Source organism: Lygodium microphyllum, chromosome 12 (genome assembly GCF_053477565.2).
Source record: "Lygodium microphyllum isolate KBCC chromosome 12, Lygodium_microphyllum_v1.1.10, whole genome shotgun sequence".
Classification (NCBI taxonomy): Eukaryota; Viridiplantae; Streptophyta; class Polypodiopsida; order Schizaeales; family Lygodiaceae; genus Lygodium; species Lygodium microphyllum.
Window position 1 is genome coordinate 115,995,535 of NC_141146.1, and position 72,089 is coordinate 116,067,623.

At 39.5% G+C, this 72,089-nt stretch overlaps 1 protein-coding gene across 3 annotated transcripts; it reads right to left on the bottom strand.

The window, feature by feature from the left end:
* Positions 1-10,055: 10,055 nt before the first annotated feature.
* Positions 10,056-19,570, bottom strand: LOC148028184 (ENTH/VHS family protein). 3 transcript variants are annotated; one of them, XM_087689934.1, is made up of 12 exons: positions 19,377-19,570; positions 19,191-19,272; positions 19,041-19,092; positions 18,801-18,880; positions 18,634-18,712; positions 18,477-18,560; positions 12,834-12,979; positions 12,398-12,709; positions 12,096-12,196; positions 11,358-11,497; positions 10,793-11,270; positions 10,056-10,702 (listed from the first exon to the last, which is right to left on the bottom strand). In XM_087689934.1, exons 2-12 carry the CDS (start codon positions 19,229-19,231, stop codon positions 10,326-10,328), a joined length of 1,890 nt encoding a protein of 629 aa, XP_087546060.1. In that variant the 5' UTR covers positions 19,232-19,272; positions 19,377-19,570; the 3' UTR covers positions 10,056-10,325. The 3 variants fall into 3 exon arrangements, with proteins under 3 accessions (XP_087546060.1, XP_087546059.1, XP_087546058.1); XM_087689933.1 differs by having other exon boundaries at positions 12,096-12,199; positions 19,395-19,569; XM_087689932.1 differs by having other exon boundaries at positions 12,096-12,199; positions 19,377-19,569.
* Between the last annotated feature and the right edge of the window lie 52,519 nt (positions 19,571-72,089).

Here is a 72,089-nt window from a genome sequence, read left to right on the forward strand (position 1 = left end):
TACGATTACGGGTGTGGTTTGTAGTTTTTTTTTTCTTTTTTGCCTAATACGGGGTCTTGGGTGCCTGTTTGTTGCATCGCATGAAGTTTTCGATCGTATATATGTAGAGGTCATGCTGAATTTTTTCTAAGATGTGGGTTGTTTGGGGTGGTCAATTGGTTAGTTACGTCTGTGTGTGTCCTTCTTTTGATCGATTTCTTTTTTATAGCTATTTGGTTGTTTTGCAGACATTCTTTGTGATTGTTTGTGTTTGTGGTGTGTGTGTGTTTTCCATCTGAATAGCGCCTTACGCTCCTCCTCCTATCCAGTATGTTTCGTTGATCAGTAGGGATTATTCTTTCCTACTGACTTTTGAGCCTATAGCGAAAGCAGACCTTGCAACTTTCGTGGCTGTTTCACTCCCATTGATTCCAAATGATCCATCTCTGTGTGATGAGTTTCTTGCATCATACAGTAAGAAATCGGGCCTAGTTCATGGTGCTTCCATGCTATTGACACCCCGAGGGTTTAGGAAGGCTTTGTCTCTTTCCTACAAAGGAGAACCCTTTGTTACAGCCAGACAATTATTCTCAAATGATGAGATTCTTAAGTTGTTATACAGAAGCAAACCAAAGAGGTTCTTGATGTCAAGAAAGTGATTAACACTTCAGGAGTGTCTTTTTCCATGATCATTGATCCTCTTTGGAAGTTAGTCTGCCAATTTCTCCAAGACAAGTTTATGTCTGCCAAAACACCATCTCATTATTTGTCCAAGAAACTCTTCACAGCTTTCAGGATGGTGTTAGAAGGGGTTGCTATTGATTAGAATACTTACCTGCTTACAAAGATGGACCAACATTTTGTCAAAGTGACCAGAGGGAATGTCACAAATGTCACTTATGGTTCCTATCTATATGCTTTCTTGACATACTCAGGCCTTAAGAAGGGTGTGCTACCACCTCCTCCATCTGATCTAGTTCCTCCCCCTCCTACTTTAGAGGATTCATAACCCATTGACATAGAGGATCTTGATTCCCCTCCTCCGTTGGTCATTCAACGGAAGCGCTTGAAGCGTGTGGCAGATAAAACTCCCCCAGTCATTCCTTTAGTAATATTTCCTACTACTTCTGGAAGCGACCTCCTTGCCTACCTCACATGCAACAATTTATTCAGGGCATATCGCGAGGGTTCTTTGGAAATATCAATCCTTTCACTGAACAATTTAGTGTTAGGAGATGCCATTCCATTCCTTTGTAATGACATTTAGTGTTCTATTGAACTCTCTGTGAAAGCCTGTGTTCAACAGTTATATGCTTCTTTCTATGAAGAATTGATGCAGTCTAAAGACTAGTTGCATAAGGCAACCACAGAGTTAGCCTTTGCTAAAGACACTCTTGCTGATTTTTTTAAGCATATGGAGCAGCAGACCCAAATGATTGAGACCTAGAGAGAAGAAATATCTTCTTTGAAGATTCAATTAGCAGAAGCTTAGTCAGAGGTCACTAGAGTCTCAAAAGAGAAAGAGAAAGTGTCCAAAGAAGCTCAAAGAGTTTTAGACTCTTTTAGATGCGAAACTGTCAGCTTTACAAACTGCTCATAATACATTGGAATTACAAGCTTCCCAAATTAAGCAATTGAAGGACCAACTGGCATAGTCACGGTCCATTCCTCTGAGCCCCAATGTTCCTATGATTCCTTCTATATCTCAGCAGGACTTGGCAATTCTCTAGAGACATGCCACATTGTGTCCATTGTTTCAAGATAAAGTGGAAAGATTGCAGTCCAGGATGGATTTGTTATGGTCTACATTTGAGCACTTTCAGGAGTATGTTTCTCCGGACCATTCTTTCTTTATCCACTATCAGTGCAGAAGTTGGCCTTCTATATGAAGCTTTCAACGATGGATCTTCCTCTTCCAGAGGATAGTTGGAGTGGGGCTTGGTCTTCTAATTTGCTGATAGAAGTTGTCCGTATGGTTTTTGAAGATTCTGTAACGACAGATACCATGTTGTTGTCTTACATGTATCTACGAGGAGATCTGTTAATTTCAGATGATGTAGATCTGGCTTGGTATGTGGGAAATATGGTCTTGCAAGCTACCTTATATGTCAACTATTTGGAGTTGAGGATAGATGACATGTTCCAATGTTATTCTTCTAAAGTGGCTACTTGCCCTGACACGTCATGGCATTCAATTATTAATTTTGTGGTCCTGAACCAACATCAGAATACAGCTTCCACTTATGTGCAGAGTACTAACCAACTGAGGGTGGATCTCCTAGCTTATTTTTCCAAAAACCATCCATTTGATTCATCCTTCTTTGATGTCTACCATAGACGATCTATTTTAGGTCCCTCTGTTCCTAGCCTATTGTACTATCAACAAATGGCCCATCGCTATGATACTTATCTTTCCCTTTATAAATCCAACTCAGCAGCTATCTTACCTCTCCTTTTCCAACATTAGGTTTTTCCTCAAATTCCCATCTTTACCTATTGTTCTTTCATTGAAGATCGAGTATTTTTCCCTTCTCTGCCATGCCCTTCTCCATCTACCTATATACCTTCTACTTTTCCTGCTTATCAATTGACACCTTTCCTAACTGATTCACTTAAATTTTCAGCCACTCCTTTAGCTTATTCCTCCTTTTATGATTTTGCCTACCCATCTCTCCATCCTCTTTTACTTATTCCACTTCCATCTCCTGTCACTTCTATTTCTCAACCCCCTCAGTTGGTTAGTAGGTACGAAGGATTTGATCAGCAAATTCCAAGAAGAAGGGGATGGAGCTCGACTTATTCTCTCACAGGACCACAGATTAACTGGCCATTAATTTCAGGGGACTTGACAACTGCTAGTCAAGCATACCAAAATTACCTCCATTTTTCTCACCAATATTCACAATCTATAGATCCTTCAATGAGATCGATAGCTCATTTTGCTTGGTATCTAGCATATATGCGTAGGCATTCCCATAACGATCAAAAGGCCATTCCAAAGCTTTGTATGAATGTCAATGTGAACATTGATTCCCAACAGTTGGATGTCCTATATTTTCATGTCCTATGTCTACCTAGCAGATGCCTTATTTTGCTAGAAATGATGTGCTGCCTTCAATTCTTTCAAAATTCTCCCAAGACATTTGTGGATGAGTCCTTCTCCATGGATCATTTTCGAAATCACCAAGCCTTCAAAAAGAATCACCTTCATTGATGCCTTTGCAATGTATTGTGGATGATTCTTAATGATATATATCTCTCTTTTTGGAGGTGTCATTCAGATGGTTGTGTTTGTGTGTGTGTTGTAATAATTTGTATGTGATGAGTTCGTGATGGTTGAATAATTTGTTCGAGGGCTCTTTTCAACTATTGGTGGTGATGGTGGATGGCAAGCCTATGATGGAAAGCTGAAGATGAACATTTCATATTCTTTACAAAATTTTTATGACTTTTAATTGTTTATTAGATGTGTTAATGAATAATAAAGTTTTCCTTTAGAAGTATTTTTCTAGAGATACAGGTGATAAGTTGGGGTCATGCTCTAGAGTGATTATTGAAGATATTGAAGAAGATAAAATTGAGCTCTTTAGTGAACTTATATTCTTCTTTTCCTTAGGTCGCAAGGACGCTTCCTTTCTAGGTGTGGGAATATGTTGAGAGTGGAAAAAGACTGAATTTTTTACTAATTTTTTGTTATTTTTTATGTCTGAATGATAGATTTTTGATGGATTTAGAGTGATGTATGGTTATTAATGAAAGTGTCTGAGAGTGTTTTGGATGATATTGATTATGTTTTGGAAGCTCATGATGAGTTTTAGTGAAGATATGAAGCTCTGTGATATTCTGATAGGTTCTGTTGAGGTTCTGATTGGTTCTATATACCTTTTGTATAACTTCTGTTTTGTTCTGATTTTCTTCTGTATGAAGCATGGATTGATGATTGATGAAGGTTGAACTCTTTTGAAAGCTCATTGAATAGTTTTTTATAGTTTGGAATAGTTTTAGTATGAGTTATGAGGATCTACTATCCTCTGATGGCCTTCTGTAAACCCTTTGTAGAGTCTTTGTCTCCACTCTGTCTCTGCTCTGGTCCTATTCTGTACTGTTATGTAGATCTTCTGTAAGTATTCTGTAGAATGTATGTGTGACTTTGAAAAAGTTTTCTAAATTTTGGAAAGTATGAATCTAAGTTCAAAAGAACTAAAACAAATTAAATAAGCAGTTGCTGAAGACTGAAGAGAAGACTGGAGTGACAGTGACAGTAGTGAACTATCAAGAGACATTGTAGTGGCTCTGGTGCCTCTTCACATCAGACATACCACTTGGGAGGTGTATCCACGACCTAAGAAGGATTATTGAGAGTCATTATAAGAGTATTTTAGTGAGGAGATGATGTATTATTGATAGAGAGAGAGAGAGAGAGAGCCAGAGATAGCCAATTCTATAAAAACAATGTAACTATATATGAGAGATCGAGAGAGAACTATAAAGACATTGAAGATGAATACTATGTGATTGATTTTCATTCAAAAATGGTGTATTCTTTTATGTTCATTGTTCTATTGATGGATTTTATGGAGAAGTTGAAGATTGTGGTTGATTCTATCAAATCCGTGGGAGATATTTACTATGATGCTGTGTGAAGATTTGCTGTTTTCTTTGTTTTGGTCATCGAAAGAATGAAATAAAAGCTTGTTGATGTTACAAGATAGATTTTCTTGCAGTAGAATCCCCTTTTCCTTGGTATCTCTCTTGGGGCTCCAATGTGCTCACAACTAAGGCTACAAAAATCTAGCTCCAATTGGTCATGCATTGCTAACACAATGGTTGTCATTGAAATTGCAAGGCTAATGACTCACCCCACATTGGAGATACTAGCTTGGTAGGAGTTTAATCATCCCCTAGACTAGCATTCTCAAGCTACAGTTGGTATAATCAGTTCTCTTGGGTATAGTTATGAATTCCCTGTCAGTTTTTGGGCATTTTCACCAATCGCCAACTACAAGCACCTTTTATTGAACAAGGGTAGTGTCATGTGGCAATACAACAGCTGATCATCAATGTTTAGCATTCATTATAGCTAGTGGACTGAGTGGTCAACTAGTTTCTGGCCACTTTTTTTTGCATTATTTTCAATTATTTATAGTCAGGTTGTTGCCATCCCACTTCACTCGTCATTCAAGTGGTGGAGAAAGAGATTAGCTTGAGGAAATACTTCAATATCCTGTTTGTATATTTACCTTATTCATTTCATCATTAATTGACTACAAATTTCTATGTTCTGTCTCTTTTCTCTCTTCCTCTTCTCTTATGTTCATTATCTTTGAATCTTGTTCATACGCTTTTGCATTCGCTGCACTTTGACATGGTATCAGAGTAGTGTAGAAGGAAAAATCATGGATAGGCCTAATCAAGAGGATTCTTCACAAGACAACAGTTTGTGTTTTTCAACATTCACAGGATGAGGCAAACATGTGAAGCATGGGAAAGCAGCAAAGTCGCTATTTTTTGTAGGATTTTGATGTTGTGAAGGAGAAAATGTTGTGTTTTTAGCTTTTTCAAGTAGATTTTGAGTTTTCATCGCCTTTGACAATTGGAACTCATTGAGAACAAGAAAAGGAAGCCCAAGTAGGCATTGGCATCGTGTGCAAAGTCAAAGAGGGCTGCCCTTGTTTCTTTGCAACTTATTCCATTAACAATGCCTACCAAACTTGACACAGAGTTTCAAACTATTATGGACCATAAGGTCCTCGTGTTGCCAACTCTTCCTTCAGATCAAAAGTTCAATGGGGAGAATGACCACATCTAGTAGGCAATGATGCTTGTCATCTTAGAGTCCTATGATTCGGCAAGGCTCATGACCAAGGTTTTAGAGCGTCCTACAACCCATGATGCCTCCAAGCTTTCTGTTGATAAGAAAGCCAGTTGATGAAGGTATAGACATATTGGGACAAATTGAATGTATGCATCTGTTCTTTCTTCTCTCTCCTTGCCCTCTAGCCATTATTGCTCACATCAAGCACTTGACCGTGGCTTGAAGATATGGCTGGAATCAGATCAAATGTACAATCGGATGACCATGATAAGCAGGTGAATCTGGAGGTTCATATGAGGACTTTGAGTCCTAACAAGTCTTATTCTATGCGGGAGCATGTCAATAAGCTTCAGCAATTGCAGATGCATGTCCAAAATGCAAGGAAGGTGATTGCCCTGCAAGACCTAGTGATAACTCTTCTCTCTTAGTTACTGCCCTAATTCAATGCATTCTATTATGCCTTGATTGCTTCAAGGCATACCAAGACCCTTAAGTGAGAGGAGTTGGTTTTGATGGCCCTATTCCAGAAGGAACAAGTCAAAGGTCAAAACGCTCCCAAGTTGGAGGCTTTGACTAATCAATCTTTCCAACAAAAGGGGAAGAACAAGAAGAAGTAGACGAAGGACAAGAAGTCCAAGCAAGACAAAGCCAAGGAGTTTACTTGCCACATCTATGGCAAGATAGGTCATTGGAAGAAAGATTGCCCCAACAAGGACAAGGACACTAAGAAGAATACAAAGGACTCAAGAGTGGTCGTTACTCCTTCATTAGTTGCATTTCTCCATTTGGAGGTGATAGAAGATGTTCGTCTGACGACCACCACTAACGCAATGATGTTGCCAGCCCCATAGTCTTATGAGTGGATTGTGGATAATGGTGCTTCCCGACACATGAATCTTTATTTAGATAATGGTATTGCATGTATGCATTTGATACATTGGAAAATTCTCATAGGTGATAGCTCTTTGGTCTCGATCAAAGCCGAGGGTGATATGCAGTTGATTCTAGATGTGGCAAGGTGGTGCCCCCACATTAGAGATCCTTGTAGCCACACCACAGGATCAAGTCCCTAAGGAGTGGTAACCACACCACAGGATGGTCCCCAATGCTCTTGGAGGAACCAGGCACATTCCATCAAGCTTGTTTGTACTAACTACTATTTTATGAATTGTGCCATGTAGGATAAGGAGCCCACCTCCATGAAGAAGGCTTTACAATCACAGCATTAGAAGAAGGCTACGCAAGAGTTGGATGTGATTGAGCTAAATGGCACTTAGGATCTTGTACCTTGGCTTGCTTATAGCAAGGTGATTGGAGTCAATTGGGTCTTTAAGACCAAGTACCATAGTGATGGCACTCTGGATAAGCACAAGGTACAGCTCATTGCAAAGGGCTTCACACAATGGCCAAGGGTGGATTTCTATGACACCTTTGCATCTACAACTCAGATGGCTACAATTATGGTTGTTCTTGTTTTAGCCAACCATAGGAGATGGCCGATTTATCAACTTGATGTGAAGTCTACCTTCCTTAATTATTTGAAGGAAGAGATCTATGTTGAGCAGCCTCCTAGTTTTTCTTCACCCAATGGATAGGTGTACATGTTGAAGAAGGCCCTTTGCAACCTAAAACAAGTTCCACATGCTTGGAACAAAAAAATAGAGTCATTCCTCCGAGAGAAGTTAGGGTATAAGCATTCCTTTTCCAATCCCCAATTGTATGTTTACACCTCCATTAGAGGGCACACATTGTTTGTGCTTTATGCGGATGACTCATCTTGACAAGTGACCATGACCAAAAGGTTGAACAAACAAAGGAGACACTACATAAGGTTTTCAAGATGACGAGATATGAACCTTCTCCATTTCTTTTTAGGCCATGAAATTTGGTAGCCTCCAAGGGGGATTTTATCTCCCAACAACAATATCTACAAGAGCTTTGACTATGTTTGAGATGCAAGGATGCAAGGGTATTTCTACTCCTATGGATCCAAACTAGACGACTATAACCCATAAAAATTCACCAGTTGTGGATGCTATTCGCTATAGGTAGTTGATTGGATCATTGATATATCTCCTTGATACTTGAATTGATTTCTGCTTTCCTATAAATTTGCTTGCATTTTTCATAAGTGAACCCAAGGTGGTTCATTGACAAGCTCTTATGAGGATTTAGCAATTCCTAGGGAAAACCCCCAATCTTGGTATTCATTTTTTAGCAAGTACTCAAGATTCAACTTTGGTTCTTACAAGCTGGACGGATTCAAATTGGGTCAATAATGTTAACCAAAGATGTCAATAACAAGAAATTGCTTTACTTTGGGCACGGATGTTATCTTGTGGAGTACCAAGAAGCAACCCACAATTGCTCTTTCTTCTACAAAGGTAGAGTATAGAGTGACATCTTTTATCACATACATGTGAGATAGTGTGGCTTCGAAGGTTACTAGGAGAGCTTGGCTGTCTGCAAAACAAGTCCTACAATACTTCATTGTAACAATGAGAGTTGCATTACTTTGACACAAAACCCTATGTCTCATGCTAGATCAAAGCACATTGAGATACAATACCATTTCATTCAAGAGAAGCTCTTGGATGAGACTATTGATGTGGTATAATGCAAGACAGAGAATAATTTTGCAATTTTTTTTATGAAGATGCTTTCTGTTTTACAACACTCTAGATCCCTGAGCCTTAAGCCACATCCAAAATCTAAGAGGACATGTTAAAGACTATCATCCCCAAGAATAGAATTCTCAAGCTACAATGGGTATAATCAATTCTCTCTAACACGATTATGATTTTCCTATTAGTTTCATTTTTTGACATTTTTCAACAATCACTAGATGCAAGCACCTTTCACTAGGCAAGTACAATGCCATGTGGTAATACAATAGCTAATCATCAATTGTTAGCATTTATTACAACCAATTAGCTATTGGTCAACCAACTTGCTAACTACCCTGATTATTTTATTGTATTGTTTTCAACTATTTATAATTATATTGCTACCAACTAACTTCCTTTGTCACTCAAGAGATGGAGAGAGAGATCAACTCAAGGAGATACTTCGACAACTAGATTGTAGATCTAACTTCTTCATTTCAGCATTCATCAATTGCAAATTTCTATGTTCTTACGTCTCTTTTCTATCTCTTCTCTCTATTCATTGTCTTTCAATCTTGTCCACACGCTTTTGCATTTACTACACTCTAATAAGGCTCCCAAAGCATAAATTGGACTTGTCTACATCTACAATTACACAATTTGCCATTCAAGAGCCTCAAAGGAGCATTAGCAAATAAGGCTTCACGGTTGGTCTTCACTAGTGAACCAACCTAATGTCTAAGTGGACATTGGCAAATCCCAACCTAATTTTAGGCTTGGAGCCTTTAAGTTGGCAACTCTTAAACTTGGATGCCCTTTCAATGCAAATGCCTAACCAGTTAAAGGCTTTTGGTGAAAAATCTTGGCCCATCCAATGCATGCACCATTGGTGCTTACATTAGATCTTGTACTCTCAGTTTTTTGTTCTCTCTTTTAGAAGACTTGAAATTTGAAAGATGCTCAATGCCTCAAGGTTGTATCCAAGGCTTGAACCCACACACCCATGTGCACACCCACACTCAAACCACTTGCGCTACAACCTGTTGGGCATGCTCTCATGTTTTGCATCTCCTTTCAATCTGCTCTTTCAATTTTCACCACCATGCACTACTTTGGATTTGCCATTTTTCATTGTGAGGTTGGCCAATATTCACATGGGCCTCACATGTGCAAGGATGGACATGCACACATGCACGTTCACATGCATGTGAAGACATTTGTGCAATGCAAGTGTAAGTGCTTGAAGAATAAGCAAAGGTTGGAAGTTCAAATCTCACATCATGAGAGAGAGAGAGAGAGAGAGAGAGAGAGAGAGAGAACCTTGTAAAACTAACCGTATAGATACTGGATTAGAAAAATAGAGGTGGGATTATAAACAGATATAGATGGCATGGCTCTGCTCAAGTCTCAAGAAAATTATTGCCAACAAAGATTGGCTCAAAACAGAACAGGAGAGTAAGGCTGCAAATAACTAAGGGCTAATAGAGTGTCTGGCATCTGCTTAAGAGATATATCTAAAATATTATTTCCTCTTTTTGAAGCATAGTTGGGGCCTATTACTAGCTAGTGTCCATGAATGTTTCACATGTCTTAATATGTTGACAATAGATAATAAAGTAATAAACAGGTCTTTTTGGAATATTATGTAAGATACATTAAAATATAGATTTTGTGAAAATAAGATTAACCAAGAGAAACATCATGAACTCTATGTCGATACTGTGTATCCATAATGCTTCTCTTATAAGTTACAACAGTTCAAGTCGTCCCCCAAGATAACTAACGTGAACAAGTTTACACTCAACTCAATGAAATGATCATAGAGCCAGTAGCCATTTATTTGCTAGTTCATCCGCAGGCAGATAAAGCAACTCCATATAAATTTGCTGATGGTTTAAAAATTTTGAGAAGCTAAATCAGACCGCTTAACTTTTCTGCTGGGTCGAATAACCTCCCATACCCCTACCCATCCCAAGTCCCATTCCCACTGAGCTGAAATCCGTAATACCTGGCCTCAATCCCATTCCTGGATTAGCATATAGGGGTGGCATTCCCACAGTTGAACTCATGGCTGGGGAGAAACCTGTGCCTGTGTTGGACCCCATTGTCAAGTGACTCATCACAGCTGGACCAAGAGGAGGAGCTAAAGCACTTGCTCCTGCTAAACCAAGACCAGATCCAGATCCCATCGCTTTCCCCTTACCAATTGTAGAGGTTTTTGCCATCGACCTTTCTTCCTTGAGATTCTCATTTTGAAACAGACCAAACTCTATTCCAATATCAGCTAGTGAAGTGCTCTTTGCTACATGAAGCAAGTCAAGTACATTAGAAACCACTGATGCATGCTATGAGGCCACATTACAACCAGAAAACTCTGCAAATATATACTTACGTGCTGCTAAGTTCAAGTCAATCAACCCCTTGCTAAGGGAATCTGCCCAGACTGTCGATTTCAGCTCAAACCTGTCCGGCTGAGATTCAGATGCTGAACTGAGGGTGCCTTTCGGTTTCTGAGGTTCCAGAGAAGATGATTGTTGGACAGGCTGTGGTGTTGCCACCTGCTTTGTTTGCAAGGATGTATACGCAGGAACATCCATTTGAAAGAGTGCTTCCGTTCCAACTTGTGCACCAAAAGATTGGTCTTGAAAGAGGTCAGTCCCACCATATGAAGTGGTTGCATTTTGATTCATAGAAAAATCTGCAAATGGATCAAAAGACACGTTTCCAGTGCTTGATGTTGTTGTTGCAGAGTTGTCAAGTGGAGTAGGGGTAGAGTTTGGAGCATTGTTGGCAGGTGCACTCGGGAAGCTTGGAAAGAAGGAAGGTTCTGTTTTCAACGACGAGTCTTCAAAGAAATTGCCACCAGATTGCTGCAATAAAGATGGAGTGGACATAGTAAGCAGAAAATGCCCACAGCCTGCCTAGCTATATAAGAAAACCAAGGTCTTTGTGTCTACCTGCAAAGACGAGCCACTTGAAGCAGGAGCTGAGCTACTTAAATCTCCTAATAGATCAGTTGTTGAGCTGCTCCAGGAATTCACACCACCAGCTGGTTCCACCTGAGCAGGTACATTCAGTCTAGTTGTTGCAGCTGTGCCTGCATTAATATTGCCAGATAAGCTCAGACATCTAATAACTTTGACCATAGGATAGTGATTGACCCTAACTGCAAGCTAATGCTGTGCCTGCAGCAAATTTGCCAGATAAGATTAATGTATTTGACAAGTTTGACCAAACGTCACCACTGAACAAGCACCTAGGTAACTAGAAAACCAGCTGATCTAGTAAGGGCTTGTATTTTCAGACACCTGTGACCATAGGTTGGCAGGTGACTAGCTGCAAAATTAATGACATGCCTGTATCGAGATTGCCAGATAAGCTATAATTGTATTTGATAAGATTGAGCAAATGTCACCTACTGAACAAGCACCACGTAGCTAGACAACCACCTGATCTAGTAAGGCTTGTATTTCCAGACACCTAACTCATTGCTTAGAGAAACTAACAGCTAAAAATTGGCTACAGAGATTACTATCAGAGCCTGGTTAATTAGTGTTTCCAAAGTATAGTATACAGTATTTTCAACCATGAAATGCAATAAACAAATACTAAGCATGAGCAGAATGCCCATTTAAAGCCCAGGTATTACAGATTCTCTACACTAATCTGTGTTGCATTATATCACTTAATAGCACCTGTGGAAGCACGAGGATCAAAGTCATCAAAGTCATCTGATTCAATGATTTCATGTTTCTTGTGCATTGTACTTGAAGCTTGAACAGCAGCAGCAGGAGCACTTCTACACAAAAGCAAGTCAAATAGCTATTAAATCCATAGACAAAGAAGAAATACTGCCCACACCTCTTGTCCTGCCAAAAGCTATATATTTTCCCCAATCACTGCTGTCACTAGGACACAGTCACTTGGGTTAGAAATAACATGCCAACATTGTTCAACAGAAAAAAGATCATAAACCATAATAAGGATATCATCCTACCCCAGGTCATGATCTCTGTCAATACTGTGGTACTCCGCACTAATTTCATCTTCTTTCTGGTGTTCATTGTCAGGTTCAGTATGCTGCTTGAAGTCATTTCCATTACGACGATTACGATACTCATCCTGGTCTCTGCTGGGGCGATCCCAGTCACTGCTGTCATACCGGCCTTCATCAGGATAGTGATCATTGTCGCCTGCATATCTGGACGTGTTGTCATACTCACCATATCCACCACCACCAAATCCACCTCCTGTATTGCGATATGAACTGGCACTAGATATGCCACCTGATGACGAAATTCCTCTGTACCTGTAAGACAAAATTTTGTAATAGGAACTTGGCCCAAGTAAATCAAATCCATGTTGATGATCTTTTCTATGGAGAACCAGAAATCGTGCTGTCAGTATTGAAACTACACCCATGATTCACTTACTTATCTCTGTTGGCAGCAGCCTTTTCCCTGACTTCCCTAATCTTGTCTTTGTCATTTACAAGTGCAAGGAGAGATTGAGACTTCTTTTGCACATTAATACCCTGATCCTTGCCGTTAGGCTCCAAGTATTGAAAATCAGCCAGGGTCTGAAAAGCAATCAAGTGCACTCACGTAAGCTGATACAAACTTCATATCCTACGATACATTGCAAATTATGTCAGGACAAAAATGAATAATCATGTGTTTCTGCCAGTTCGTCATGATAGGAATGGAACCATGACTAGGACCATGCTGCGCTCAAATTTTAACCCGAATTGTGTCAGAACATGAATGAATGTTCATGTCTGGAGATGACTCATAGACAAAAACAAATAGTTGTTTCTACCTTCTCTGCACATGCACATTAACCTGAATCCTATCAGAACATAAATGAGCATTCATGTCTGGAGATGACTCATCGGCCAATGTAAGGGCTTCAGTATTGAAGGTCCACTGTCCAGTGCCAGTTGGTCATAGTAACAGTCCAATGTCCGGTGCCAGTTGGTCATAGTAACAGTCAGAACCTCTGTAATCCATGCTCATTCAGGATCCTCTAGGATGAAAAGACTGACTTCGAATCCACGTGAGTACCAAAGATGCTCCAACAAAGGTGGATATTACAGCAGACAGATCCTCCAGTAATGATACAGCATACTAAATCCTCATGAATTTGAGCCAGGACCACTCTCCAGAACTAGAAGTAGCAAAGGAATTTTGGAGACCCCTTTCTTCCTACTGTGCTTTTTTCTTCCAATACATAGATCATGTGGGAAGGAGTCACATGGCCAGAGGGCATAAAAATGTAGCAAGTGCAGAGGCACCAGATTCCTTTTAATTCAAGGCGGACAACTCAATATCTGGAAGGAATTTTTGCCAATGGATAACATGCTATACATGTGTAGCAACTCTCTCTACCCATGCCCTCCACCCCCTTTCTTCTTGCAATGTCATGTGGGAAGGAGTTGACATGGCCAAATAAGACAAAAATTTAACTACAGAAAAAGCAGATTCCTTTTAATTCAAGGTGGACAACTAAACAGCTGGAAGGAACTTTTTCTATAGATACCATGCTATATGTGTGTTGCAACTCTCTCTCCCTGTGCCCCCCCCCCCCCCCCCCCGCCCCAAAAGGCAGAGTGGGTGTCCTAGGGTGCTTTTTGGGTGATGGATCTTAGGGTTTTGGGTGTTCAAAGTCAAAACAAGAAGAGGAATGAAACAAGGTTGTTTCAATAGTGATTTCCTTAAAAATGAGCTGGGCTTGCAAGGCCACAAGCCATTGCAGGGAAAAACACTCATTGTAGGCAACTATGGATGTGGCCACCATACCTTGGCTCAGAAACAATGCATATGAAATTGCCTTTTCCCACTTTCGTTTTTGCAAAAAATGGCTAATTATATTACTCGGAAGAGAATAAAATGAAGCACAAGTCTTCAATAGCCTAACTGGAGCTGAATGAGAATCAAATCGTATATAAACTGGGCCTTTCAGGGTGGTCTGGTGGAGATGGGAAAAAGAAGCCATGGTGGAGGAGTGTAACACCACCAGGATTTACCATCCCATAAAGTGAAGAATAGACTATGCAACAAGTGTGAAGGAACTGCAAGTTGGCGTCCATGCCAAGAGTCTCTCTAAAGCGGTGCTCCCAACAGCCTCTAAGAGAGTGAACAATGGACAACCAAAGCTCCAGCAAAGTGTGAGGGTGCACAATGGAAGAAGGAACTCAAACACAAAGAAAGAAGACAGCAGGAAGCTGAAGGAAGAAAGAAATCTGCATTGACTGAAATAAATGCTGATTACAAACAGATGGACTAATCAGTCCCTGCATACAGCCCGAAGCATCAATGAGGGCACCTGATCTAGCCTGAAATGATGACGGCAGCAACAGCACCAAAGACGAAGGAGTGTGCCCACAGTCGGAGAAGCAGCCTGCAAAAGATGATGGCCCAAGTGTGGGAGGGACCAGCTATAAGTAGCTGGAAACCCCCAAATCTGGCCAACCTGAAAATAGGGGCCAAAATATGGCCAACCTGCTGAAAACAATAATAGGACTGCAATAAATGCAGTCCAACTGCTCAAAAAATGCCATAAATAATGTCATGGCAATCCGACAATGTGTGACTAATAGGAGATGTAAACCAACTAACAGGCATAAGAACCGCGCCTAAAACAGGAGAAATGCATGCTAAAATGGCAAAGCTCCCATGTCTTTGTCAAACTCTAACAAGAGCTCACAACTAGGAGATGACAAACTAATAACACTAAAAGTGACAGGCTAACTAGGAGTGTCTGGAGACCCAACAATCTCATGTGGTGAAGAATAGAAGCCTTGGGCAAAGGCTTCATGAAGGGATCTGCTGCATTGTCCATCGTTGGAGAGTAGGCCACCACTAACTCCGAATCTACAATCCGCTCTCAAGTAGTGATATTGAACCTTGATGTGCTTCGTATGAGCATGAAACATGGGGTTCTTTGCCAGAGCGAGGGCACTTTGGTCATCCACACGCAACTCCGTAGGTCCTATCTATGGAAAGCCAATCTCCGCCAACAAACGACAGAGCCAAACTACCTCCACAACTGTAGAACAAAGGGCATGGTGCTCGGCCTTTGTAGATGAGAGAGCCACAATAGACTAATTCTTATTGCTCCAAGAGAGCTTCCAATCTAAGGGAGAAGGCATAACCAATAGTAGACTGCCATGAGTCCACATTAATTACCCAATCAAAGTCACTCCATCCTAAAAGAGTGGCCCCCTCTCCAAAATGATCCCATAGGATCAATTCCCCTATAGGTAGCACAGAATGCGCAAGGTAGCCCACCAATGAGCCTAAATAGGAGACTTCGTGAAAGAAGACGATAAAGCCACCACAAAAGAGATGTCCGGCCAAGTATGGATCAGCCAGATCAAAGAGCCAACGAGGCACCTATAATAGGTGGCATCACTAAGGGGATCTCTTGATGCCAAAAGCTAGGGCTTGTTATTGGCGGATTGATCGATTCTTCTTGGACAATGGCTTCCATCGACCGGATCATATTCCCAACCTTTATTACAAGGTTGCGGAGGACAAGTGTGTTGTCGTCATCTTATATGTTGATGACCTCATCATCATAGGGAGGGACACACAGGAGGTTGATCGTACTCCACAGATATTGATAATTGGGCCAAGAGTTTGACATGACAGATCTTGGGATCCTACTCTTCTTTCTTGGATTGGAGATCTATTAAATGGCATAGGGCATTTTTATCTCTTAGCATAGGTACATCTTTGAGCTTTTTTCAGAGTTTGATATGCTCGAGTCTCGGCCTATTTCATGCCCCATGGACCCAGAGCAAAATAGCTCGAATAGTGGGCATCCAAGCTATCAGTGCGCAAGTCTCAAAGTAATCCAAACCTACCCTCTATGAAAATCCCTTGGCAACAAGCCATGGGTTATGCTTGTCCAAAGTCTCATTTGCAAGATACTTGATCTTGAAGACCCAAGTCGCACCAATCACCATCCGTCTCTTTGGACGAGGAACCAACTCCCAAGTCTAGTTTTGCTAGATAGAATTGAGCTCAGCCTGCATAGCACTACGCCAAACATCCTCTACAAGAGCCTCATCCACTATAGTAGGCTCATGGTCTTGAAGAATCTGAGACATAAGCACAACAAAAGAATGAACGCAAACATAGAGAAAGAAGACAATAGGAAGATGAAGGAAGAAAGAAATCTACACATACTAAAATAAATGGTGAATACAAACAGATGGATTGATCAATCTCTATATGCAGCCCAAGGCGTCAGTGAGGGCACCAAATCTGGCCTGAAATGATGAATGTCAACACCAAAGACGAAGGAGTGTTGGTGCCCACAACCGGACAAGTAACCTACAAAAGATGATGGCCAAAGTGTGGGAGGGAGCACCTATAAATAGTTGGAAACCCCAAATCTAGCCAATCTGAAAATAGGAGCCAAAATATGGCTGATCTGCTGAAAACAATAATGGGACTGCGACAAATGCAGTCCGACTGCTTTTAAAAATGCCACAAGTAATGGCATGGCAGTCTGGACAGTGTGACTAACAGGAGATGAAAACCCGCTAACAAGCATAAGAACCAGGTCTAAAATAGGAGAAATGCATGCTAAAATGTGAGAACTCCCATGTCTCCATCAAACTTTGGCAAAAGCTCACAACCATGAAGTGACATGCTAACACAAAGTAGCATACACCAAAAGGCTTTCATAGCCAAAGATTAGTTGGCAATGGCCCTTCCAAATGTGCCACCCTATAAAGCTACCCATAATATCCCACACCTCTATTCACAGCACAAGCACCAATACCTATCCGCTAGATAGAGCCCCCATCCAAGCCCACAATTGCACAAGAGCTAGTCTCAATCATATCATGCATCTCTGTCTCATAGTATAGGTGGTGTCCTTGGCTAACTAATTGCCAGTTGAGAAAGCACCCCAAGTGGCACACCAAAGATTGGACTCTACTTGACGAATGATCCTAGGACCTACAAGCTCCTTTTCAAACCAACTATGCAACCTCACAAGACCAAAGACAATGCTTCAAGGTCTCCGAGCGCTACTAAGGGCAATACTAGTGACCTCATCTTGCTACATTTGAGCCAACCAAGTGCCGATTGCTAGACCCCCATGACCACTTGCCACAAGAATTATGAGACCCTCCTCAGCCCCGGGCTATCCAAAAGGTACGGTGTACCTTTAAAGGTCTGACATGCTATGTTATGCCCAATGTTTACTACATGTCGGGGTCCAGTCCATACCATCCATCATCAGAACATGCCAACCCATTCGTATTGTGTAGGTGAAAAACCTCACTACCTTCTATGAGATAAATGAAGCAACCCAGCTGCATACTCCAAGTTCCCAAGTTCAACTTGTCCAAAGCACAACCTTGTGGAGATAAACTAGGGTTTGCAAAAGAAAACATCAAGTCTACAACCACGACTGAAACGCATTGAACTCAACCGCCAAGACTAGAAAAACAAAAAATGAAGATAATTATTCAGGAGAGAGCAGTAAAATAGCCCGTGTCTCTCATGGAAGTAGGCTGAGGAAGATGTCAATGTATATTGTCCACTGAAGACAATTCCGAAGTGCAGTAACCACCAGTCAGAGCAACAGCTGGCAAAGAAAAGTGCTGAACACACAAAAGCAACCTGCTGCAAATGCAAATGCAGATCAGGCTGATGCTGAAAAGCACTCCAGACAAGGAACAGCAACAAGGCAGCCTATATGGATGATAACACAGCAGTCCACCAAGTCGTAATGATCAGGAAAGTAGATGGGAACACTTGAACAGGGATAGTGGTCGCATAGAGGGCTAGAGTGGTGGCAACAGAAGTTGGAACCAAATGCAAGTGCGGGCAGCCTTCAAATGATCACAGCAGCAACTGGAGATGATGAGGAATAAGTGGGCAGCAGCAAAAGGATAAGCTAGCACCCACCGTGAAAATACAACAGTTTCTGCTCTTTCAGGTAATTTTAGCTAGTTGTTGATAATGGTATTTCCGATCTACCTCAATCAGTATCAGAAGGTAAAAGTGAAATTTAATGCTTTCAAAGCAGAGGGACTGAGTAGTTGAAACATGTACCGTGATCTGATAAGTATACTGCCTGATTTCATCAATCACCTTTTCTGAGCCATGAGCCACAAGGAACTCAAGAACTGTCAATGCCTACAAAACCGAACACCATAAAGGCTCCGAAATAGGACACTAAAGCTTGCAAACTTAATAAACCAATGCATACTTTGTATACATGTCTCCAATTTTTGCCTGTGTCAGCTACACGCTTCCATAAAACTCCCATAATCATTTGACGTTCAGTGCTGTAAAACAAGGTCATTCATCAAATTTCAGGGCAGTCACATGTGATCTTACATATCAGGGAATAGAAAGTGACACTTGAACACTCACTAGTTCCGTGTTGCCTGTGCGATCTCAGACATAAGCGTTCCATGAGGACCCCAAGCCTCATTGCTCGTTGCATCAAGAACCTGCAGGTGTTTGATGCTCCAACACTAAGATCCAACTACGATGCTACTCAAAATGGTTTATTGCCACGATTGCAACCGGCAACTGCCATATGCATGGCGTAGCTTCCTTCTCTTCCCAGCAGCAATATCTAACGCGTTATGTATGAACAGGGTATTGTACCTTTTGCTCGATTTCGGGGACCTTCAAGATGGATTTGTTGACCTCCCGCTTCCTAAAGTGAAGTGGAAGCAAATCAGAATCTGATTCACTCAAAGCCGGAGCTTGAAACCGTCATTTGATGTCAGCAAACGCAAGAGTTAATCGACTTACAGTTCCCTCACAGTCTGATCAAAGACTTTCATGAACTCCATGGAGCCGGAAAGGGAGAAAGCAATGTATGATATTTCACTATCTGCAAGTAGCCAAAAGAAGAAAGATACAACAGCTTATCATTAGCTACGAAAAAAGCATGGTGAAGATCTAAATGTCAATGTACCACATGCAGAGAGGCTCTACCTTGATGCTGTAACTTGCCTGCACGGCGAGGGTGAAACCCTATTGCGCGCAGGAGCGAGCGTGACACAGATCTCCTCTGTTTCCGTTAAGCTTCTTGGAATGCAGCAGGCTGCTGTCAATCGAGAGAGAGAGAGAGAGAGAGAGAGAGAGAAAGAGAGGGTGGAGCAGAGGCACCAAGGAAGGGAAAGTGAGGAACAGCAGTAGCTTGCATGAGAACAGACGCTTCTAAAGTTTGAACACATTTATTTTTTATTTAGAATTTAAAAACTGTATTAATGAAAAGGTTCTCCCCTCCACGTGTCATAACAACCTATTATCTATTACAGTTATAATCCCTGGATACTCCAAACCTGACTCCATTCCATGCTCCAAAAATAGGATACAACTCTTAAACTAGGTTGACATGTGCACCTCAATAAAAGAGTTTGAAGTTCTATATGCAATTCTTGTATGTTTGTTATGTAGCAATTTTACTAATGGCATTTAGACATGCGTCGTGTTTTGAAGCGAAGTGCGTTTCTAGATAAGTTTTTATGTTGTTTAAATACATGGAGGATGTCGAAAGGAGATTATATATGCATATGTAGTTCGAGTCACTAATCATGATTTTAAATGTTCACATTTCTTTTGGTTGTAGGCGCCATGGCCAAGTGGGAATAAGAACGTAAACACTGCATTTTCCAAGGTGATATCTAGGCAGGGTGAGGTTCTTGCAGGCAAGCCGTCCATCTTAAACGTCATTGTTCTTTCAATGAGACAGTTGTTATTCTGTAATATGATACATGCGAACTCATGCTAATCAGCTCTTTGGAATGCTTGTTGTCGGCTTGGCTCAACTACATTTTCAAGCAAACTGTAAACATCTTTCATTTTCATGATCTACATGGAGCATTAGGTCGAATGGAGAGCTTTTATGATGGAGCTCTATAATCCTTTTGATGGATTACCTGTTGAGGATGCAAAGCCTTGTCCTTGGATGTGGATGTTTTGTTATTGTTGAGATGGCAAGCTCAACACGTGCGGACATTGATGATGGACCCGTCTGGCTAGATGGGTCCGCACGTCTACACTTAGCACGTTGGTGGTCATTATGATACTCACATGGCCACTGACTTATCACATATTATATTTAGTTTGTTACACCTATCTACAGCTGGCAAAGACATAGCGCTAGTCGATTAGTGTAGTCGGTTATGCACTGTTTGACTTAGTAGGTCACTTTTCTTTATGTTGTATCTTATCTATACTTTGTGTACATTGTATAGTGTGTGGGAGAAGAAGAAGAAACTAGCAAGAAAACGTTTTAGCCTCCATCTCTCTTCTTGTATTCTTGAGTGAGCTTCTTCTTGTATATACAGTCTGTGTTTGGTGCAGCAGCTCAAGCAAGTCTCCCCACCACGCGATTCTTGACATGGTATCAGAGCCGTGCCACTGAGAGAGGCTGATTTCGAAGGCTGAAGTGAAGGAGAAGAAGCAAGGTTTGAGCAAGCAATCAACGGGTAAAAACCCTCCCATTCTTCCACTCTCTCTCTTGGATAGTGCCTGTAGAGGCACCGAAAGCAGGGTCGAGCAAAAATCTCAAATTGCTGTGAGATTTGGTGTGTGAGCAGATCACTGTATATTCCACAGTTATTTTGGGTGTCTGAGGCCGTTTTAGGCCCCGTTTTAAAGCCGCAAGGTTGCGGACAGCAGTTTCAGGGTACACTGTGATTTCGACTATATTGACCGAAAGTGGGTGCACATGTTACAGATTGCGAATCTGTAATTTTTGAGGTGTTTGCAGGAAGCAAACATAAGGTTTATCTACAAACAGGTTGCAGATTACATGTACTATTGAGCAATCAGTGAAAAAGGTTGCTTGGTGTATTGTTGTGCACGTGTTGTTAAAGATTGCAGAATACTAGCTTGCTGTGTTGTATCCTTGTTTGTGATAATGGCAGAAAACATTGGAAATCCGATTATTGAGAAGCTCGACAACAACAACTACCCTTCATGGAAGTTCCATGTGACAAACTTTCTTATTGGAAAGGGCCTTTATGAGTTTGTCTTAGGTGAAGAAAAGGAGCCAGAGTTGGGTATCCCTCCGACTGTAGATAAGTTAAAAGCATGGAAAGAGTGGAACGTGAAAGACAAAAAGGTGATGTATTGGCTATCTGCAGTCATTGATAATACTATGCTGGGACATATCAAGAATGCACAAACTTCACATGCAGCTTGGACAATTTTTGAGAGCATGTTTTCAGTAAATATAAAGGCACGAAAAATTCAACTCAAGAATACCTTGAAGAAAGGGAAAATGTATGTCAATGAGTATGTTTTGAAGGTGAGGAGCATTGCAGATGCCTTATCAACGATTGATGCAATGCCAAATGATGATGATTTGGTTTCATCCACTCAGAGTGGCCTTAACAATGAGAAGGCATGGAAATCATTTGTTACTTCAGTATATGTATGGAAGCCATTTCCAGATTTTGATGAGCTGATCTCTCTCATGATTACTGAAGAGATCAATATGTAGGGTGATTCGTCTGAAAGAAATGGTGAACATGTCCAAGCATTTTACTCGAGTCCAGGAAGGGGACGTGGAAGATCCTCTTCGAGAGGCCGTGGTATGGGACATGCTGGTGATAACCAGCAAAAGAGGTTCAATCAACAGTTTGGTGAAATGCAGGTTTCTAGAGGCAAAGGAAACTTTAGAGGTAGGGAGAGCTCTAGAGGAAGAGGTGGATGGCAGAATAGAGGTTCTCGAAATTCTGTTATTGTTTGTCATTACTGTGGCAAAACAGGCCATATTGCAGCCCATTGCTATGCAAAGAAGGATGATATTCACAGTGGTAAATTGCAGCAAGGAAACTATGCATCGTCTTCACAACAAAATGAAGACAAAAATGAGCGTATGTTTGTTATGTAGCATATGATGAATGCGGTTACAGGAAAGGGGACACATGATGATGTATGGTATGTTAATTCAGATGAATCTAATCATAAGACCAGTCATGTTGAATGGTTTGGAGAGATACAAGACTTACAAAACCCAGGTTATGTGCAGATGGGTGATGATTCATGCCACCCAATTTCACACATTGGAAAGGTTCCCTTGTCCTTGTATGATGGCTAGACAAAGAGTCTGACAGATGTATTACATGTGCCTTCAATTACAAAGAATCTAGTGTCTGTTGGCCAAATGGTAGAGCAAGGGTTGCAGGTCCGATTCAATGCAAAAGGTTGTTTTGTAGAAGACATTAATGATAAGTGCAGGTTGGTCACAAAAGGCAGTAGAGTTGGCTGAATGTTCACTTTAGATGCTGGAATTCCTGCAATGGATGCTGCTATGTATGCTAAAGGAAAAGGAGTAGTTGCAGATATTGAAATATGGCATAAAAATATTGGACATGCAAATGTGCAAAGGCTGAAATTAATGCAGTCCAGAGGATTGGTTACAGGGTTGCCTTCTTTTAGAGTTGCAGAATTGCATAAAGTTTGTGAAGCATGCCAGTTTGGTAAGCAGGCAAGACAACCCTTCTCGCATGATAGAGAAGTGAGCATAAATATACTTGATGTAGTACATACATATGATAGAGAAGTGAGCAGAAATATACTTGATGTAGTACATACATATGTTTGGGAGCAGAAATATACTTGATGTAGTACATACATATGTTTGGGGGCCTACATAGAATGTATCTCTTGGTGGCAGCAAATACTTTGTCACATTTATTGATGACTGTTCAAGGAAGCTATGGGTATACTTCATGAAGGAAAAGAGTGATGTGTTTGAGTACTTCAAATCTTTTAAGGTAGATATTGAAACAGAAACAGGCTTAAAAGTTAAGTGCTTGAGATCAAATGGAGGGGGAGAGTACCTCTCTAATGAGTTCAGTGGCTTCTTGAGGACTCATGGGATAAAGAGGCAATTTACTTGCAGGTGTACCCCACAGCAAAATGGTGTTGCAGAAAGAAAAAACAGGCATATTGCAAAAGTTGCACGAGCATTAATGGTTGAAAAGAATATGCCCAAACATTTTTGGTCTGAGGCTATCCATACTACTATCTACATTATGAACAGAACTCCCACAGCTGCAGTTCATGGAATGACTCCTGAAGAATGCTTTATTGGCAAGAAGCCTGATGTATCGGACTTGAAAGTATTTGGTTGTGTTGCATACGTTCATGTGCCAGATGAGCTACGGAAGAAGCTTGATCCAAAGGTAGAAAAATGTGTTTTTATTGGATACTCTTTAGAGCAAAAAGGGTATCATTATTATAACCCCGTCACAAGTGAGTTCAGAGTGAGTAGGGATGTTATCTTTGATGAGATGGAAAGTTGGTATACACCGACTGGTGATGTTTTGGATGATGATAATGATCAGGATAGTTATGTGCAGAAAGATCAACAAGAATCACAAAGTCTTAGTGGACCAGGAACATCATCTGGTACTATATCTATAGTGAGCCCTTGGTCTGGGAGACTAAGGAGTAGCCCCACACCTTCAGGTGGATCTATAAGTGTTGTAGGAAAGGACAAAGGAAAGAAGAAAGTGCTAGATGGTAATGATGCATCTACCAGTCATCTGGGATTTGATGGAGATTCTAGTGGTTCGGAGAGTTTGGATGATGAGCTTGGCATTCCTTCAGTCAGGACACCAGGTGTACAGAGAGCTCATAGTAATGTAAAGGCTCCATTGAGTGATCCGGTGGTACACAAATCTAGCAGGGTCAGATACCCTGTTAAAAGATTTGGTTTTAAAGGTTATGCAACTCACCATTATGCTTATATGGTGAAACTAGTTAAGGATGTTGAGCCCACTTGTTTTGAGGATGCTGTTGGTCATGCTTATTAGGATGCAGCAAAATGGATAAGGAGATGGCTGCATTAGAAGCCAATAAGACTTGGGATTTGGTACCCTTACCTAAGGGTAAGAAAGCTATTGGCTGTAAGTGGGTTTACAAAGTCAAGCATAATGCAGATGGTTCAATTAGCAAGTATAAGGCTAGGCTAGTTGCAAAAGGCTATGCTAAAACATATGGCATAGATTATGAAGAGACATTCATTCCAATTGCTAGGATGGCAACTGTTAGGTGTGTGATTGCCTTGGCAGCAGCCAAAGGTTGGAGTTTGCAACAAATGGATGTTAAGAATGCCTTCTTGCATGGTGAATTGCAAGAAGAAGTGTATATGGAGCAGCCAACAAGTTATGAGGAGTTAAAGCATCCCACATATGTGTGCAGGTTAAAGAAGACGCTCTATGGGCTTAAGCAAGCACCTAGACCATGGTCTGACAAGATTGGAGATTATCTTGTCAATATTGGATTTCATATTTCTGATGCTAATCACTCACTTTATGTGAGAAAGGGAGATGCAGGTTTGGTCATCATAGTCATCTATGTGGATGACTTGATTATTACAGGTGACAGTGACAATGGGATTGCTAAAGTTAAGGACTTCTTGAAGAAGAAGCTTGAGATGAAAGATTTGGGTGAGCTGAGATACTTCCTTGGTATTGAGGTGATCAGATGTAATTATGGTTTATGGCTATCCCAAAGGCAATATGGCTTGGATATGTTATCCAAGTATGGTATGACAGCATCTAAGCCTCTTTCAATACCATTGGAGAAAAATGTGAAGCTGAGTGCTGATGTTGGGGATGAGATAGAAGACCCTACTATGTTCAGGAGGATAGTATGGAGTTTAATTTACATGACTATCACAAGGCTAGACTTGAGCTATGTTGTTGGCGTTATCAGTCAGTTTATGTAGATGCCTAGAAAGCCTCATTTGGATGCAGTTAGACGTATATTGAGATACGTGAAGTCCACTTTACATTATGGACTTTTTTATGAGGTAGGTAAGGATGTACATGTCTTTGGATACACAGATGCAGATTGGGCTGGTAGCATGTCAGACAGAAGATCTACAAGTGGATTCATGTTTTCCCTTGGTAGTGCATCAGTTACATGGAGCAGCAAAAAGCAACCTACAGTTGCTTTATCGAGTACAGAGGCTGAGTATAGAGGTGCTGCTATGGCAGCATGTGAGGTGGTATGGCTGCAAAAGTTATTAGGTAATTTGGACGTGTAGGGAGATGGTCCAGTTGTCATTCATTGTGACAACATGAGCAGCATACACCTAGTTAGGAATCCAATGTTCCATGCTAAGACAAAACACATTGAGGTGCACTACCACTTTGTGAGAGAGAAGGTACTTGCAGGAGATATTGACTTGGTATATGTCAGCACACATGATCAAATAGCTGACATTTTCACAAAGGCATTGGGTGCAGAGAAGCTTCGAAAGTTCCGAAGCTTACTTGGAGTTGTAGAGATAGAGTTAAGCTTGAGGGGGATTGTTGAGATGGCAAGCTCAACACCTGCTTTAGTTGTATCTTATCTATACTTTATGTACATTATATAGTGTGTGGGAGAAGAAGAAGAAACCATCAAGAAAATATTTTAGCCTCCATCTCTCTTCTTGTGTTCTTGAGCGAGTTTCCTCTTGTGTATACAGTCTGTGTTTGGTGCAACAACTCAAGCAAGTCTCCCCACCACGCGATTCTTGATAGTTATAGCCATGTACTTCTAAATTAGTGGATTATGTAGCATATTGAAAGCAAACACATCCGCAATATCAGATGTAGTCAAGTCAATTCTAGTAGATGACTGCAAAAGCGATCCATCATTCCAAGAGACTAGAGGGTTATCGAGAATAGATCAACGGTCCAAGGTTCCGTTTGCAATCACTCTTATCGTTTTGCAGACCGAGATGGATTTATCAATTATGCTCAATAGTTGAAACTATAATGGCTTTGCATTGAGAATTCGTTTTGTGTAGTTTAGTAAGAGTAACACCACATATTTGTTTCTCTCTTTCTTCAAAGTCATGGTCGGTATTTAATTATCATCATATTGACTCCATGTCGTTGGCATCCAAGTATGAGAATAGTGCTTGACAAAGCCATTGTCACTTGTATTTCTTCTATAGATGAATCGTTCTTTTATAAGTTGATAGCATGATGTTGCATTATGACTATACCACATGATGTGCACGTTGTTAGTCTTCCAATGATGCTTTCACATTCTATCACCTAAGATGATTTGAATTTTTTATGTCGTACCAAGTTGCAACAAACAGTTTTAGTGATATTTATCTAGAAGCCATAGTTTTCCTATTTCTATCGCCTAAGATGATTTGAATTTTTTATGTCGTACCAAGTTGCAACAAACGGTTTTAGTGATATTTATCTAGAAGCCATAGTTTTCCTATTTCTAGAAGTCCTAAAGGATGCCTTGTGACTTTGTTTCTTCGTAGCATCCATTGATGCTGATGAGAACAATATGTTTTTATCATAAAATTGCAATACACTTGTTCACGGAAAAACATGCTATACTTCATAATTTTATTATCGTTTTCTTTCATTTTCATTTCACTACTATTTACTAATCCTAAAAAGAACGAATGACGAATATTTGAATCTAAACTTAATAAACTAAAAAGACAAATTACAAAATTGTTTAAACTAATCCTAAAAAGAATGAATGACAAAGATTTGAATTTAACATTTTAGCTTGCAAACACAATGACCGAGGAACTAATGTACACGTCTCCATACACTTGTGTATAACCTTCCTCTCTCCTCAAATAAGAGATGAACTTTGCAATGAAGAGAATGGCCCATACTACTTCTCTCCCCCCTTTATATAGGCTTAAGGCTTCCCAACGTTCAAAGCTTTCCTTTAAGCTTTTTGAATCTTTTATAGTTCACAAACTTGAAAATCCTAAAAACTTTCAAACATATAAGCTTTTCTTCAAATTTGCATGTATGCTTATGCTTTCCTTCTTTGATCCAAAAAAGATAAATTCCAAAACGTCACATAGCTACACCTGTAAAAAAGGAAGCAAGTTTCCTTTTGCATTTACAAAAGCATCGAATTACAAAAAGGTCAAACAAAAAAAAGTATGCATGTATTTTTTCCATTCTCAAATCGAATATCCACCAAATAGCTTGCACTCCAAAAAAAAAAATGCAAGTTTCTTTTTGCATTTACAAAACAGAACCATAACAAAACAAAATATTGTTGAACCCAACATATTGACCTTAATGAAAGCCATGATCCAATTAATGCAGCCAGTACATGAGTGTGAGATCGGAGGACACCATCCCACCTACAAATGGATCAACCGTGTAAGCACACACTTTCGTAGTCATTTCTCACCATCAGGTAAGTGTTTCTTTTTAATGCTTTGTGTATTTGCTTATGCTAATGCCCATCTCATTTTATTTGACTGATTTGATGATTTAATTCATGTCTACATCACTTATAATGCTTTGCCACATGTGTATTTGTTGTTAGGTGTACTCCACTTCATCAACAGTGTTAAGTCCATCAATATGGGATTACCCTCCTCGTCATAGGAGACATAGGTGTTCACATACATTTTGTCCTCCAAAGGCTCCCTCCCCCCCCCCCCCTCTCTCTCTCTCTCTCTCTCTCTCTCTCTCTCTCTCTCTCTCTCTCTCTCTCTCTCTCTCTCTCTCTCTCTCTCTCTCTCTCTCTCTCTCTCTCTCTCTCTGTCTCTGCGCACGGGCTCGCGCAGCCACAGACACATGTATTGTTTGCATGTACATTATGTACATGTTTATGGAGGCCAATATAAACAACTGCATAAACTTTGTGTAGCATATTATTTTTTGTGAACATAAGACTTACATGTTTATGGATGCCAATATAAACAATTGCATAAACTTTCTGTAGCATATTATTGTTTGAGAACATAAATGACTAAAAATAGGACTACGTAAATTGCATAAACTAGCTTGGAAATTTAGGGCCCTCATAATCTGCACAACTTGAAAAAATGAAGCAGACCACATCAAACAAAGAAGCCAAATAAGTCTGAGTTGGACAACAAATCGTCAATATCAACTCTCAACACAAGACTCAATAGTGCAAAACTTACAGAACTTCAAAGCATTTGGTGGTACAATAGCATAGCAATAGTGTATGACAACATGTCCTTCGTCACTGGGATAGCAACATGCATCAACACAAACAATAGTGTTGAAGCAAATAGCATGTCCGTTGATTAGCAAAATGTGGGGCAACACACAACAACATCTGCACATAAACATGGAGTAGCACAATGTCCATGGTCTTCCCTATAAAGTTGAGAGAGAGAGAGAGAGAGAGAGAGAGAGAGAGAGAGAGAGAGAGAGAGTTAACTCTTCTAGAAGCAATAACAAAGGTTATCAAGTGAGAGTTCTCTCTCTCTCTCTCTCTCTCTCTCTCTCTCTAGTTCTCTCTCTCAACTCTCTCTCTCTCTCTCTCTCTCTCTCTCTCTCTCTCTCTCTCTAGTTCTCTCTCTCTCTCTCTCTCTCTCTCTCTCTCTCTCTCTCTCAACTCTCACTTGATAACCTTTGTTATTGCTTCTAGAAGAGTTAACTCTCACACCAAGTGAGAGTTCTCTCTCTCTCTCTCTCTCTCTCTCTCTCTCTCTCTCTCTCTCTCTCTCTCTCTCTCTCTCTCTCTCTCTCTCTCTCTCTCTCTCTCTCTCTCTCTCTCTCTCAACTCTCACTTGATAACCTTTGTTATTGCTTCTAGAAGAGTTAACTCTCACACCAAGTGAGAGTTCTCTCTCTCTCTCTCTCTCTCTCTCTCTCTCTCTCTCTCTCTCTCTCTCTCTCTCTCTCTCTCTCTCTCTCTCTCTCTCTCTCTCTCTCTCTCTCTCTCTCTCTCTCTCTCTCTCTCTCTCTCTCTCTCTCTCTCCCATTGCCATAATTAAAGTTTGCATTTGGGAAAACTTTTCTAGGGACACTCTTCCTAAGTTCTACCATAAGGTGGGAACATGGATTAGCTAACGTTAGCAATCCATGTTGAGACTAAAATTGAAACCTTCTTCCCCTACGCACTACCAAGGCCTTGCAAGGGAGGCAAACAAGAGTGGCCAAAGACTCACTATAGTCCGAAGATATAAAGGAGAGAAAAATAAACAGTAGAAGTGAATAAGCAGTATGTTCCTTCAAAAATAGGATGTAGGAGTAGTGAATAACTATATGCAAATCTAGATGGCATTCTCAGTTACCATATCATACATGCCAAATCACATTTACCATGGCATGCCGTGATTGAAGGGGCCTTAAGTCGATTTATTAGCTTAAAATGAACTAACGATGTGCCTTCACTCCATTAAGCCACTTGATAAAAATCACAAAGTAGTGTGTGGGCACCACCTTGCCCACCACATATTTAAGTGGCCTTCTTGGAGGTCAACCCAATTATTGCCTTCCCCTTAAAATTTGCTTTACTATCGCATAAGAAGCTTGCTCAATGCATATGATAGAATTTAATGTCCAATAGTCCCAAGCCTGCAATGATACTTCAAGACATTATACCCATCATTTCACTCACATGTGGATGAAAGGCAAACTTAGACTTTGGCTACATGGAAATGTTGGCAATCATCAATGATGTTGTAGTTTACATGAACATATTTAGAGATCCCTACATTATAAGTCAAGGAGATCACAACCGTACATTAAGAAGGCAAGAAGAGCTTTGAACAAAAAAAAAAGGTTCAAGAAATGCAAACAAAGAAGGAAACACCACCTTGCCCACCACACATTTAAGTGGCCTTCTTTGAGGTCGGCCCAATTACGACTTTCCCCTTAAAACTTGCTTTACTGTTGCAAACAAGCTTGCTCAATGCATATGATAGAATTTAATGTCACATTAGTCCTAGGCTTGCAACAATACTTCAAGACATTATACCCATCATTTCACTCATTTGTGGATGAAAGAAAAACTTAAACTTTGGCTACATGGAAATGTTGGCAACCATCAATAACATTGTAGTTTACATGAACATATTTACATCCATAAAAAATGATATGTATTGGATCATGATTAGGAGCCCTTTTATACCCTATAGCATGAGTCAGGTGTACATTGAGTCTACTTCTATGCATAAAGTTACACTTATAAGTCATTAACCAACTTTTGCAACAATTAGCTAACACAAGTACGTACGTACGTACATACATACATACATACATACATACATACATACATACATACATACATACATACATACATACATACATACATACATACATACATCTCATTTCTCGTTTCAGATTTACATATCTTAGTTTCATTATTAGAGGATGGCACTAGCTTTTCATCCTTTGTCAAGGAAATCGATTCTACGGTTACATAGAGTATGGTTAAACTCAACAAGAGTTACTCAAAGACACATTGCTAGGCTTCATACTCAATTAAGAAGCTTCTAATTAGGTCTTTCTTACTTTAATATTATGTCTCTCTTTGAAATAGATGCTTTCTTCAAAGAATCCAAATCGCATCAATACTATTTAGAAAAGCAAACATGGCAGAGTGAAATCAAGGAGTGATATTATTAAAATGATCTAGTTCGGTCATTTGACACTGCGTGTGACTATATTTGCATGGTAGATGAAGATAGAATTGTTTGAAAAATATTATTTTAGTAAAAGTTTTGAATCACTTTGTGTGTTGTAGAGCCGAATTTTAGGTTTTTATTTACAATTCTATTGTGTGCATATTTAATAGATATGAAGGTTTGAAACCCTAATGTGACAATTGAGACCTCTGACAATGGTGCTCTTGAGGTTGTTTTATCTACTCCACTGAGACAAATGAATGTTAAGCATGCTAATAAATAGCACATGATAGAACCATAAAGAGAGCCTTGACTACAGTTTGTAGCAACAATCGCCCGTGTTGAAAGGGGCAGTGTCCTCGTTCATGAGCTACAATGCTTGCGGCAACAAGCTAAGAAATGTTGCAAATCATCTTTGGTGTATGGTAGAATGAGAAAACTCTTAGAAAGTAGGAATCAATGATGTGCTTTAAGGACTATTGTTACCAACATATAGAAGGATACAAGCAAGATGTATGGTGAAATGTGGGGCATGATATGGGGTGGACCCGAGGGATCTATGTGTGCCTTGTAGATTGCATATTGATTCCCCAAACCTTGAAGGTTTAACTAGAAAAATTTGTGAGTGAGGTTGCTAACTTTAGGTTGTATTTAGGCTATTTGAATGTGGTCACTATAAGGATCGAGAATGGTACTACTTCTAGGATGGCTAGCAATGTTGTGGCTAGTATTAGTCATAATATCCATCTAGCTATTGGAAATGTGGTCACTGTAAGGATCAAGAATGGTTCTTCTTCTAGGATGATTGGCAATGCTATGGCTCGTTATAATCATAATATCCGTCCAACTATTGGAAATAGTAGCATGATTGGGATATCATCTAGATTTCAATGTTAGCTTTTTGTTTGAAGAGAAATCTATGAAAATATTTTTGGTATTCTGTTGTTGATGGAAACAAACTTATTATTGTATTTGCTTTCTTCAAATACCAACTTCTTCATTTGTGGTAGTTAAAGTGTTTTGGATAGCTCCTTCTCTCTCTCTCTCTCTCTCTCTCTCTCTCATGTATGTTGTGCTTAGTTTTATATGCACACACACCCCTATCTCTCTCTAATGTACATAGTGTATACTTCTCTGTGTGTGTGTGTGTGCGTGTGTACATATATTTTTCTCTTTATCAATTCAACATTGCATATCTTTTGTTCATAGCCCTATGTAATACTATTCTTCAAGGATGGTGCCAACTTTGTGTTTATTGTCAAGGGACCCAATTCTTCAAGCGTAGATTATGGTTAAACTCAACAAGGGTTAGTCGAAGACATAGTGCTAGGCTTCTCACTTAGCTTCGAAGCTTCTAGTTAGATCTTTCTTATTTGCAAGGTACAAATCTAAATGTTAGGTTTGATGGATTGAATGTTGCACATCTTTCAATAGGCTTACCAAATCAAGTTCCTATAGTGCCCTCCATTCCTACAAATGAAACTCATCATGTAGCCTAAAATCTCCCATCAATCTTTGCATATGTCTATGCAAGCCCATTACAGGAAGTGCAGCATGCAAGCCTTGGCATTTCTCAAGTATCATTTGCCATGCATCATGTGCTAGAACCACTTTTCGATCCTATCAATGGCAAAGCACTCTCCCTTTTGCATGATATACCTTGGTTCGAGGTGCATCTTTACAATGCTTGTGTTATGTTGTCATCGTGACATTGGATTGCACAATCTTGTAGATATGAACAAAAATCGCTCTTGATGCCATGCAAAGATTTGGAGTTGTTGGTGGACTAATTGTTGAAAATCACTGCTACAATAATGGGAAGATCTCATTGCCTTCCCTATGAGCGCTGCTCTAGCCCTTGCATGGTTTGATGATTGGCGATAATCACGAGAGTAGGAAGTTGAAAAAAAACATACATGCCTACAATGTTCCCTTTACTTTTGTATCATTGGGTGCAGAGATAGATGCATCATTTCTTGATGGTGGGAATGGATACACCTTTTGAGTGCATGGCTTTGTGTATCACCATATTGGGTCAATGTTCCCTAATATCAGCAATCATGCAAGACCAAGGTTGCCCAATTATATGTTTACGATACATACATGAACTTCAAAATAGAATGTTGATAATGTATGGCCTTGACTTTGACATATTGGCTTCATTGCAAGCAATGATGCATGCTAGAAACGTTTATGCAAGAGCCTTTCAAACTGTTGGGGAGATGTTGATGGAGAACCTTGCAATAGAGATAAGGATGACTATTGTTGAGGGATGTGCAACATCATGACAACTATATGCCAACTAGGAATGAGGTTGCTACTATTATGCTGGGTCAAGATAACGATTACAACTTGCAACACTGCGATATAAATGTTTATACAAGGAGTGGTCCATATGTAACCATGTCCAGCCTCCATCAGAGCTACATGCCATTGTTGTACATTCTTTTTTTTCCAAATGGGGAAGATGGGTGGCACTTGAAAATCCCATATTTTCTAGTGGATGACAATATACCTTTGGAACATGTGACCAAAAAAGTTTGTGTTACATAGATAGAGTACTATGCATATCATCTTCAGGTGTGAGATGACACCATTGTATGCATGCTGTAAGGTGGGAGGTGGTTGCAACAATTTATAGTGGATGCGTATTGTATCATTAAACACTGCATGTTGACATTGTATCATTTGAATCAATAAGCTTTGCATGCTAAGGTTTACTCGTGGTAAGTGCATTGTTCTTTTGTCCTCATTTATAAGAGGCCCTCGGCACATGTATCGACTATATCAGGATGCCATGGCCATTGTTTGTAGTAAGGGTAAACTTGATCTCTTTATAACCTTCATGTGTAATCCAAGGTGGGTGGAGATTAGGGATGCTTTATTGCTTGGTTAGATGGTTCATGATAGGTTGGACTTGACCACTAGAGTCTTCTTTTAAAAACACAAGGACATGATGGAAACACTTGTGAAGAAAAGTTTGTTTGGCAAACTTGCAGCCTTTGTGATTGTGGTTGAGTTCCAAAGACGAGGCTTGCCACACTCGCATACACTTCTGATATTGTGTAATGATTTTAAGCCAAATGATGTTGATCATCATGATAGAATTGTGTTGAGCTTCTAGATGAATAGAAGTTTCTTGATTTGTTTGAAATAGTTGTTTCATACAACATGCATGGCCCTTGTGGCCATCTTGGACCAAAAAGTCTATGCATGGTGAACGACAAATGTTGTTATTATTACCAGTGCAATTTCCCAAACTTCACAATGAAAGATGTTCTTGGAACAAAAAGTCCTTGCATGGTGAAAAACAAATGTTATTGGCCTTACCCACAGAGTTGCGCAAACTTCACAATGAAAGATGATCATGGTTATACCATTTATATGAGAAGAAACAATGGAAAATAGGTTCTAATCAGAGATGCCTACTTTGACAATTGCTAGGTTGTGCCTTACAACCCCTACCTATCCAAAAAATACAAAGTGCACATTAATGTGGAGGTGTATTCTAACATTTGTGTTGTAAAATACCTTTATAAATATGTCTACAAAGGGCATGATTGTGCAACAATAAGGTTTTGGTCTACAGGAAGAGCACGTAGGAAACAATTGTGTTGCAATTGAAACTGTTGATGAGATACATATGTATCAGCTTCTGAGGCATGTTGGAGTATTTTTGAGTACTTGTTGCACAATGAGAAGCCATATATCATATGTTTGCATGCTCACATCCAAGACAAAATGTGGTGACCTTCCATGACAGTGATGATATGAGGTAGGTAGTTCCAAATGCGAGCATGTAGAGAATAACTATGACAAAGTGGTTTGTTTGCAATCAACGTCATCTTGAGGCCAATGTATTGTTGTACCAGGATTTCCCTCAACATTGGGTTTGGAACCCAGTAAGGAAAATTTGGACTAAGAGAAAAAAGGGAGATGTTTATGGTCACATTTATTTTGTTTCTCCTTCTACAAGTGAGCTCTACTACTTGAGAATGCTTCTCATAGAATGCAAGGGCGTTATGGCCTATCAAGACCATAACAGAAAATACAGGAAACATCAAACTGCCTGAAACAACTATGTTACTATAGGAAACTCCCTGACATAATTTACAGTCATCTCATACATTTATTCTTCAAGAACATTATGCAAACACAAACTTGATATTACATTCATCAACACAGAATTGCCGTCCTGAAAACTATCACACAATTCTCTGTCATCACGACCACTCTTGTGATCAAATAACTTGAAATAGGCATCGTAAATATTCAGAACACAAATACACAGTAATAGAACCATAGATGAGCAACCAAAATCTGGTGCTGTCCTGAAGAAGATCACATTACTCATCACACAGGATCTCAAAAGATACAATTTCTTGAACGTTAGGAAGGCGCCTGAATGTCAGGTAAAAACTTCATATGACATTTTAAGTCACTTTACATATGCTAGTTCTACATGTATACTAGTACTAAGGCATAAAAGTACTAATAGCAAGTGCAATTCGAGCCTTAACACTTGGCACAACTCGGTGGATGACTAGGACAATCAAAACTCAAACCCACAAGCATGCAGCTATCTATCTGAAAGCATAGAAACTAAGTATGATAATGAGTAACTCAGAGAACACAGTTATGCCTTGCCAGAGGCCTTGCACCCCTTGACAAGCCACACTAAGCAGTTCTGAGTAGAGCCCCTCTAAGATACTCAAAGCCCTCTGATGGAGTTGCATAATTGGTTCTAAGAGTCAACAAAGTGCACTACAGTATATCATGATCAAAAAAGAAGAAGTACATCAAAGGCAACTATGAAAAAAACTAGGAGTGTAATGAATGATGTCTCTGCAAGTAGACATCCGACACACCGAACCATCAACAACATGATCCTCAACAGTTCCATGACCCATAGCATTAATTTCTTCATGCGCCTCATGAATAACTTGCTGCAACATAGCATGCTTGTCCATCATCTGAAAATTCTTTTCCTGTAATAAAGATGCCACATAATCATCACTCTTCCTCTTCACATCCAATGCATTCCCCATCTTGGCAGTAAGACCCATATTCATAGCCTACAAATCAAATACTTATTTAACCAATGCATTATTTTCATGAATCAGTGCATCATACTTAGCTGACACAAAAGCATCCTTAAGCATGTGATATGGTTTAGAAACCATATTCTCAAATCTCGTAGCCATAACCTGCCAAGTATTTTTAACATCAGTAATCAAAGCATGTTGAATCTCATGAGAATTCAGACTTCAATGCTACATAAGCATCAACATCCACTTCCAAATTCTACAATATCTGCTCTTCAACATTTTTAAGAGGCTTAAACCTCTCCATCAACATCTTATGTTTAGCCTACAACCCAACCTGCATATCCACAAAAATCTGCAATTCTTGCATACATTTATCCTTCAATTCATGAGTCCATCTTTCAAACAATGTTGCTGACATCTTTCGCTTATCTAGTAACTATTGCAAATCTGTAATTTTTGCAAGGTATTTTGTTTGTAGTGAATCATATTCAACTTGCTTCACCTGCAAGTGTTTGGACAACTCATCACACCTCTTCTACTGAATATCCAACTGAAACTTTAGCTATTTAAGTTCAACTACTGTTTGAACATAATTCTTTTGAGTCTACTCAAAATACATCATCACTTTCTTCATCATATTCAATGCATCTGACAAACTGTTGAATGTAGCATCATCAACTTGAGAATGAGCTGAAACAAATGGAACATCTATCTTATCAACACCCACATGCTCACCAACAACCTCAGATTTTGCAAGAACCTGAATATTTGCAGAAATATCCTGCTGCTTAATAGCATATCCATGCATACTTCTTAGCCAAATTTTGCCAATTTTTAGTTTCTTTTTTGAATGCTCCTGGCCCTCCTATTAAACAGTACCTGCATGTTCCTGGTTCCCATGAGTAACCACATCATCCAAAGACATATCTTGATGATTTTTTTTAACAAATTCCAATGTAACCTTGAGAGCATATTCTTTGTCATATCTAACCTGTACTAAACCCTGTAAATAGCCTTTTTGTGTTCATCACCTGCAAAGAGGCTATCACTGTCATCATCCTTTTTGCTAAAAGCAAAACTTGCATTCTGACCATCACCCTGCACTGCATCACTTGATGTAGACAATGGTTTCAAATCATGCAAAGTCTCCAAAGCAACATCAGGATAATGTGACTGAGCATATTCGTAGAGTGCAACTAAATAACACCCCATTCGAGATTTCTGAAAAACATATTTAGGCCTTGATATCTTAGTCTTATCCATGAGTCTATCAAGCATCAATCCTGCCCGATTCGGTATGCCAATGTTCCGCACATAGTAAGTAACTCCATAAGTTTCCCTGGCTATGCTGTCAGTTTTATTAAACATCATGAAGCGTTCCATGAACCAATGCAACTGCAATTTCCTCACAACATCAATTCTTTTCAAGATATAGACATTTCTAGAACCAGCATGGTTCCCAAATGCCTGGTACATCTACTCTTCATTGCATCTCCACAATGTCCGATTGTCATTCATGGGGAGTTAATTCTATGCGGCCTGCAATCATACCCTGTGCTTGCCTCAACACATCCAATTGTGCTGACGCATGACTATTCGTTGCCCATTGAGACCATGGTAGACAAGCAAATGCATATAGGCCAATACTTTGCAGCCAACCACTATGGACCTTGTCCTCAAGATCAAGGACTAAGATAGAGTCAATAAAGGGAGTACTCACAGCATTAGGACTTGATAGTTGCGACACTTGCTTTGATGTTGATTTGTCATCCTTATGTCACATAGGTCGTTCATCATCAGACACATCATACTCCTCCTCCTCCTCCTCTTCCAGCCAAGCATGTTTTGGTAATGCTAGCTTCCTTTGCAGAGCTTCAACACATGTGGGTCATGGCAGCAATAGTAGGGTGCGAAGCACACAATGATGGAGAAAGAGAAGAAACAAAAAAAGACCCTATGTCCTTCTCCATTTCAAAAGTGAAGTCTAAGTCATCTTTGAGTGACCCTTCATTTGTGCCAATTGTCATGTCAGAATCATGCAATTGTGACCCTTCACTCTTGCAACCCTAAAAAATGGAGTCCTTTGTACCAACATGAAAAATTAAATTAATAGGTGAATAATAAGGTTGCACTAGCCTTTTCAACCTGAAACTAGTATGTTTCAAGATATTGCCTTGCAATTTTTTTAGCAGAAATGTACATTGTCCAATATCTTCATAAATGATAAACGGTCTAGCATACCGAAGCTTTAGTTTACATGGAAATTTTCCTAGTCGGGAATTGTAAACAACAACCCAATCGCCTTTTTCAAAAAATTTCTTTTTAATGTGTCTATTCACCCAAGCCTGTCTCCTTTGCTATGTGATTCCTAACACGTAGGCAGCTAACACCCTATCTTTCTCCAATTTCAAGAGTTGTTCCATCCGATGCTGCACTGACTATTCAGGATCCAATTTATGTTCAACAACAACTCTTAAACTTGGGACCACAAACTCCATAGAGACCATAGCCTCTAATCCATACACCAACCTGAAAGGTGTAAGTCTAGTTGTCACCTTGTATGCAGTCCTAAAAGCCCACAATGCAGAATCCAACTTTACATCCCAATCCTTCATGTTATCCTCAACAATTTTCTTCTGAATACAGAGTAAGATCTTGTTGGAACTCTCAGCTTGCCCATTAGCCTAAGGATGGTATGGGGTGGACTTCTTATGAAGAATCATGTGCCTGACAGTCAAGTCTCGAATAACTTGATTCAAAAAATGCTCACCCCTATCATTGACCAACTCAATGGGGCATCCAAACCTAGTCATGATGTTAGTATACAAAAACTTGGCCACACTAATAGCTTTATTATCCTTCAAGGATTGAGCTTCCACCCATTTTGTGGCATAATCACTGTAAACCAAAATGTATCTATTACCTATCCTTTTTGCAACTAGCTTAATGGGTCCAACAACATCTATTCCCCATTTCTGAAATGGTTCAAGTGGTAATACAGGATGATCCTGCATTCTATCCCTGTCCAGAGGTTGACCCTCCTTCGGGCATTGCAAACACTCCTTAGCATATTGATGATCATCCTTCAACACAGTAGGCCACCATAAACCTGCCTGCAAATTTTTCATGCCTATAATTTCTCCAGAAAAGTGACCTCTTGACAGTCCGAAATGAGCTTCATGAAGAACTATTGGTTGCTCAAATTCATGAACACAACTCCATAAAACATTATCAACTCCTCTTTTGTACAAAAGATTCATAATAACCTGAAATGACCAACTCTTCAATGCCAATCTTTTCCTTTGATCTGTTGTAAAGTGTGCAGGCATCACTCCATCCTGTAAGAAATGCAATAGCTGATCATAATAGGAGTCATGATCTATTACCTGAGCTTCAAAAAGTTTAGCATTAGGAAGTTGATCAAGAACTCCTGCCTCCATATCATCATTGCCTAGTCTACAGAGATAATCAGCTATGTCATGAATCAGCTATGTCATGCTCTTTCCTAGGAGCATGAATAACTTTGAAATCAAATTCCTGCAATAGCAACATCCATCTAGCAAATCTTCTTGTTAACTAAGGTTTGTTGATTAGGAACAAGAGTGCCTGGTGGTCCACATTAAATATGACTTGATTCCCAAGCAAATAATGTCTGAATTTTTGAACTAAATACAGTGTACGGAGGGCTTCTCTTTTAGTTACTGAATAATTCTTTTCAGCAGCACTCAATCTCCGACTTGCATAGTAAATAGGTTTATACCATCCAGGTACTTTGTCTTGCATTAACACAGCTCCCACATCAAGATTAGAAGCATAAAAAAAAATATGGAAAGGCAAATCCCATGTAGGAGGTTGCAATATAGAAGCTACAACAAGCATTTTCTTGAGGACATTGAAAGCTTTGTCATGATCTCCCCTCCAGACAAACTGCATCCCCTTTTTGGTTAAAGTAGTAAGAAGAGCACAAATATGTGACATATACCTTAAGTACCTACTATGCCACTTTACTTGTCCAACAAACCTCATCACTTCTTGCACATTGGCTGGAGCTTTGGCTTTTTGAATAACTACAATCTTTCTTGGATCTATGTGCATACCTTCCTTAGATAGAATATGGCCTAAGAGCACACCTCTCTTTGTTGCAAATACTGACTTGAAAGGATTTAAGGACATACCAAATTTTCTACATCTCTCAAAGCATAACCTAAGGTGTTGGAGATGCTCTTTCCTGGTGCCAAAAACACAAAAATCATCAATAAACACCCTCATAAAGGTTGTTAGATATGGCCCAAATGTCTTATGGGTAGCTCCTTGAAACTCAGGACGTCCATTCTTTAATCCAAAATTCTTGACCGTACTAACATATGCTTCCCACTTAGTGATGAAGGCTATCTTATCCATATCTTCAGGATGCATCCTTATTTGATTGTAGCCTAAAAAACCATCCAGAAAACTATACATTTCATGGCCAACCACATCATCAAGAAGAGAATAAGCAAAAGGGATAGGGAAAGGATCAGTAATAGTGGCTACATTCAATTTCCTATAATCCACACAAACCTTGATCTTTCCATTCTTTTTAGGCACCATCACTATAGGGGACAACCAAGTGACCTCATTTACTGGTTTGATGAATTCAACCCTCAAGAGCTTGTCAATTTCTTCCTTGACCTACTTGGTGTAATTCGGATTCATCCTATACCTTTTTTGAATAATTGGCCTGGCATCTTTTTTAAGATTTATTCTATGTTGACAAAAAATTGGATCAAATCCCTTCATATTTGTGCAACCCCAAGCGAAGACATCCTTAAATTCTTTGCACAACTATATGAGGTTTTGCTCGAACTCGTCTTCCACAAAGATACTAATCTTAATGGGTTTAGCCTCCCCTTCAAGATTCAAGTTGATTTATTGAACCTCATCTTCAACAACCCTTGTAGATGTTCTCGCTGTATGCTCATATCTCAACTCAGCTTGAATAATTGCTTTTTGACCCTTTGCATCCAATATTTCAAGGCTATCCCTACAATTATCCACATCAATCAGCTAATGTCCAAGTGTTTCTTGCTGAAATTCTTCAAGATAACTACTATCTCGGTCCTGAACCATTTTTTAGGTCTCATTTTCTAATCTCTCCTGAACATCAGGCTGCTCTTGACCTTCAGGTTGCTATCCTGATTGGTTTCTTCTTGCAATTTGAACAACCTGATTGTCCAAAAGTGCATGTCCTATAGTTATTGAAGAATCTTGATACTTCTAAAAAGGTTTTGCTTGAATAAACATTTCCTCCTCATCATCTTCCACTTCATCTACCAAATTAATAGTTTGAGCTACCACAGGTCGAGAAGAACTCTTTAGGATTACCTTGTTAACTATTGATAATCTTATCTCTTTTCAATCCCCTTGGTATACATACATAATCATTCCCCCAATCCTGCTTCAATTTAGCTAACTTAAACCATGGTCTACCCAAAAGCATCTTATAGGAATCTCCAATCTCTGACATTCTTAACACAACAAAACTATTCCCTGAACTTCAGGCTAGCTACTTTAATTTCTTGATTCCTGAGAATTCCCAAGGGTTGTAACCTCCTTTGGTCTACCATTCTGACCTGAAACGGAGTTGGTAGCAACTCATCTTGTGTGGTTGCTAAATATGTATGTTTAGGGAATATATTAACTCCAAAACCCCCATCCAACAGGACATGATCATGCTTCCTTCCTGCATATTCAACTTGAATAGTGGGCACTTGATAATCCACAACTTCTTGTTGGGTTGGGATAACTGCTTGATAGTCAAGATTTGCATGATCCTAAACTGGTGTACTTTCAAGAACCTCTTGCTACTTTTCCTTGATCTTCAGGAGCAACTTCTCCTTAAAACCTGGAATTAAATCCAAGATTTGTTCCAATGTTAATTGCAAGGAACACCTTGCTAGAGCTTGGAATAGCTCTGCTAAACCTCCCTGCTGAAATTTTCCTAATTCTTTATCTTCAGGATGCTGATCTTGCTCATCAGGATACGGGGTTCCTAAATCTACCTGATCATCAAACTCTTCAAATCTAACTTTCCTTGCAAATTTTTGAAACCTTTTGACCTGCTTTGTTGCCTTTTTCCTAGCTTTCTCTTGCTTCTGCCAATCAAGCTTTAAGCCTGCTTGGCTTCTGGTAACTGCTAATACCATAGCTTCATCAGGACAATCCTCTACTTTAATGCAATTAGAACAATCACATTCAACATGCATACTTGCAGCATTTGAGTTACCTGACACCCCCTCTCGCCATTCTTGAACCTCTTCTTTCTGAATTTTCTTGCAACTAGCAGCTCTTGTACCATTCGGAAATTGCTTCTTCTCATCTTGGTCAGGTAACTCTATGAGGATTGTTGCAATTGGGGCAGGTGAATGCTGTAGATGAGATGCTCCTACAGGTCTTCTGTTGTTGCGAGTCCTTGCTATTGGCATTCCTCTCTCAGTCTTATGCCTTGCCCAAAGTTCACAGTTTGGTCCAACAAAGTGTCCTTGACCTCCACAATAGTGGCATGCTCCAGTTTGAGTAGTTTGCTGCTATGTTCTTGAATTTCCTCAAGGCTGTCTTGCATGCATTCATCTAGATCCCATGAAAGATCTTTGAGGCATTGTGTTAGTAATAACCTAATTTACTGCAATTGGTTGCGTAGGTCTTGGTATAGGCTCCCCCATTGGCATCTGTTGTGCCATCCTAACATTAGGATTGTACCAACATGTCCTGGTTTCATGGCCATTTCTTTGGCATATCTCACAGTACTTTTCCTTCCTCCTAGTGTTTGACAGACCTAAATCTTTCAACTTCTGCTTAATCTTCTATCTAGTTTACTCTCCTCTACTTTTCTTTTACTTCGGTCTCTTGTTTGCTTCTTTTTAGACTTGGCAGATCTTAATTTTTTCTTCTTCTTCCTATGCTTCTTTCAGCTAGACTCCTCATCATCATAGTCACTGGAATCATTTTCTGAATCTGAACTATTCTCACTATCATCATCATCCGTATCACTTTAAGATCCTGAATCTGAATTTGAACCTAAAGAATCATCATCGTTGTGTGTTTTTGAAAGAGAAGTACCCAAACTCTCATAACAGCCCTAATCATGGTATCCAATGTACCATTTTGTTCTAATTCTACATTAGCAATTGGGTTTGTGATTTTACTCCTCAACCCCTTAATGAAGTAAGTAATGTGTATCTCCACTGATGGTGCATCAACATTATTCAACTTGTTCAATAGGTTTCTAAACTTTTGAGCATAATCTTCCACCAACATACTCTTTTGCTTAATTCTCTTGATTTTCCTCAGAATATCCCTCGAGTTTTATATTTCTGGAACTTGCCCAAAAATGCATTTTTTAATTCATTATATGTATTAAATGCTACCATACCATAACTGGAAAACTAGTCCATGACTTTTCCCTGCAGAGTGGTTGCAAACTGCTACTCTTTGAGACCTGATCTCCATACAATTGATTAAATCCACTTAATGTCCAAATTGAGCCACATGGCAGTCTGGATCTTCCTTCTTCTTGCCTAAAAATTTAGATGCTTCTTGGGCTTCCTCTGTGGTGGTAAAGGGTTAAAACTCAAAAGATTTATTTACTGGAACCCTTGCATTCTTTAACAAGAATGTCCTTCCTAACACCGCATGCTACAATCTTTCAAGTGCCTACCTTGGAGGAGTACCCTGATAGTTAGGAGGCAATATTGCTTCTTCATTATCTGATAAACCTGGTATGCTTGAAGGAGTTGGAGGTGTTGGTGGAGACTTTGTAGAGGTGGCAGGAGAATGGTACACTATTGAGGTACACTTAGAGGAACCCACCCCCAAGGGATTTTGTCCAACATCTATGAACTCTTCTTCATCCAGCCTACCTAATTGGACTGCTTCATCTGTAGCATTAGGCCTTGCAGTTTGATGTTGGTGTCTTGAAAAGACCTCCCTCAATTCTCAAGATCTGCTCCTTGTGAGGATAGGATTGGATAAATAAAGATAATTGTCTGACATAAATACTGCCCATGCAAAGCAACTTGTACATCTCCAATGCCATTAGCATCCTGAATTCTTGCATCCCAATTTTGTAATTATTCTTTCCAAGCTTGATGCCTAAATCATGAGAGTTATTCCCATGAAACTAGCATGATCACCAAAGTGTTATGGCCTATCAAGACCATAACAAAAAATACAAGAAACATCAAACTGCCTGAAACAACTATGTTACTACGGTAAACTCCCTGACATGATTTATAGCCATTTCATACATTTATTCTTCAAGAACACCATGCAAACATGAACTACATATTACATTCATCAATGCAGAACTACTGTCCTAAAAACTATCACACAATTCTCTATCATCACTACTACTCCTGGTCAGATAACTTGAAATAGACATCATAAATATTCATGACACAAATACACAGTGATAGAACTAGAGATGAGCAACCAAAATCTGGTGCTATCCTGAAGAAGATTACATTACTCATCATGTAGGATCTCAAAAGATACAATTTCCCCAATGTCAAGAAGGTGCCTGAATGTCAGGTAAAAACTTCATATGACATTTTAAGTCACTTTACATATGCTGGTTCTACATGTATACTAGTACTAAGGTATAAAAGTACTAATAGCAAGTGCAATTCGAGCCTCAACAAAGGGCTACAAGTCATTTAAGGACCTACATACAATTGATGCAATTTTCTACCTAACTTTCAAAGTAGCTTTCATAGCAAAGAAGTTACTAGAAAATGATCAAGAATGTTGCATGTGCATGGAAGAAGTTGTGGTTGTTTAGACACAAGCAAATAGTTACATGCATTGTTTCCAACAATACTAGTTTTTGGTGAACCCATGTATCCAGGCTAGTTGTACGAGCATTTTAAAGCTGACATGGCATATTACATATTGCATGGCTTGATTACTACACATGGACATGGGTATATCGCTTGAGACTTTGCATTCAATTTGGGCTTGCTACACTTGGAAGAGATCTTGTGCCAACAAGGCCAAAGTTTAGCCCAGTTTGATGGAATGCGAGAGATTGATAGATCATTAATATTGGCTTTAGGTGACCATTTAATTAATGAGGAGCTAGATTTTGATATTGTGTCTCAACAAAATAAGGCAAGCTTAATGGAGTTGACTTTGAACAACCATCAAAGAAGGACATACTTTACTGTACTTGACACTATTACCTCCTACCTTAAATTTTTTTTCTTTCTAGATGGACCAAGTGGGTCTTAGAAAACGTATTAGTACAATTGCTTGCTTGCAAGACTAAGAGGGGAAGAAAAAGTCATCAGAGCAACAACATCATCTAGTATTGATGCATTGTTGTTACCAAAAGGACATATTGTGCACTCAAGGTTTAAGATTCCTCTTGAATTGAAGAGTGCATCATCCTGCAATGTTTGAATTCAAAGCCAACTTTGTAGAATCGTTGAGGGTGGCATGGCTTATCATTTGGGATGAGGCACCAATGATGCATCAACGACTTACTTTTGAGGAATTAGATAGAACACTAAGGGATATAATGGAATGTGATATGTTGTTTGAGGAAAGGTGATTCTTTTTAGAGGAGATTTTCATCAAGTCCTACCTCTGGTGCCAAAGGGTAGTTGTGAAGAGAGAATGAATACAACTCTTTGTCTTTTTCCTTTGTGGGATCATATGCATGTTTTGCGGTTGTCTCAAAATATGCGAGTTTCAATGCAAGACAATGGCAATGGGAATCATGACTTTGTTGAGTGGCTGCTCTCTCTTGGGGATGGTCGTAATTTTTTTAATGGTGGTAACCATGTTGCTATTCCATCTCATATGGTTTGTTGAGTGGTTGCTCTCTCTTAGGGGTGGTTGTAAATTTTTAGATGGTGGTAACCGTGTTGCTATTCCATCTCATACAATTTTGCAGGATGCAACCATGGATGATCTCATCTCACATGTTTGCATGGACATCAACTGCAAGCAAGATTATGTATCTTTTTTCAAAGGACATGCTATTTTGGCCTCAAAAAACAAGGAAGTTGATGCATTGAACATTGTTACCTTGTGTAAAATGCCACGGGATTCTCACATGTATTACAATGCTAATTCTATATCAGAGACCAATGCAAAGTCATTTCTTTACTCAAGTGAGTACCTAAACACCATTAATTTGGGGGGCAATTTTCCTACACATTGTTTGGGGTTGAAAAAAAGTGAAATAGTGATACTAATGAAAAATTTGAATCTTGCTATGGGCATCTGCAATGGTAGAGATTGATATACAAACAATTCTAGAGAAAAGTCCTTGAGGCTAAAATTATCACTAGAACTAATGTTGGGGTGGCATTACTGTCTTCATATCTCAGATCATCTTTATTCCTCTTTCTGTAGGGTTGCCCTTCATCATGCAAAGAAGGCAAGCTAGCTTTTTCCATGTCTATTAACAAGTCTCGACATCAAATGTTAACCTTCTTGGGTCTATATCTAAAGACACCTATTTTCTTCCATGGCCAACTTTATGTTGCTTTTAGTTGTGTGATATTTGCTAATTCCATAAATGTTTTGTTGGTAGACAGAAGTGCAAGCTCTCTTTCCACTACCAACATTTTGTATCTCGAGGTGTTACAAAGGGCCAAATAATTTTGCCACCTTCTTCGATGTTTTGATTCAAACATACATTTTTCATATGATATCATATGAGAAACGAATTGAGTGAAAATTTTACTTGATGTTAATTTTTCATTTTTTATATATTATCTTGTGCTAGTCTATGCTTGCTTTTTCAAGGCCATCTTTTGTTCCTTGAACTTGCCTTTGATTAAATAGTTTCAATTGTTAGGCTTTGCTATGTTGATGAGCCTTTTCTTTGGTGATGGAGTGTGGGCAATCCTCTATCCTTGTTTTGCAAGACACAATTACTAAACCAATACTTGCAATGTCTATGGATGCAATGGATGTGTGCAATGTTAGAGATGCGGTGAGAGAAACATCATGATGTTGCTTACCTTCTTGGTGCCTTTCAATTGGATATATTCTACTTGCTTCTTTTTTTGCATTACTTGAAGCTTCTTTTCATTCAAAGCTCATATTGCCTCCTATATGTGAGGTTATGAGGTTTTATCCATAGCGATGTTTGAAATTGTTACACCTACATGTTCCTTAGGTTAGGGTCTTTTGTGATGGTGCTAGAGGGGCTTGCACAATCTCACACATTAAATGAGGTGGACCAAGTCACGCATCCTTGGATCTCCAAGTGTCAAAGGACTACAAAAACGATGACTAGTTCTTCTTCATCTTGGAGTTTTTGGGAAATCGAAGCTAAAATTGAGAAAATGGCACGTTCTATTGGGGAGGCAATGTAATCTTTCTCAAAGGGAGTACAAATGTAGACTGTGTGCTTGCATGATGTTGTGTGAGAGATGAGAGTAGTGCATCTTTGCCTCGATAGCATTGTTAGTGACTTGAGCACTGAATTAAAAGGTACAATAGAGGGAGTTATTGAAATAAGGCAAGTATTCGATTTATGTTCTCTCTTTCTTTTCAATTCCTTTTTCCATGCAAGTATTCTCCTAATAGTTCATTTGCATGTTCATTTTAGGAAAAATAAAGTTTCGAGAGATTTATGCTCACAACCATCCATGCAAAATAAACATGTAAGTGTTGCCAATGCTCAATGTCATAGATGCTCCTGTGCTCACTAACAATGTCATTTAGTAGGAAAAAAAACTTTTTTGAATATTTTTCTATCTTATTTGTACACATTTTGTTGTCCTTTCTTTGAAGCTTTGCTACATTCCACTTGTGGTAACATTCTTCTACTTCACTTTTGGCTTTGGAGCAATTCATCCATCTATCTTTATGGATGAATCTACCTTTTGTTGCTCAATAAAATGTCCTCTTTCAATTGTGCTTTGAGAGAGCCTTGCAATACTGACCCTTGCTTTGATTTTGAAATATTTGAGGTTGAAGTTCATGTTACTATGCATGCAAGCTACATTTAAATAGTAATTCTTTTTGTAGCCTCATGAGCTTCGTTATGATTCACACCATGCAAAGCATAGTAGCAAGCATGGTCAACAATGCCACATCAACTAGTCCATACAAACATACTTGTTCACCTTAACTTGTGACTTCGGTGACTCTCTTCTTGAATCTTGCGTATTCTTTCTTATAACTAGATGCTTCGCACCTAAATTCTGCTAGTGCTTTGGATTGGATGAATGGTTGATGCTTCCATGATTTTAAGGTATACTTCATGTGGCAAGAGTGCTCACACACACACATGTGCATTCACACACACACACACACACACACACACACACACACACACTCTCTCTCTCTCTCTCTCTCTCTCTCTATGCAGCCTACATAATAATAATAATAATAATAATAATAATAATAATACTAATAATAATATATAGTAATATCTCAATAAAATAATATCACTCACAATATACTACAAATGAATAAAGCTTATTATTAGAATACAATGTATTTTATATAATACAATATCTTATATGTATTTATTATATATTTTGATAATACAATATCATGCAATACATATTTATTAATATAACATAGATATGTTCATATGCTAATACAATATGCTTATAATACTATGTTACATATAATATATGATAAAACATTAAGCTAAAATAAAGAAGTTTTTTTTGCATCATAAGTCATATTTTTTAATGTACTTGATATAATAACATAACATTTGTATAATATGTATATAATATATAATATTATTAATAAATTATATTAGTATGATTGATTGGCAATTTTGACTTCACATAGGTGGGTTGTAGCCTGCAATCCCAGTTGAGGCCAAGTCGAGTTAGCTTGCCCTAAAAAATCATGGGGTCATTGCCCTCTGTCTCGGCCATCATAGCACATGAGTCCCCCAAAGCGCTGTCGTGTTGCTGCGCATCTGAGCCGTGAACACCTCTATTTTTGTTGTGCATTTGTGTCAATTTCTGCGTGTGATTTATTGTTTGTGTGATGCATTTTAGTAATCTGCAGCCAATGTATATATTTCCTGCACTTTGGATCCAAGAAATCGTTAGGAATGGACTCCTAAATCTTCTGCTCTTGTAAACAGGGCTAATTTTTATTGTGTGTGTGAGGCAAGAGCTGAGGCAAAGGTCATGGTGTATGCAAGCTCATTGACACTGTAAGAGAGGGCTGGGTTGTATTGGTGAATTATCATGGTGATGCATCTCTATTATTGTTCTAGGAGGCTGTGTTCCTGGTACTGCCCTCTGCACAGCCCCAAGCAAGTCTAAGCTATGAGAATTCTCTGGATTGAGATATGTGGAATAATGGGATGATATGTATTGTCATCACCCTAATCTTTACTAACACCTAAAGACGTGTGAAGCACATGTTCTCTAGTGATCCAAAAGGCAAGAAGTTCTAATGAAAATAAAGCTAGTCTATTCAGGGAGGAGGATATTTTTGAAAAGGGCAGAAATGGCGGGCTGCGCCTGGATTGGAGAGTGGAGGAGTGCAGCAACTTTCGGAAGAAGGGAGGATCGTGAGGATTTTCGGGAAAAGCAGGGATCAGATTGACAAAGAGAGGGAATTCGTCTCCTCAGCAATTTGGGGGGTATCATAAAAGCATCAATAGGCGTTCTAAGGAAAGAAAAAGGCGGAAGTTGCTACACATGCGGAAGATGGAAGCTATACGGAGAAACAATGGGAATTCTGATACATTCCAGTGTTAGTGGCAAAGCTAGTAGGAGAGTATCTGGACGTCGTCATCTCCTCCGGCGACCAGTTTGCGCTCTGAGAACCCTGGGACGGCAAGCTCTCTCTAGACCGTAATGGTGGAACCTTGTCCGCAGTTGCCGTGCATTTCGCGAGTACTGGCTCTCCGAGCGTTTCAATTCTGAGCAACTGATTGAGCTCAAGTCTCTCTTCTTCGAGGATCTGGATGTTTTTCATCCTGGAGTTTGACCTCGAACCAGTCTCGTTCATCAAGCCGGAGAGTGAGTTGACAAAAGAAAATTTGCGCGAGCTAAGTATCAATCTGAAGCATGAAAGAGGAAAAATCAAATGTCCTATTCGCGTGGGGAACAAAGCGCCTCGTTTAGTTCCACAGCAGTATCTCTTCCCATATCCAGAAAATTCAACAACAACAAGCTCTATTTGATTCAAGGTTTGGAATCTGATGCTAGAGTGCATAATTTATCATGCTCGAGCCGCTACTACTGAATTGCCTGTCTTGGACAATATCTCAAAGGTGTGAACCAAAGTGATGTGTGCGGAGCTGATTGCTAACAGATTTTTGCGCAAGATGGTGAGAGTCCTTGTTGCAACATCCATATGAGAAGCAGCAGCTAGAGCACCAGCTGACAGCCTTTTGCGGATAATGTCCAAAATGTGCAGATGAGCTACAGCTCCTCCAGCTCCAGCATGCGGTCTTTGTCTAGCAGAAGCCAGTTATTTGTATATGTCTACAGCATCACTTCTTAACAACTGAGAGTTTAGATTCCAACCTGACAGCTTTCCTCAACAGAAATATGGAATGTGTTTGTTTACTAGTACAGGAAATTTAACCTGTGCACTGGTGTTAACAATCTAGCATATTAACAGATGATGATTTCAGAGCCGGGACAAATCCAGTACAGCAGTTGCGGCTTCTAATCCATGTTTTGCTGGTCATCTCGAAGAATTTTGGATTTAATTATCAAGGAAAAACTAGATCCTTGTGACAATGCTACTAGAGCAATGTGACCTTTTGAAAGGTGCTATGTTCATAGAACCCCCATTCTAGCATTATTTACTCTGTAATCTCCTGATGCAGTTATATAAAGGGTAGCTCCCAGAAGATGCAAGAATTTCTGATCTGTGTTAGACCTGCTTTCTTCATGTGATGAAGGAGGTGCTGGAGCACAGAACGTCTTCCTGATTGCTCCATCTTCTGAACACTTCTCATTCTCGTAAGTGTCCTTTGTAGCATGGAATTGAGGCCATGGGATGTTTGTTGTTGTAAGCAGGAGGAAGGGTTGTGAATGACATGCCAATTGAAGTTATAAAGTTGGAGCAACTTACCCTGAAAAGCAAGCTCTTATGCTTTATTGTGAAGCAGTGTACAGTTTGTCATACTTTGTCATTTATTTTGACTCTTCTCTAGTAATGTACTTGACAAGCAATATAATGAACTTGGCATCAAATATTGTATTATCGAGATCTTCTTGATAGTCTTTATTTCTTGCTGTACCTTGAACTCCGTGTTCCGCAGCTCTCGCACGATCTCTTTGACAGCGCGAGGGGCATCCATACTAATATAATTTATTAATAACACAATATATCATATACATATTAGACCAATGTTATGCTATTATATCAAATGCACTATAAATTATAACTGATTATAACAAAAATATTGCTTTATTTTACCTCAATGTTTTATTATATATTATATGTAACATAGTATTATAAGCATATTGTATTAACATACGATCGTCACATCAATATATGATAAAGCTAACATAATAATGCATTAATATTTTGATATAATACATAAAAATATTATATGATATAATTTATTAATAATAAATAGTATACATTAAATAATACATATCATTAATGTAATGATTGAAACTATCATGAAGGTATATATTATATAAACATTTTGATTATTACTTTTTACAATAAAAGCTAAAGTGTTTTTACTCTTGAATAATGTTTAAAGCAACATGAAATCCTTATAAAATAAAATGTCAAAGTTAATGCTTTAATAATATGTCTTTTATTAAAGAAATTTCAATATACTTTGAACATTAAAAGATTTTAAATTTTAATATTATTTATTAGTATTATGTCATTCATTATATTAGAGTTAGTTATCAATTTCAAGTACTAATTTTTTAATTAAATTTTATTTTAAAGATAAAAATACATATGAATAATCACTCCTATACTAAAATGTCACCTTCGAAAAAGAGTTATTATAAAATTAGCTTTATTGGCTTCGTATTTTTGAATCATTCATTACAATATTATTATAATGTACTTTAAATTATAGTATAATCTACTTAAATTTGTGTGCATGTCCACACATATATGTTTAGATATGTGCAAGTGTAATATACCAATACCTTCATCCATTAAATATGTAAAATTGTGTTTTTTATCATATAAACATATATGTGAAATCATCATCAATCCTCAAGCTCGAAAACTATCCTGCTAGATGTCGAAAATTCAAAAGCCATTGTGCACTTGAACAAGAGTCAAGTCTAATAGGCAGGGAAAAGAACTAAATCTCATAATAAAGTTATGGAGAGGTGGGAGTTTGAAAAGGGATAAAAGGGGGGAGCATGGCCATTTTTGGCTGCCCCTCAAAATTGTTTTTTAAAAATACTAATTAAAGGTAAAAAATTATTAAGCTCCCTTCCCTAATCATGGGGGAGGGGGCGTTGATGACACCTCTTCCCCCCCACTCCCTCATGGCTTGCGACACCTCTCCTTCCCCCTCTTTATGAGAATAGAGTTGGAAACCCCCCTTCCTCCTCGCCCCCTTAGGCTATGACAACTCACTCTCCCCCTCATGATGAAAGAAACGATCTCTCACTCCCCATGCCATGACTTGATACCTCGAATCCCATGAAGTCATCACATGTGTGTGTGTGTGTGTCTCTCAATTGAGACCGTGAGGAGAGGAGAAGAACAAACCAAGCAAGTGCAAAGGGTTGTGATGTTGCCATGATGAGAAAGTGCGAGTGAGAGAGAAAGAGAGAGCTTGAGAGGCAAGTGAAAGATAGAGTGAGAGACGGAGAGTGTTATCCATTCAGGGTGAAGCAAAGGCAAGACCTATCAAGGAGAAGTGTATGTGAGTTAAGGCACACACTCCATTAGGTGACCTTTCTTATTTTAAATTCTAACCCTTTACTCCCTTCCTTGATACCACCATGCAAAAAATTTGACATGACATGGCCCTCAAATGAGGTGCAACTCTCATCGGCCATTCATAATGCATCTAGCTATATTGAAAAATAATGAAATCCAAGTAATCCTTTTTATGTATTGCAAATAGTTACATTACAATAAATGAAAGTGAAGACATATTTATTTAATGCAATAAAAAATTCTTTTATATATGATAGGTAAGATGAAGAATTTCTAAAGATTGAAAAGGTATGCAAAATTTTATTAAAATCCTTCTTTTAATGCAAGATGATAAATACAAATTTTCTCAAAAAGAACCTTCATAAATTATTGATTAGTAATCACTCATCTATTATTAGTTAAAGAGATTATTAGGCTTGCATACCACCTTTTTGTTAAAAAAAGTAAACCTTGAAAAAGTCAAGTAACATTAAAAGTAATTCCAAAAAGTGTTTTGGTGAGTTATAGGCAATTGTAGAGTATTGGATGCATAAAACATAACCATAAGTGGCTTGAATCCCTATGAACATGAAAGCCCTCAAGGAAATACTTTCAAAGCACCACTCTTGGATATCAAGTCCTCTTATTTATAGGTCATTGGGTGTAATGAACCTTTTATATGTTAGCGATAGGTGATTGAGTTATAAATATTATCTCTTGCTTCATTTTGCTTCTCCAAACCTTGAATCTCATAAAAGAAAGATTCAGCATAGTTCTTCTTATGTGAGACTTGTCTTCTCATAGATCTTAAAGGCTAAAATGAAATAGAGAACTAAGTTGAATATGATATATTCTCCTCTTTTCATTTTCTCCTCTTCCTCATTTCCACATCATACATACTTGGAGCTTGGAGAAGCATGTTTGAGGAAAGGGTATAAGCCAAAAGAAAGTCGAGGAGGTGGAAGACTAAGCACACCCTACTTCTTGTAAGCAAATTAGATTAAGTTGTAACATATGATTAGAGAACAATCATCATGGCTTCCTCTTTTTGATATCACATCATGATAAGTTTATAGCCATGAAGGATGACAATATCTCAAAAAACCAAAAGACCTAGTGTATGCATAAGTATCTAAACAGAATCATTCCACAGGAGAAGGTGATAAGGGAGTTCTTCCAAATTCTAGTGTAGAAAATGACGAGATAACCTGGCAAGTAGATGGATATGGTAATATGTGGTTCACAGGAAATATTTAATCTTCTTGGTCCTTTAGTGGATCTAGTAAGAGGAAGGATAGGTTATCTTATTTATGTGTTAGTCAATAATACAAAATCACAAGATGAACATAGAAAAATGAATTCTAAATTGTAAGGTGGAGGTTCTGCTACATAAAAACATTAGAAAGGGTTATCTCCTAGGCTTAAAAGATAGAAAATCCTAAAGAGAAAATGTAGTTTTACATTGAAAACTCTCATTCATAGATGGATAGTGAAATGGAGTAATGTAGACATGGCATATGTAGAAAGTATGAAACTTATTGATGTCTCTATGAATTTCCAAATAAGCTCTACCATTACTTTATGTTAAAAAATATTATGCAATTGAATTTATTAAATCTAATAGGTAGATTCCATTAACTTAAAAAACAAAGATTGATACACACTAAGAAAAGACGAGTGAATCACTTAGAAAACTCTAAGATCCATTGTTGACATTTAAGCAAGACAAGTTAATTAATTTTGTGTACGTGCAATTAACAATGACGTAAAAGGGACCCTATGTTAAGGATTAATTAACGAATTTGATTATATATGTAAAGCAGCATGCATAGCATATCTTGCTTAGATAACTAAAGAATGATCAGATGCGCTCATGGAAAGTGTGTGACCGATCTTTTGATGGAATGCTTAATGGATGGGCAGACTTGATTAGTCGGGTGCTTTCAAATAGATGGAAAATTAGGATCACGACCAAACATTAACTTCCTTGGGTATAGTATTAGATCTCGACTGAGCATCATTTTAGAGGGGTCAAACTTGAGAGGTTGCCTTATGGGCAAAGCAGTTAAGCTCCACTCTCCCTCATCTCTCACTCTCTTTGACCAAGTACAACGATTACTCTCCTCTCTCAGCCACCATGATTGATTACAATGTGATTGTCTTGGTTGGATACTGAGCACTATTAGTGATTGCTAGGTCTATAGGATCCCTCTAGTCGATCCTTATGGGTTGAGGCTAGGTGATTCATTGTGTGAGGTAGACCCTAGTTAAGTGAAAGTCTGATAATTCCTATGGAGTACAAATGGTGATGACTAGAGGTGAGGACCAAATGTTGCCTTACACTATGGTGCATCAAGTATGCTACGTGTGGTATCAAAACGAATTGATTTTAAACTTCTTCAAATGCAAAGAGAACCTTGATTAGTAGAAAAGGTTGAGGAATAAATCATGTTATTATTAGAATGGAAAGATGACTATGAAAAATAAATGCCCAAAACTTGTTAATCTTCTTGGGAGAGGATCTAGACTTAAAATCCTTAAGGGCATAATCACAATGAGCGATCATAGAGTAAGATTAAGATAAAAAAGGAATCATTATAAGAAACAACAAAATGTAATCACATACTAAGAAAAGGGTCTAGTGACAAGCAAACTAAATCACAAATTACTCTAGGAGATGAGTAATAATGTTGTATTAAGGAAACTCTGTTTCCACTTTTTATAGTGTATGCAAGATGAGCTACAACAATTTCATAAATTGTTTCATGCAAAGCAAGGTCTTAGTGTAGCTTCATCGTGAGAGGAGAAATATTCTACATAATGTAGTGAAGTTTTATTCCCGTAATGATGAAGAGAAGAAAACAAAGTTTCTTCTCAAACAAGTCAAACCACCTAAATTTAATGGAAAAGAAACAAAGGTGGAAACCAATGGTGAAACTTGGATTAAGAAAATGGAAGATTACTTCTCTATTCTCTGTAAAAATTGGTACAGTTAATTAGGCAATGATTGCACACCTCGAGTTTATAGGAGAAGCATGCCTATGGGGGAAGTAGTGGTGTCGAGATAAGGCTATTGTGACACAGGGGCATATCAAGGGTGTAGTTCAAGGTTGATATCTATTGCCCACTCATCAAACTCTAAAGATGAATGAGTTTTCTAGTTTGAAGCAGTAAGGGGGTTTAACCCTAGAGGGTTATTACTCCCATCTTGTGACACTACAAAAGTATGATCCCTACATGTCCATGAACCAACAAGTGGTGCATTTTTGCCAAGGACTAAATCCACCTCCTCTTAATGGGCAACTAGAAGTAATAAGGCATATTGCTTTGGAGGATGCATTAATGAGAGCCCGACCACTAGTAGTCATACTACATATGCAATCAACCTGGCCATTCCTAGGCTTATTGTCCCAGTAGGGGGATGAACACCAATGCTAACGATTCTCATAATCCTCCAAGAAGAGGAAACGTTGTCAGAGGGGTTTTGTTGAAAGGTCGTATCCACCAGGGATCAGAGATAAAAGGAAGTAGAGATAGGAGATGGAAGAGAAGAAAAAGAATAGATAAGAGGTAAACACAATAAAGACAAAGCACAATGAATCAAATCAATATGTACTAATAGAACCTGAAATCCCTTGTCTGACACTACTCAAAAGCAATCTCCATGCATTAGATCTCTTGGAGCTCCTTCATAGACCAAAAACACGAATCAAACAATAGCTTCCTCTCTGCTGCTCGAAATCCAAATCTGATGGCTTCATTGGCTTCGAAAGGGGGGTAAAACTCTAGGACACTTGATCCAGAATCTCTCAGTTCACTCCTTCTTCTTTCCATTTCAAAGTGCTATTTTCAACCTGTCAATTGCGATTGCGACACATGCAATTTCGCCCCTCTTTCCTTTTTATGAAAAGTTCAAAATTGGTAGAAAAAGCCACTTGCTTTTTGCATGCTATACTAATTTAGAAGCTTTCCTAACTTTTTAGGATTTTTACAATAAATAATATAAAAAATAAACTAAAATTGTCCAAAAGTCTAGTATTTTTGGACCATCCATGCCACGGACACTAGCACTAAGGACTTAGATCACATTGACTCTCTATGGTGATGCACTCCAGGGTTTTTCACATTGTGGCCACGTAGTGGCACGACAACGTCAACAATAGATGGTATGGGCATGGAGTTGGGGGAGGAGTAGGACATAGAAGTGAAGACCATGCATGTACTGTAGTCTATCCGAATCAAAACATGCGTCGTCAGCTTCCTTTCCGAGAGAATCAAAACACGCATAGTCAAGGGGTGGTAAGTATTGTAAACCAGAAAGCATTTTCATTCCCTTCAAGAACATATGGCCCAAATGAGCATGCCAAAGAGATACATGTGGGGTGGAACCCAATGAGAAAACATGGTCAACAGAGGACCCATCAACTACAAGAGGATAGAGGCTACTAGCTTTGGCACCTCTAGCAAGCACAAGTATGCCATGGGTGATCTTCTAGGCAGAATCCCCAAATGAAACATGAAACCCAGCATCATCAAGCTGCCTTGTAGACATAAGACAACGTGTAAGCACATGTACATGACGTACATCCTGTTAATAGAAAAGTATTGCTAGTAGAGAACTGCAACTGTACATCCCCAATGCCAACAATAGCAAGTGACATGTCATCACCCAAGCGAGTTGAACCAGAGATAGTATGGTAGGAGTGGAACCACTCACAGCATGGTGTAACATGAAATGAAGCACCAGAATCCAAAAGCTAGCACTGTGCATACATAGAGTGAACATCGGTCAACGACGCAACATCACAAGAACTAGTTGCAAGTATGTACTCCCCATTAGAGTCATCAATCTGCATGACATTTATCTCCTCGATTTTCACACTAGATTTCACAGGCATAATGCTGCGATCAGATGACTTTTCCTGTATTTTGTCTTTCCCCTTCTCTTTGTGCTTCTCATTGCGTAACTCATGACATTGTGGGCATATATGACCCTTCTTACCGCAATGATGACATGTCACATTAGCATTTCTCCCATGAGACTTGTTGCGTGACTTACCGCATGACTTAGATCTAGACTTTTGTGATTCTTTGCCACGGCCATTCCCACGGTCATTCTTGCCATTACCATCTCTTCCTCTAACAGTCAAAGCATGCAACACACGAGAGGCATCCAAGTTCTTACAGTTGATCTCTTCCTATAGAAGAGCACTCTCTATATCAGGCAAGTTCAAAATAGTAGCAAGGGTACATAAGGCAGTGCAGAGTACATCCCATGATTCACTTAGAGTCCCAAGCAAAAACAATGGAGTAACCTCATCATTAAATGTAACACCCTGCGAAGTCAAGTTCTTGAGAATTGCATGGAATTGGCTCAAATGAGTAGACATTGTCATATTCTCCTTCACATGCAGGTCCATAAGTCGCTTCAGCCAATACATTTGACTTGCTGGACTTTTCTTGTCATAGAGGTTCTTAATTTTATCCCAAAGCTGCCAAGCACTGTATGCTTCCTCAACCACATTGTAATGCACATGTTCAGTGAGAGACAAGATGAGGGTGGACTTGCATAACTCATCAAGCTCATCCCATTCGTCATCAGTCATAGTTTCAAGTTGCTCGCCATGCATCCTTAGTTGCTTTATATGCAAGTTCTGCACCAATACCTGTCAAACTTGGCTCTTCCAATAGGCATAATTCGTACCATCAAGCTTAGTGATATTGAAGATAGCAATGTCAATGGAAGAAAAACCCATAATGTAGTCCAAAACAGTGCAAACAGTTCAAAACTGCTTGCTGTTTTTTCTGTGAACAACCAAAATACCACCAAAACCAAGACAAAATGACCACGAATTGATAGCTAATGATGCTGCCCACCAAGAAACATAAAAAATACATAAAATCAAGATGATTCATCATGAAAATTCCACATTAGTCCATACATAATTGCTTGCTATAATAAATTATATCTAGGTACAATGAGAGCAAACTATAGGCAAAATCAATGCACCAAGTCAACCACTGACTGTCAAAGCATAACCAACATCAAGCGGGCATAAATCAGCATATGAGAGTCATACGGACATCGAACAAACACCCAAGCATGTCAAAAAAATCCGTTAGCAAGCCAGCACACCCCTGTGTAATAGGGCAAAGTGTACACAACACAGGCAAGACCTGGCATAAAGAGATGTATGCTTAGGGAGTGTGTAGCCCAAATCAGCCCAAGTACATGTATGTGGACCACGGCATATCAACTATGCAACATCCAAGTGAAGAAGATCCTAGTCTCAAAAGACTCAAATCTCAATAGCATAAATCATTGTCAAACATCCAACGATGCTCCCATTGGCACAAAAGCCTTATGGATCAAGCCAAGAAGCTCAAGAAAGGCATATAAGAGCACCAGTGACGAAAGATCCAAGACCAGACATCAATGAGACATCATGAGCATATAGGCTCTATAGCCTCCAATTAGAGCATCCATAAACATCAACTATATCCCAAATACAACTCTGGCAAGCCAATAAATATGCCAAGTAAGTTTTGGGAAGCCAGATGCAAGCCAAGACAAGGCACTAGTAGCAATTGGCTCCAAACAATGTAACTAGCATATAGTAGTGGCATAGGCCAAGCATGCCAAGATCAATCAGACATAGGTAACATAGATGCCATATATACATCCAAGACGTAGCATCAAATGCATTCCAAAGCAGAGCTCAAGATCAAATGAAGATCCGGAATCAAAGACAAGCTCGATGTCATACCTCGAAGGTCAATACTTCATTGCATATCCCAAAGATATAGCCCGAAACCAATAAGCATAACCAAACTCTAGAGGTAAAATAACTTGTCAACCAAGGTAGCATAAATCCCAACCAACAACGAAGTGTTCACATCCAAATCAAAGCTCAATAGCTCTCAAATAGCATATCAGGCATAAACCATGATGAGCAAGCATCAATACATCCAATAGGACACCCGAATGTCAACGAAGAGCATTATGCATAAGCCGTCCTCGATAAAACCTTGCTGCCCAAACAATGTATAATAGTAAATCCTTGCATAAATCGAGCAATGGAAGCTCAAAACAAGTCCCAAAGCATCTCAAAACATTGGGCAAACATCCCCAAAGCATTTGGGCATCAAATACCAAGCCTCAGGAGCATCACATAAGCTAAGAGCATGACATTTTCTTATTGTTAATCAACTAAAATGTGTTGCAAAAAATGATGTGATTAGGATTTGGTAGATCCGACATTGCCATCGTATTTGGAGGGTGCCAAAACCCCAAGTTAGACTCTTACCTTGCCTAAATCAGGTTCCGAATGCCCGAGATATGAGAAAAAATGGGAATTTTGAGCCAAATTTTGAAACAGGCGCAAAAAAACGTGAGTTGCTACTGTGGGGCCTGCTGGTTATGCTGAGGATAAGGGGGAAAATGGGGGCATACAAGGTACCCAATGAAGCCAAAGAACACCTGCAAAGAGCCTACGAGGGCCGAGGAGAGATGGGAGATGAAATCTTACATCGGGGGGAAGAAGCCATGGATGGCATTGAAGCTCCAAGCTTTAGGTCTTCAATTCGGGCTGAAGTAATGCTGGGCCAAGCTCCATGATCAAGCTCTGATCCAAAGCTCTGATTCTAGTTGAAAGGTGAGAAGGATCAAAGCTTGCTTGGAAGTGAGCTATGGCAGAGAGCAAGAGCAAGAAGAGAGAGAGACAGAAATGGGAACTCCAACAGTCACAATGTGTGACCGAGCCTTTCTTTATTCAAACCATCACTAAAAGAATAAAGAATGAAGTGATGGTGACGGGCGCCCGCTAGCTGCAGTATGCAGTGGCAAGTACTGCCAGTGTAGTAATACACGGGCGGCTAGGTAGAGGCGCCTTTACCCCCAACATTTCATACATGCTTTTGGATCATCACCTTCACAGACAAATCAAAATTACAGGATTTTCAGCATTGCTGCACAGTTAATGGCATTAGAGCATATTCTTTCTAATCCTTGAACTGTTCTTTTGCCAACAAGACTAGATTGGTGTTTTAGTCCAGTGCCAATCTCTTTGTAAGAATTTCATTTGAAAATTTTTCTTTTGAGTTGGCTTCTAATGAATCACCTTCACAAACTCATGTAGCTAGGATATGAGGTTTATATCCAAGCTGTCCAATAACATATATATCATGTCATATGAAGTAGACTTATGAAACTTTAAGCTTTCCAAGCCTAGGAAACACCTTGTAATTTACTCTTGTGTTTAGTCATCAAGAGCCTTATGAATGCAAATAATCATCTTATTTACATCCTATACACAGAATCCCATGACAACGTAGCATCAATAGGGAAGAAGAGCTACAAGAGGAGGAGAAAGAGGGCTGAGATGAAGATAATGCTCAACAAAAATAGTGCGACGATACTACCCAAGGGGAAGCAAGTCACAGACACAAAAGCATAAACATCTACTCCTAAGATGGCAGAAAAGGGGAGTGCCAAGATTAGGGAGTATATTCCCGACCCAAGGCACCAATTGAAAGTAGTAAATAAGGTTAAGGAGTGGGTGAGAGAAGCCAAGAGCACCTCAAGGATGCCAAACCCATCATGGAAGAGGAGATCAATGAGCTCTCTAGTGTGAGCACATTAATCTTGTCTACGTGGCTAAGATTGAGAGACGTACATGCACCCCATATAACACCACATAGATGAAGTCTAGATGCCATAGGCAGGTAGCTGGGATCACTAGCAAAAGAGTGTAGAGCCTAAGAAAAAGCAAGTGGTTGGCAACTTGCTCATGGCATTGATATTAGCCCTTGTGACTCTGCCTTTGGGAGAGTTGCTTAGGTAGAACTTGATGCTATGGCAAGGGTTGAAGTAGTGGGTAGAAATACATGATGGCCTTGGAGCGACTGACTTACTTGATCATGACACAATAATGCATATACTGAGCTTAACCTTGAACTCAATGCCTAAGTATTTGCATGTAAATGCTTCTTGGGAAGGCACAGATATGTGCGCAGTCTTGCCTACCAATGCATTAGGAGATGCTACAAGGAAGGGAATTGTAGATATAGGAGTGGAAGTTAGTGTGCTTAGGCATATAGTCTTGCAGGCTTGTAAACCCTCCTATGGAGACCACTAGGTTTAACATCATATTGGCTAACGGAATGAAGGTCAGACCGTTTGGAGTGCTAAAAGATTGGCTAACGGAATGAAGGTCAGAGAGTTTGGAGTGCTAAAAGATTGGTCGTTGAAGATAGTGAGAGTCCAGTTCTCATTGAACTTCATAATCATGAAGGGAGTGGACTACGATACCTTGTTGGGTCAAACCTAGATGCAAAACACATGAGTGATAGAAGATTGGGACAATGATCTAATATTCTTAGGTCAGAAGCTGTGAGAGTTGAGATGGATATTTGGAAGACCACGTCAGTCAACCTAGATGCTATCTTCGCTATTTTGAAAGGAGACTCATGAGTTAGTAATTCCTACGAACCACTAGCAAAGTATACCCCTTGCCTTGAGGGAAGAGTAGGGTTGGATGCATGTGCTAGCCACCATTGATTTGCTATTTTCAGATGAAGAGGAGGATTATAAGTAAGCTGCCAGGGCAGCTGGTGAGTCCCACAAAGTCACACCATCTTAGTTGCCAAAGAATAGGACCCCACCATGAGTGTCACTCTACATGATAGCCACCTGGAGCTCTGATAATCGACCAACACCTATCCCCTTCCACGTCCCAACTAACAAACTCAAACTCCAAGGAATTCTTGAATGCTTGATGAGAGAGCTAATTGGTAACCTAGCTACCAATCTCAAACCTCTCAAGGACCTCATGGATGAGTCGAAGTGGCAATGGACCAAAGTACATGACTTGAACATATTGTACAATTGGGTACTAATCACATATGAGAAAAAGGCTGAGACCAAAATCCTAAGATATGAGAAGCAGTCTGAATACAATGATTCGGATGACGAGTACAAAGATTGCTACTCTACGAATGAGGAAAGTGAGGAAAAGACCGGTATGATAGAGTATGATATTGATAGTCAAGTGATCAAATAGATATGAGTAGACTCCAAGCCATGGAAAGCCAATGTCTTTAGGATTGAAAGAGGAGTCATCATGACATAATGTGATCGAGACCACCTAGACGTGCTAGACTATGAGTAAGTAGGAATAGTTCAACCAAGTATTACACCACTTTCTAGAACCGAAACAGTCTTAGAGTTGCGACCACTAGGGAAAAATCCTTCCTCTAGCGAGGGTTGTGATTTTAACTCTGAATTGGAAGTGAGCTCTAAGAGAGTGATACTCCAAGATGCCCTGACACCCTAAGACCAAACACGCCAAAGGGGACCTACCAACCCACCTAAGGTGCAAGCAGTTGAGGGAGGAAAAGTGGAAGCAATCAAAGGAGTCAGAATTTGAAGAGAAAAGAAAGCCCTAAGATTTATTAAAGTGTTTTTCACGAAGTTCAAAGAGGGCAATAGATGGTGGTCTTTCTAGGAGCTAAGAGGCAAGGATAGGCAAACGAACCAATAGAGGGGCTTGCCAAGGTCAAGGAAGCCAATTTAGAGGGGGAAGGTGAAAAGCCTTGATTCGTATTTATAGTCGAGGATCTAACTGAAAAAGAGAAGGCTAATCTCGTTGCTCTCCTACGAGAGTACATAGATGTGTTTGTTTGGTCCCTAAACAAACTAAAAGGAGTAGATATGAGGGTAGTGACTCATAACATCCCCATGACTCTGATGCAACACCAGTCACGGAATGACCCTACCCAATGAATCTAAATCATGCACATGTTATTGAGGAGGAGATAGATAAGCTATTGAAGGCGAGATTCATCTACAAGATTAAGCACATGGACTGGGTGTCACCTATAGTGATTATCTTGAAAAAGAACATGAAGATTCAAGTGTGTGAATGTGTGAATTATAAAAATGTCAATGTTGCAACAAAGAGGGAATTCGGAATCGGAATGTTGCCCCTCGTTCGAATGGCCATTATTCGATTGCTTCTTCAATAACTCAGCAGTGATCAATTTTCGATCATACCCACGATTGAGAAAACTCTTTTTAATTTTTTCACACTACCCTGGATGGAGCACATGCTCAAAAGAGTAGCGGAGAAGAAAGCCTACCATTTCTTGGATGGCTTCTCAAGCTACAACCAAGTGCAAGTGCACCCTGTGATGACAGACATAAGACAACATTCACGACTGAATGGGGTATGTTCACCTACATAGTCATGCTATTTCGGCTAACTAACACATCAACTACCTTTCAGCGACTCATATGTGCACCATCTTCAAAGACATGCTTAGGCAAGAATTGGAGATATTCATTGACAATCTATGTGTCCACTCTAGTTGGGGGGAATACCTAGATAAATTTGCGCAGTCTTTGAGCAGTGTAGGTTGTATAATCTTTCCTTAAACTCCCTAAAGTGCCAATTTTGGGTAAAGCACAGATGTATCCTAGGGCACGTGGTGTCTAAGACCGACATTTCCATCGACTTCTCTAAAGTCAGGGTCATTATCGATTTACCACCACCCACTAACAATAAGGGAGTTTAGTGCTTCCTAGGACACACAAGATACTATCGACGGTTCCTTCGAAACTATGCAGTGATTGCTAGATCTCTTTAAAAATTGTTGATTGTATTTGAGTGGACCAAGGAATGCCAATACACTTATGAGGAACTAAAGAACACTCTTACAATCACACCAATCCTATGAGTCCTAGATTGAAACATAATATTCCATGTGCACATTGATGCATCAAAGTTTTTCATGGGAGGTGTTTTGTGCCAACCTCGTGAGTATAATCTCAATTATCCTATGAGCTTTGCTGAGGGTTTGCTAGCAAACAACTCACAGATATGGAGATGAACTACACCATGACGGAGAGAGAAAGCCTAGCTATGGTGTTTGCTGCAAAGAAGTTCATCATTATCTTTTAGCTATGCTCTTCACCTTCTTCATTCACCATCATGCGTTACTTTATTTAGTCAACAAGCCTTACGATACAAGAGGATGCATAGCTAGATGGTTACTTCTAGTACTAGAGTTTGACTTCTCTGTGGTTGCATGCAAGGGTAATTAGCACTACATGGGTCACCATATGTCCTACATACCCACAGTGCTAACCATGACATCGTAGATGACCTACCAAATGCCACCTTTTTGGAGTATCCTATGAGAGAAACTTGTTTAGGACCGATCTAATACTATATTGGGCAAATGACATAGTCCAAATCCAAGAGCATGGATTTCCTGAGAGACCCATAGAGAAGGCTAGACTAAAATGACTTATCCTCAAGGTTCATCCCTATTAGTTTGATAGCCGACCAGCTCTATAGACTAGGATAGGATGGGCTATTACAAAGATGCATGTGTGAGCACGAGATTCATGACATACTTGACTGAGGTGCATGACAAAATTGCTAGCAAGCACCTTAGCGGAGATATCAACAACACGCAAGGTGTTGTAGTCTCAATTGTGGTGGCCCACCCTATTCTGCGACGTGGCTAAGTTCGTGATACATTATGATGAGTGCTAGAGAACCAAAGTCCCCATCCAAAAGGACAAGATGAAAAACCATTTGAAAAGTGGAGAATCAACTTTATCGGGCTAATTAGTCCTATAAGATAGTACTCACATGCAAAATATATAATTGTAGGAATGGATTATCTCACGAAATGGGCCAAAGCTCAGGCGATTAGAAAGAATGATGCTAGAACCATGACCGAGTTCCTTTGGGAGCAGGTGATCTCGCAATTCAACTTCCCCATCAAACTAGTTAGTGATCAAGGCACAATAGGTACCAAGTAGCCATTGAAATGCAAGTCTATAACCAAATAAAGTACTGCAATGTTAGCAATTTGGGAGAGCTGGTGAGCAAGGAAAGTGTGATGAGACAAATAGTCGACCGATGCAATCTCCATAGATGTATAGAGAAGGTTAGCCAATTGACTATGGCATGTGCATAGGATTCCTAGGAACTTTCAAAGTGAGAAAGAAGAGTGGCATGGTTATCGTCAAGAAGGAAGGCTCCCCCAAAAGGATAGAGGTTGTGCTTAGCCGTGAGATAGTGGAGAAGGCTTTAGGGTTGGCCAACACAAAGGGGAAGAGACCAAAGAGGGATGTTTAGAGCATGTTGAAGATGTTGAAGACAAAGGTGCACACCAATGATGGGATCGGTCTAGCAGACATCCCTGACCTCACCATGCATAGTTGCATGCCAAGATGGTGCATGCCCTATTCTCCAGATAGTGATACAATACCCTCATGGCTCGAATCCCAGGAGAAGGCTTTAGGGTTGCCCAACACACAGGGAAAGAGACCAAAGAGGGATGTTTATAGCATGTTGAAGATGCTCAAGACGAAGGTACACATCAATGATGGGATTGGTCTAGTGGACATCCTTGACCTCACCATCCATAGTTGTAGGCCAAGATGGTGCATGCCCTATTCTCCAAATATTGATACAATACCCTCATAGCTCAGATCCTAGTGCCGATGCTTGAAAGTATTGCAAGAGGAGGGGCCCTAGATGAAGTAAATTTGAATGCCTACATCCACAAAATGATTGAATCACTAGCCACTACAACCGAAATGCCTGCATCAAAAGCATCCTTGATAGGGTTTGGAGGGGTGTTGACCTCCATCATCCAAGAAGCCATGGGAGAGATGGAAAGGGAAGAATAAGTAAGGAAGACTCTAAAGAGATCTCCCATCTACGAGCAGCACCTCTCCACAGTCCAAAAAAGCCCATCACAGCATCTCCAAAAGCAAGAGATGTGGAAAACAAACACGCGAGCAAGCCACAGAAAGAGAAGGTAGAGTAAGCCTCAAGAAAGAAGGGAGCTCAACTCCAAGGTGAGCAACACAATAGGAGGGGTACCATGAAAGGACTGTTAGTGAGCAAGGTGGGGAGGGTTCAGTCCCATCGAGCCAGGGGGAGCAGAAGGAAATCTTGCAAAAAATTCCAAGCAAGAGGAAGAAGTAGGAAAAAGAGAAGGAATGCATGCAAAATGCAGAAGAAGCAGAATCTCGAAGGACTGAGGAAGAATGAAGGAAGAAGTGACAAGAGGAGAAGGAAAGACTAAGGAGGGAAGAGGATGAGCAGATGGCTCTCGCATTAGGCTATCAGTCAAGCAACCTTCCCACATCGAAGAGGTAGCCAAAAGGAGCCTAGATGATGTGCTTGGAACCATTGCTAGAGTAGGAGAAGTTGCTAAAAGACTTGTGGTGGAAGTCAAAAGGAAGGCCCCATTAGAACCATCCTCGCTTGTCATCATGGTTGCCACCGCTACTACAACCCAAGAAACCATGGATGCAACAGTGGACCAAAGCAACATGATGGCTTAGGTACAATACCTAGTCAACGTGGTGTAGTAGCTTGGATTAGCACCTAGTGGAGGAGACTCATGTTGGGAATGAAGAGGTCTACCATTGTGGACACTGGATCCAAAAAATAATCGAAGAAAGCCACGGTGGAAGCCTTACGCGAGGGTCAACACATTATGATGAGTATGTCTAAGAACTACTAGGCCAACTGGAAACAATAAAAGAGGAGAGGAAGGTAGCACTAATATAGTTAGAAATGGAAAAAGAAATATTCTTGATCTACCAACTTGAAAAAACACACCAAATAGCCACCTAGCAAAGGCAGATAAGTGACTTGAGGAAAGAGCTTGAAGCCAAACAGGCAATAGAAGGGAAAATAGAGGAGAAGGTCATAAAAGATCCCCATGGCAAGGAAAAAGGAGAACATGTGATGCTAGAGAAGGACTTTTTGGTCCTCTTGTAGTAGCAGAATAAGTAGATGCAAGAGTACCTTGACTAGCTGAAGAAGATCAAAGATGAGCTCAGTGAGGAGGTAGAAAGGGTTCGGACCCAAGCGTACGCAGAGTGTAGAAATGAGAAACAACAAAAGGAAGAGTTGCCCAAGGAGAACTGCGTGAGGCTAAGGCACAAAGAGACAAAGTGGCAACCAAAAAACTGACAGAAATGGAAAACCAACTTCAGGTGGCTCTCTTAGAGCGAGAAAGATTGGCATAGTAGCTAAACTACCTCAAATAGCAAAAAGAGAAAATGCTCGAAAGCTAGAAAGAGCAAGAATAGATGGTCATGAAGATGTCTCTATGCTAGACTTAGAGACCTCGTTGAATGGCTTGCCTTGGTAGAAAGTGAATGAATCATAGCATTGGTAAGGATATAAGTAGTGGAGGCAAGTCTTGAGGTCCAACAACAGGCCTTTCTGAACATAGTCCTAAATGTGATCCAAGCCGAAGGTGAAGATATCATGGAAGGCATTCGGAGGAAGCTAGAATTTACAAGGCGAGCCCTGAGATACGACCTCCATGAAAGAGTGCTGAAAGAAAATACTAGCCTAAGCATGAAGCAACAATGACATTACCTAAGGCAGGCTAGGCTCTCGATGAGGGAGCTGGAAGAATTAGGGTTTGGCGAGCTAGAACAACTAGCTCAACCACCCACTATAGCCTTGATGGAACTACCAAGAGAAGAAGGGCCAAAGGCCAAGATGAAGAAGAACAACCACAAGTGTTGAGCCCTGCACAATAGGTGCAAGCTCAAATGGAAGAGCAAGGTGAGGAGGTTGCCCCATTGAGAGGGTTGTGGAAAGGAAGCACAAGTAGAGAGAGCAAGTGGAGCTGGCACAAAGAGACTCCAAGAAAGGCCACAGCAAGTTCTAGATGTCTAGATTCCAAAAAGAAGGAATGCTACCCTGTAAACTAGGCCCAAGAATTGGATGTTTGGGAGCAATAGGAAAATCAAAGCTAACCCTTCAAGTTCTCCTTCCACTATCCTCATTCCTTAGACAAAGTTCTATCTCTAGGGGTGGTGGAGTAGGTGATCAGACTCATGCAAAGGTTGGGGAACAGGTGGATAGAGGAAAGAAGAAGACACCCCACCACAAGGTGGTAGAGAGAGCTCACAAATTATTGGCAAGACAAGGTTTGGGAGATTTGTAAGACTATTAGCAAATATGAAGCCCAACCACAATGCTAGTAATGTTTATGGGACACCAACCTTGTTGCTTGGATAGCCTTCTACAACAACATACTAGACGAGCGCAATGATCCTACCTATATGCCATATCTGCAGAGAATACGGGTAGATTACAACCTAGATATGCATGGTAGGTATGACTTTCCAAGGATTTACAATGTGAATACAAAAAGCCTAGAGGAGTGCCTACTACTGTTCACTGAGTTGGGCATTTGCCCATTCATCACGTACTTCCTTTACCAGTTCTCGTCTCTTGCCCTGACCCCACCTTTATTACCACATGTAATTATCTTAGGGTACTTAGGATTTTTCTCAAACAAAATCCCACAGCATAAGAGGCCCCGACTCCCGCCACTCTTTTTTTATCTAAACATATGAATTGATAGCTATGTGATGGCCCATCTAATGATGAGGACTGTACTCGTGCCTTCTTTTTACATGGCCATCCTAGAAGATATAAATGATAGCCATTTCACTAGATGCATCCACCCCTTTTTATCAACGATAACTTTGAACGAACACATTAGCATAAAGGGCTACTTACACAGTAGACCCTTCCTTACCAAGTCCCTTAGGGCCCCTCGTAGTGTAGCCCTTGAAGAGCATAGGGATGATGTCTAGCGTACTCCCTCTCCATGTATTAAGTGTCAAAAAAAAAAGAGAAAAAAAGAAAAGAAAAGAAAAGACAAAGACAAAGTACAAGAAAATGATGAAATTGGATTCTCATGTACCATAAGAGTGCCACAAACACTGCACCTAGGAACAACTATATCCCTAGCCCTTCCCCCACTTCACATACTTAGGGCACATCAAGGGTAAGACACACCTAGGGGGCTCCCACTTGCCTACAATTAGACTTGTCTCCCTAAGTCACACCCACAGTACCTCCCCTTGTACATGAATTGGATCCTCAAGTGTGGCACAAAACTAGGGGCTTACCTAAGGTTGCCTAAGGTTTGACCCAACTCCCAGTTCCACTGGCATAGATACCATGCACTGCTACACAGTGAGGTAGGCACCCCCAAGAGGTAATGCACTTCCTTTTCCTTTTCAGGTATATTTAGCAATCCATGATCAACCACCAACATTGGAGGCCCCCATTACCTACTCAATCTATCCTCGCGACCTTCGCAACCTCTCATCCATACTATGCTTCTTCTCCACAACCAGTCTCCTCAAAGCCCCATCATCGACCCACATGGCTAATCTTTAATCACCCGAGCCCTCACCAAGAAGTGCCATGGGACTAGCACTTGGCTAGGAGGGGGGTAATGTTAACCCTGGTGCAAAGAAAGCAAAGAAAATTAAAAAGAGGCAAATAATAGAGCAGAAAAAGGTGGCCCAACAAAAAAAATAGGGGGAAAAGAGCCAAAAACACAATAAGCAAACTCAAAAGTCCGAGGTAAGTGCAAAAGGGAAAATATGTATTTTAAATATAAAAACACACCCTAAATCCTTATAAAAGAGTACCATGCTCCCTCTTGTGTAATTTTTAAATGTAGAAGGCGGGCATGGGTGAAGAAACCATGTAAATAGGAAGGGAATAGGGAAAGACGACCTAGGCTAAAAGGACTGGTCATGTAAAAAAGGGATGGGCACCCAAAGAGGAGTAGGACATGTATAAAAGAAGGCAAAAAGCGAATGAAGAAGCTCATTCTTGTGTGTGACCAAAACTAACTCTCTTTTTCTTCATTTTCTTGCTCTTGCTTGTGCTTGTGCTTGTGCTTGAGAGAGGGAGTGTGTGAGGGTGAGGAACCATGGTGGAGAAGCTCTCCACCGTCTCCTCTCTTCTTCTTCTCATTTTCTCTTCTTTTCTATTGACTTGCATGTGGCAATGGAGCTTGGAGCTTGAAGTTTAAGGATCAAGCTTGCTTGAGCTTGCACCTTTGATCATGGAGCTATCCGAGAGCTTGAGAGAGGAGGCAACTCAATCGGGCATGAAGATAAGCTCACTACACTCGTAGGTATGAGAGTGTGCAAAGCTATGTGACATGTAGCTATTGCACTTGGCTTGAAATAATAAGTGGTCCCTTGGTATTGGCAATTGAGCGAGGAGCTCCCATAATGCCTTATTACAACAATTGAGTCATCAAAGGAATTGTCGCAACTAAGAAGAAAGACTTGCTTATGATGAAACTTATAAGCTCCTATTATCTTGAATATTTTATAATGCTTGGGCCAGTGCTTTTTGTGATAATGTATGCTTCTTTTTTATGAAGCCTACATCGAATGTGCTAAGATGTGCAATGCTTTTGATATAACAAAGCTAGAGTAAGTAAAATGTAGTGAGTACGTATAATGCGATGTCTCTTTCTTGAGGTTTATATGGACCGATTCTAATAATTTGGTGATTCTTGGTATATGTTCAAGTTTAATATTTAATATTTAATATTTGAATATCCACAATACATTTAGTATGCATGTAAATGAATTTTAAAAATCAAACCATGCATTCAATAAAATGTGTTGATAACAAGTTTTGTGGTCCCATGTTTACCTTTTTTTTTTGTTTGTTTGTTAGAATAGATTGATTATACATGTGTTTATAACTAAATTTGCTATCTTGCCAAAATTTCTCTCTCTCTCTCTCTCTCTCTCTCTCTCTCTCTCTATCATGGGTGAGCTTAGAATCTTTATAATCAACATGGTCGAGCTCCAAGTATTGACTCAAATATATTTACTTAATATTTATTGGTCCAAAAAATATGTGGAACATTATATACTCTCAATACTCACATGCTTGCTCTACCAAATGCGTTAGCACTCACATAGTTGCACATACTTTGGTATTATTTGGATTACAACATTTGCATTGAAGATGGCACTATTTGAATGAGAGTTTTCATTTTGTAGTGATCGCATGTACAATGCCATCACTACAAAGTGGTCATTATTTTATCAAGTCATGATGATGCTTAATGCATTATGTAATTTTAATATTTAATATTTAATCTTTGAGTACCCACAATACATTTAATATACTTGTACCTAAATATTGAAAAGTAAGCCATGCCTCCGATAAAACGTATTGATAATAGATTTTGTGGGCATCCAATCAACATAGGGTGTTCGCATCAAGCAATTGACAGAGACTATGTGTTGTATGTTCATAGAGATGTGCTTAGCTCCAAAAGTTATGAATGAAGACAAAATTGTTAGGGGCTCAAAGAGGGGTTTTAGGTCATGATGGATCCATTCATAGAGGGATGTTCAAATCCTACATTTTCATCTAGAGATTCCAAATGGTCTTTGTGAACTAGGCCAATGACAGTTTTTGACTAATACTTAACTATCAATGGTTGGTTGCAATGTCCAAGATCATATGGATGCAGAAAATCATATGATTAATGAGTCACTTGTTAATAATGTTC

Coding starts and splice junctions, on each gene's coding strand:
- LOC148028184 (XM_087689933.1), bottom strand. CDS start 19,231: ATGGAGTTCATGAAAGTCTTTGATCAGACTGTGAGGGAACT. Junction 18,713..18,800: donor GCACAGGCAACACGGAACTA/GTGAGTGTTCAA, acceptor CTTGTTTTACAG/CACTGAACGTCAAATGATTA. Junction 10,703..10,792: donor TGACTTGAACTTAGCAGCAC/GTAAGTATATAT, acceptor TGCTTCATGTAG/CAAAGAGCACTTCACTAGCT.